Below are 60,987 nucleotides of genomic sequence, written 5' to 3'. Positions count from 1 at the left end.
GATAAATCACCATAAAATTCCCCAAACCTGCATGATCAAATGCACTTAGCAGAGTAACATGCACAAACAAGAGCTTGTTTGCATGTGCAGAAAGCAGCAACTGTGTAGCAATTACCATTTAATTCAAAGGCTGGAGGGGAAGAACTGTAAATTATCTGATGTTGCAGAATTAAGTCTTTACCAATATGGCCCAAGCCTATCTCTGCAATAACCACTCACCTGCATAACTTTCAGCAAAAAATGAATTATCATCCAGAGATTGAAAACTATACGGATGCCGTGGCCAAGGTAGCTTTTCCTTTCTATGTTCACAAAAAGAATGTGATTTTTATTCATGCACCCTGCCATCTAGAAATGTGAAGCCTTCCCTGCCCATCCACCCCCCCACCCCAACTAGCCAGGTTTGAAACTGCAGCTGCTGAAGTGGAGCAGGACTTTTGCATGACGCTAAAATATGGGAGATGGTGTTTTAGGAAGCTATCCTGTCCCAAGATGGGTGGAATTAATCTTTGTGCACACAGCAAGCAGGTTACTCGCACACAACTTTCACCTACTCACTTGTAAAACTAATTACAGATAGGTAGCCGTGTTGGTCTGCCATAGTCAAAATAAAAAGATTCCTTCCAGTAGCACCTTAAAGACCAACTAAGTTAGTTCTTGGTATGAGCTTTTGTGTGCATGCACACTTCTTCAGATACGTATCTGAAGAAGTGTGCATGCACATGAAAGCTCATACCAAGAACTAACTTAGTTGGTCTTTAAGGTGCTACTGGAAGGAATTTTTTTATTTTGTAAAACCAATTCATTCATACACTCTTAAGGTTTGGGTCCCAAAGCATATATATCTGCAACACGAACACTGTTGGGCAGCACCAAAAGACAGGGAAAAATAAGGATGGGAGCAACAACAGGAGCAAGGAAATGTTTTATTGAAATGTAGGGAGTCAATTCCACATATGAAAACCTTATTTTTTCCAATACCATATTTAGAAGACTCAATTGTCTCATAAATGAAATGTTCCATTTTAGCCATTTTATCACTTCGGAGATACTTGATGCATTGTAGCTCACTTTGACCAGTTTTGAGAATTCTTGTTAAAACCAACTCATGTACTGACCCGACAAGGGAAAGCACAATAATACTTAAGTCAGTAAAAAAAAAGCTCACATTTACCACCTTGTATTCCAAGGGGCTTCAGACTGTTAAGTTTACTACATCTCGTTACAGTAATCTTCCCATCAAGCAGTAACACATTGAATCAATAGAAAGTTTTTCTAAAGAAGGAACTGGGTGCATCCTTTCCTTTTCTGACTGTAGCAATGCAGATGAAAATGTCTACTAGGAAGCTGGAATTTAAGGGCAGTCCAGGTATCTCAAAAACTTTTCACTGCCCTGTGCACAGCTCGTTTTAAATTTAGTTGCTATTGTAAAGTTGGCATCTTGAAATTTAAACACTCTCATTTCAGCACTAGTGGGGTTTGTTTTTGTTTTTTTTACATGAATTTATTTGTTGCTTATTCTATCCTTACCAAGAAAATTCTGTGCATACTGGCAGGTAAATCCCTGACACCCTAGTATGCATTTTGGTCCTAATATGCTACAGTATTATTAAAAAAGAAAATAAAGTTGTTTTCTCAAATGATCATGTTGATTGAATATTATCAAGATTGAGACTGGAACAAGTTTTATTTCAAAAACTGCCATTTACCTACCAATCCTAAAAATAGGTGAAACCCAATTTCTATGGCTAATGGTTTTGCTGCATTTTATGGAATGCCATTTCTAAAATAGGACCAGTACAACTCCTGTAACACCAGTGCATTGGGGAACCTGCTTAGTAAAGACAGCTTATGATGAATAATCACCTGCAGAAGAGGAATACATAACAGCTTTATGATGGTGATTATCCCCATTTTAAAAAATATTTTATTACCTAAAAAATAATAATTTAGTTTTATCAGTTGCATTCATCCCATAAAACAATTATAATCATGTAAATAAAAGGACTGCAATGGTGCTGCCTCAGCACATCTCTGCCATATTCCACACTGGTGGGGTCTGAAGAGAGGTCAGTATGATTAAGAAGCATAAGAAAACAGGGTTCAAAATTATACCAGAAATCCACATGTATACAACAGGTTCCCCTCTTCAGACCTTTCCCTCTGCTGTGGCCTATGTCAAAGTTTCAATATGGTTCTACCTGCATGAGTGCAATCCAGCTCTCTTCTTCATACCATTATAATCATAATATTGGAAGAATAACCTTATATGGACAAAGACTGGCAAGGGATATGATTCAGCCATTGTGTGCAGCCCCTTTGTTGTGATTACAATTCAATGAATTAGAAAGCATAAAGCTACTGTATCAGTGGCTTGAATGGCCAAATTATATATTTATACACATGTGTATATACACATTGCTAGTATTTCCATGTGCGTGTAAAGGAGGGAACGATTCAAAATTGCTATTCACATATACAGACGTACCTTGGAAATCGAATGGAATCTGTTTCGGAAGTCTGTTCGACTTCCAAAACATTCAGGAACCAAGGCGCGGCTTCTGATTGGCCGCAAGAAGCTCCTGCAGCCAATCGCCGCGGAAGCCCCACTGGACGTTCAGCTTCCAAAAGAACGTTTGAACACCGGAACAATCATTTCTGGTTTTCAATCATCCGGGAGCCAAAACGCTCAGCAACAAAGCTGTTCGAATTCCAAAGTGTGACTGTACTGTGTAAAGGCCATATGTGAACTTAGGTATACACTTCTTCTGTAATGCAAGGCAAAAGAGCATCCAGAAATTTGCTCCACCTGCAGTTAAATCAGCAGCGAGAGACAGTGAGTTTAGCTCACTTTAGAAAAAAGTTATTTTCACAGCACTATTATACATACTGGGTTGTTTCTCATGAAGTCACTGCACAAAATCAACAATTGGTATGTTTTTAGGAACTAGCCCATATTGCATAGAATCATAGAGTTGGAAGGGACTCTGAGGGTCATCTAGTCCAACCCCCTGCAATGCAGGTACGGGGATCAAACCTGCAACCTTGGTGTTATCAGCACCATGCTCTAACTAGCTGAGCTATGCTGTTGTGTTGCACGCATCATGCCAGAGCAGTCTGTATTATGGCCCTAGGTAAAAACATGGCTTTGTATCCTCTCACACACTTCTGCCAAACTCATCTCAATCTGGAGTATACACCTTAGAAACCAAATTGCTTTGACTGGAGAAATGGCAACCAAGTCTGGACATTGACCTTCTAGAAACTGAGAAATGTAATATTGTTCATGATCCAGTTAGGTCAAACTTAAAAGCATGCTACTGGAGATTTGTATGGCCACCTGAAACAAAAGTTAGTTTATTCTAAGACACAAGCCAAGGAAAGTTGTGGGCAAAACAGTAGGGGTCATGCAAAATCTCATTGCAGTAATTCTGCTTGGTGAACGTTGTACCAGTGCTTTTATTGGAGAATGCTATTTTTCTGAAGATTCTTAAGCTTATCACTGTTTGGAAAACAAGGAACAATAATATAAAACTATTTTATTGATAAGTGTTCACCAGTATTTACAATAAAGTAAATAATATACAGCCTGCACCTTCCACTTACTAAAAAGTTTTTACCTGGTCCCTTAAGAACCAAGTAGCCACAAATACTAAAGACTTGAAAGGACTAAACTGGGGGAAAGATGCATGCACAACAGTCGTAGAGAACTACAAAAACACTTGTGAATTTGATCAATCTGCCATTAGGGTTCACTATTAACTATCAAGTTTTATAAAACACTTTGCCTAAAATGAAGAAAGCAGTACCAAATACTCTCCTGTAATAAAACAAAGCAAATAGCACAAACTCTTTTTTTTCTTTTTGTTTATGCAAAACACATTACTTCAAAAATAATCAAACTTGTCTCATTAAAACGTAGCTTTCAACATTTCTGGTAAGTTATAATCATACATATGTAAAAAAAGGGGGGAGGGGGATAACTCAAACAATTATTGCGCTTCATCCTCTGGGCATGAGTGCCAGGTTAGTCGTTCTTCATAAAAAGCAATTACAATCTGAGGGCATTTAACATTTGCTTCTTTGGCGAGCACCAGGTCTGCTTCATCAGAATCTTTCCTGTTTTAAGAAAAGAACATGCATTCAGGATTTCGTGAGCCTGCAGTCTGAAGTACCGCTACTCGACCTTTTCAGTAGTAGTTATGCACACAACCCAATCCTAGACACATTTATGCAAAAGTTTGTCTGATTTAATGCAGCAGACCTTTATTCCCAGGCAAGCATGTACATGATTATCATAGACCAGGGGTCTATGCGGCCCAATCGCCTTCTCCATCCGGCTTACGGATGACATGAGTAGAATGTGTCCTTTTAAGTGGTTTAAGTCCTTTTATTTAAAATGCATCTCTGGGTTATTTGTGGGGCATAGGCATTCATTCATCCCCCATATATATATATATATATTCATATTCCGGCCCACCACATGGTGTTAGGGACAGTGGACCGGCCCATGGCTGAAAAAGGCTGCTGACCCCTGTTATAGACTTATCATTAAAAGAGTCAAAGGAATTCAGAATTCCTGCTCTAATTATTCAAAGTTTGCTTAACTGAGAATCTTGGGCAGTGGCAGCTCTTCAAAGGGGGGGGGGGCATACTAGGTATCTCTTCCCATTTGTAACAAAACCTAAGTTGCTGTTCACTGGGTGTCTTATGCCATCAGTAAAGCAAAATAAAAAAATTCCTTCCAGTAGCACCTTAAAGACCAACTAAGTTAGTTCTTGGTATGAGCTTTCGTGTGCATGCACACTTCTTCAGATACACTGAAACAGAAGTTGCCAGATCCTTCTATATAGTGAGAAGGTGGGGAGGGGTATTACTCAGAAGGGTGGTGCTACTGGAAGGATTTTTTTTTATTTTGACTATGGCAGACCAACACGGCTACCTATCTGTAATCAGTAAAGCAGTCATTTGGAAATGAGAGGTAAAGTAGTCAATAGTAACTGTTGGGGGAGATTTCTGAATGTAGCTGCTAATGCTGCAGGAGTAAGTAGGCCTTTGTTTCAAGAAAACATGAATAAAACTGAGCTGCAAGTGTGTAGCTATGGTCTTTGGAGTAGGAATTCAGTCTTAAACTGTAACAATTTAAATAATCATACATAAAAGTACAGTAAGAACTAAATACCAGCAATAGTGGTTTAAGTTTGATAGAGGTGGTAACAAAATAGGCTAGGGCTCTCTTCAGTTTAAAGCCTAGTACTAGTTAGTTTGGTACTAAACAGCAACAAGAGTGCTTTTAAGTTTTCTAAACTCCTTAAGTAGTAAAGGACCAAAATTACCAATGCTCAGAGGGAGGACCAACCCAACTACCAACAGTCTTTACATCCTATCAGTCAGTTTATAACAGGAAAATTATATTCTTTATCAAGGTCAGTCCAAGACACACTTTGCACTGCTGCTGAAATTTCCATTCTACCACTTACCATTTCATAAGAAACATAAGTTCCCCACTACTGTCTGTGGCTCCAATTATTCGCTCAGGATCAAGACCTCTTGCAAATCCCCTGGGTTTATCAACCTGTTTGATTAAATATGGAGTAACATTTAAATACGTTCCAACTACTGTAGAAAAGCTGCCATAGAACACACAAATCCCCTCAAAGGTCTTCCAGAATTTCAGCAAAAAATAATAATAATAAATGACACCAAGCTTTCAGTTCTTTTACCCATCCATTGTTTCATTTCACTTTCCATGAACATACTGATAACTTCACAGTACTAAAATATTAACTTTCTGCAGATCAGAAGACATTTTTAGAAACTTTTCAGAATGAATGTTAAAGAGCATACCAAGATGTAACCTAGTACAAGCAGCTTGCAAAACTGGGCTATAACAGCTCTTAGGAGATATTTAAGTTTGTATTCATCACATGTTAAAAGCTGCATGGCTAACCACTATATTATGATTTTATACCAACCTTTGTTCAAGGAACCGAGGATACGTTACATCAGGAATAGGGAGCCTATAGCCTTCCAGATTTTGTCGGGCTAAAAACTCCTCAGTACTGCAATCATGACCATTGGACAAGATGATGGAAGTTGTATCCCATCCACCAGGTCACCACCATGCCTAGCACACCTGCTTCTCCCACACCTGCAGGGTATCTTCCCTTAAATGGCTGAACAGGCATTTGAACCTGGGTGTTACTGACCCTAGTCCAACACACTAACCACTACACCTCATCAATGTATTTTAGGAGAAATCCAAACACCAAACCAACTTACAGACTCTCTTTTTTTCTTTGATTTGCTGTCATCAGACTCACTATCGGAAAGAGATTTTCTTTTGGCGCCCTCTGTCTTTTCTTTACCAGCTTTCTGGGAACTCAGAAAAGCTTCTATTAACTCTGGACAATCCAAGTTTTCTTCTGGTTCCCATGTGTTATCGGCACTGAAACATAATTCATGAAAAAAAGAATGGAAGTAATTAGAAATCTGGATCAGATGGCCAAACTCTATTAAGTCGAACCACCCACCCTAACAAAATGCTAAATTGTGCTCAGTTATTAAAGACACTGAAGTCATATTTCTCTGCAATTTAATTTTATGTGGGCCAACTTGGGTCACAACAGATTCTGTAAAAATATTTCCAACCTACTTGTGTACAATCATTTAGACTTAAGATTATGGGGAAATGGTCATGGGTTACCCACGTGTTTTTGGATGTTTCTAGACTTAGGGCGAGTTTCTAGTCTTTCACAAGCGCCAGGAGAAATGAATCAATATTTTTCTGTTCCTGGTAAACTAGACTTTTGTTTTTAAAAACCTTGGAATGCTTACTTTGGTCAACGCTGCTATATTGCTATTTATAGTAGAGAAGTAGCATGTTTAGCTCAATAACAAAGCAAGATTCTAGAAAAACATATGCTTGTTAATTATGCATAACTGGGACAGACTATGTTACACTTTATAAAAGCTTGCAAACTAGATGGGGTGAGAGAAGAGGTCTTGCACTCAACAAGGACCAGTACACTAAGAAACATTTTCAGCAAGATGTATAGAATTGACTGAGAAGAAAAAAGCAGATTATTTTTGTAGTTAAGATTTGTAACCTTTTGACTAATGTGTGTTAACAAAGATGGCAGCATGGTTCTTGACCATATTAATTCAGTTTTAATTTCTAGTTCAATCAGCAGCTTTTGGATTACAGTGGTACCTCTAGTTAAGAACTTAATTCGTTCTGGAGGTTCACTCTTAACCTGAAAATGTTCTTAACCTGAGGTACCACTTTAACTAATAGGGCCTCCCACTGCTACCGTGCAATTTCTGTTCTTATCCTGAAGCAAAGTTCTTAACCCGAGGTACTATTTCTGGGTTAGTGGAGTCTGTAACCCGAGGTACCAATGTAGTTATAGTCGGGTGTCAAATGACACATACTGCCAATAGTGAAGGGAGGTATTGCCATCGGTAGCATGGGCTGAAGAGGCGTCCACACAGCCAGAGCTGTTTTTATTTTTTACTACAGCCCACCATACAGCTATTATTAATTTAAATCATTTCTAAACAGGCCAGTCAGAGTATTACAGGGAAAAGTGATTCTTTTTGCCTACGTGGTTCTTTCAAAATGTTTTCAGCTCTACACATGGAATTGTGGCCTACACCCCCAACCAACCAAGCACTGAAAATAGTAGTTCTGAATGAAGCTCCTTACTCAGTAAATCCTTTCCATTTCAAGAAGTACTCAACCTTGCCATTAACTACACGCCTGTCCAGGACTTTCTCCACAACGAATTCTTCAGGTTCTGTTTCTTCAACTTTTTTGCCTTTGCCATTCTGCTTTTTCCCCATTTTATGCTACAAAACAAAATCATTCGAAAAGATGTATTTTAACAGTTATACTGCTATTTGATTCTAGGTCTACAGGACTTAGATTCTCATGGAAAATTTCGTATTTTGCTCAGTGAGAGAACAAATTATTGTAAAAAGAACCCTTCTGGGTCAATGAAGTTAATTCCAAATCTCTTTTGCAATGAATTCTAAATCCTTTTGTTTGAAAAAAATGTTTGCTATTTTGTTCCATATAGCTTATTGCCATTCACTTTGTACAGATGGGTATTAAAAGATACTGTATAAAAAGTAAGCTTTAAAAATGAATTTTGGGAAGGCACATAGAAGATAGAAGGATGAGCTTCTTTAGTTTTTTAAATTACTTGCATACATCTTAGACCAATAGTCTTCAACTTTTTCAGACCTACCTTCAATTGAAACATGCATTTGGGAACCCATTTCTTAAATTTTACTACAAATAGCAAAATTTTCACTTTATATTGTGGTAGTGCTGCTGCTGCAAGCCACCTTTGATCAGTTAACAACCCAGTAGTGGGTCCTGAGCCATTAGTTGAAGACCAGTGAGTTATATATGCCTTGTTAATAGCAATTCAACAACAGTTAATAGCAGCTTGAGCATTTTTCAGATGCTAAATCTGAAACATTTATTTAACAATTACATCCATGCATGATTTTGACTTTCATTATGGACAGCAGAACATACATGTGCAAAAACATACTTGTGCAAAAGTTTCAGAGTTGTTCTTGATAAAGCTAGGTTGAAACTTTGTGTTTACTGTTCACTAATACAAATGCCTATTACATTGCTGGAACTTTATAAATCAAGCACAGCACACTTTAAATAAGACTGAAAATCACTTTAAGCTCCACTTAACAGCCAAACATTCAGATAACAAAGTACTACATCCACATCATCCTCAAAGCATTCCAACTTCAGTAATGCACAATTTAGTGTAACAGGATTATTATTTTTCCAAATTTTCCCTATGCATTGGCTTGAAACCAGTATATTAGTGTCATGCTAAAAGTGCTGCAGTTCAAGAGTCAAGTGCAGAATGGCAGACAAGAGTTTTGGAAGCACTCCGTAGGCAGTGTTCGAAACTCACCTTGTTCAGGCACATTTTGTGACAGGTAATTTCATTAGTGCAAGCAGTTTCTGAGCTCTGGGCACAATAATGCACCTAAGACTTCACATTAAAACTACAGAGTAGAAGGAAAGAAAGACCTTTTTCTGCCTTTCCACTTCCAATTACTCTCTGAAGATTGGAGAAGAGACCCTCTGAAGAATATTAGGTGGTGGGCAAGGGAAGGACTAGATCAGGGGTGTCCAACTGGTCGACCCCTGGATGATCGTTGTTGATCGATGGCGGGATCCCTATTGCTCGTGTTGTTTAGAATTATGATTCCGCCCCCTCCCCAATGGTCTTTCCCTGCATCGTGTTTAGTGTGTGTTCCTTTGTTGTCTGCTGTAGCTCTGCATTCGTCTCTTAGCAGCTGTTATTGGTGAGCAATTTATTTGAATTTTGCACATTTAGAAGTCTGACCTACTCCTCTAAAAAAAGCTCTCAACAACTTTGACCTGCCCCCCTAAAATGGGTAGATCACTGCTAGCCCCCCCCAAAGTAGATCACAGTCTCTTGGGAGTTGGACATCCCTGGTCTAGAACATGTGAAAAATGAACGCAATATTTTAGCTGCAGTTCATTCATTTTCAGCTTTGTATTCTTGTTATAAAACACGCACTGAAGGTGCCCTTTAGCTCCTAGTTCTCATATCTCAGTTTCTAACACCATCCTTAGGCATTCAAAATAGCAAACATGAGGAAATCATGTTGTATATTGATCACCAAACATTCCTTTGGAGAAAACTAGATTGAAGGAAGAAATGGCCATGATTCAGAAATCCCATGTTCTGTCAGCTCTATAATAATATACTTGCTTTTCTTGAGTGCCAGATGGCAAATGTCTTTTGATACTCAGTTAAGTGTCAAAAGCAGCTTGACAGAGGTATTATATAGGAAATCACCTATTCAAAATGGGTATGGCAGAAATGAAAAAAATACATGTGTACAAGAACACTGCACATAATATGCCCAAACAGGCAATGTTAATGTCTTTTGCCCTCCAAGTGCTACCAAGATTACAAAGGGAATGCGAATATGTGGAGACGTTTCCATCAGTTAAGACTGCCAGTGTGTGGAGGTTGTTTCCTCTCTAACTATGGGAATTTCAGAGATAATACAAAACTAGCAGTTATACTGTCATATCCCTGAAAACATTTCGAATAAAGCACAAAAGAAATCAAAAGTTTACGAATATATGCATGCCATATTACTAATTAAGTCTGCATTGACACTCTACATGACACGCCAGCACTGACATGCATTGATCATTCATGTCCGATCTTGCATGTGAGGAGGGGGCATACACCAGTCTGTCAAATAGACATATAGCATTTTAAGCTCTTGGCGGAGTGGAGGGATTTGCAATTCATGTTATCCCTTCCTTAGAAACTATGCACTGATACAATGAGTTCTCAATTTTCAAACTGCACCCTCAGTTAAAAGCTCAACTGTTGATCTAGATTTATTTTTAAAAAATATTCCCAGCATATTTTTAAGCAACTGATACATAATTAAAATTTATGCATACTAATAATGGCATACCATTGTACAATGTAATAATATATTACGTAAGACCTATACTGTAGATAGATATGTGAAAGCAAATGGAAAAAAGCTGAGAATTATTGAATGGGGACATTATCTCTCTCCTCCTCCTCCCCTCCCAAAGGAAAATTTTGGGGGAACACTGAAAAAACTCTATCATCTACTCTTTGCAATTAGTTAAATGCACCAATACTTTTAGAGATGCAACGCTATGTGTGAGCAGGAAGCACCATGATGAGCCAGAAAAAGCATACAAGACCCAGTGCTTACTGGGCAATAGTATGCATTGTTAGGAGTTAAGCACTCATTTAGGAGTTGTAAACACTTGCAAATTTCTAGGTTCCCCAAAAGCATTGTTCTGTGAAAATCCCATAATTTTCTTTCTGTATGGAATACTGCTATCGGGAATGATGAGAGTATCATGCAGAGACACAGAAAGAATTTTCTCTTAATTTACAACCTTCACAGCCTGTTTGAAACTGTTGGTTTTTTTTAAAGCTTAAGTTCACAATTCAATGTTTTTGGAGATCCACTTTTTTTACAGATCCTGAAGGAGTTTTAAACTCTGAAATGTGAAGAGCAAGAACAAAATAAATAGCGCCAGAACTTGTCTCTTCCATTTCCTGTCTCCTCACCTGGGAGTAAAACCAAATGGGTGTGTTTTCTGCGTAAACATCCCTTGGATTGATATGTAATTTAATAAATACAGTAAATAGGACAACTGCTAGATCAATGATGGATTTTATGATCTTAAAACAGTAAAATAAGCTTAGGTTTGACAGCAAAGCCAGTATTGCGTCCATATTTAACCCGTCCCCACTGAATTCCATTTTCCCAAACAAAAAATGAGTATTTTTCCTCCATAACTTCAAATTTCTAGAAACCCTACATCTCTAAATTTACTTACTGAATCTTACAGACACAACTAATTTTTACTATTGAATTCCCATTACCACCTGTCTTAAGAGATCACTTTCCTCTCTCAGGAACCGCTGCTCCAGAGAAGCGGACACGGAGCAATGGATCCAAACTACAAGAAAGAAGATTCCACCTAAACATTAGGAAGAACTTCCTGACAGTAAGAGCTGTTCGACAGTGGAATTTGCTGACAAGGAGTGTGGTGGAGTCTCCTACTTTGGAGGTCTTTAAGCAGAGGCTTGACAACCATATGTCAGGAGTGCTCTGATGGTGTTTCCTGCTTGGCAGGGGGTTGGACTCGATGGCCCTTGTGGTCTTTTCCAACTCTATGATTCTATGATCATACTCCTAGTTCAGCACCTTCTAAATTGCATGCCAAGGGCCAATACTGCTCCAGGAGAGGGGCTGAAGTGTACCTTGAAAAATGAAGCTACTATGTTGGCTGCATCCTTGTTCCATACTTGGTAGATTGAGGAGGGGCAAAGGCAGCACTGATTCTCTCCTCTCTTTAGTAATATATGTGCAGCAAAACATTATCCCAGGGAAAAAAGAATTTGACGCATCGGACTACATGATCACAAGTCCCTAAGTGTTGGCTGGCCTGGCCTCTGTTATCTAGCAGTGCCTCATCTAAATCCGTGGGACTTACCACAGAGTAGATTTGCACAGAACTGAGCTGTTGGTACCTCACCTTGCTCTGTATTTCTGCTTGAGGCCAGAAATTATCCCTAGTGCTGCTTCCCCAGCTCCAAAAAGCGATGGGGACAAGATACCCGAAAGTGCTTCAGACACACAGTGCTACTTGGGGACACTGACTTCCCTTCCCTTCTGGCTGCAAACGTGGAAGGGAGGAAAGTAAGAATTCATTTGGGTGCTAGGAAGCCAAGGAACTCAATGTACATTTGTTACCATGCAAATCATTCTAGCTTCTTTCTCCAGCTCCAGAGGTAAAAGGGACTGATTTGTGCAGTTGGTGACACATGCTACATCTTGTAGGACCATAGCCATTCTAACGATCATCTTCAACTAGGAGCTAGAGAAGCACATGGATCTTCCCTCAAGTTGTGTTAAGCTTGCAAGAGTGAGGAAGGATGTCCATTATGTCAGTGCTTCTCAAACTATCTGATGTGGTGGATGGGCAACATTTCCCAATTCCAACCTGGACTATGGTGGAGTTGCCTTGGACCAGCAGCTGATCAAGGACCACCACTTTGAATAGTACTGCATTATGCTACAAAGTTAACTAAAGCACGGGAATTCCCAAAAATATTCCTACTGCTTAGAAACGCAGCTTCATCCTTGACTGAGTGAACACAGGCAATAAGCGGGCAGGCCACCATCCTGTACAGTCGTACCTCTTGATATGTTTGCTTCATGATACGTTTTTTTCAAGTTGTGTCCTGCGGCGACCCAGAAAGGGTTACTTCTGGGTTTTGCCACTCACATGTGCGCAGACGCGCAAAATGACGTCATGCGCAGAAGCGGCGAATCATGACCTGTGCGTACACAGACGCAGGTTGCGAATGGAGCTCTGGAATGGATCCCGTTCGCAACCAGAGGTCCCGCTGTAGTTGCAAAAAACATGTGCCAAATTTTCAAGGTGCAGATCCAGGAAGCACGTATACATTTATCAGTTTAAGTGTAAGAATGAAGGGTGACAGTTAATTCAGAAGGAAAAATATAACTAAGCCATATTGATGCATTAAAACTCTGGAAATTAGGGGGCACCAGGGTCCTGCCTCTTCTGCCCTGTCCCCACTGCCCTCCACACATTGGAGGACAAAGGTCTGCAGTACTTGTGCTCCTCATGTGCAGGGTTCTAAATCACATTACACCTTACACAAGGTGTGGAGGCTGTGTACCAGTGCAGGTAGCAGGGCCAGCAAGTGTCTCACTCTCCCCTTTGCATGATTCCAACCATCAAAAGGCTTCCTGAACAGGTCTCTTGTGTCCCAGGCATCCAAGTGTTTAGAAAGTGTTTAGAAAACAACCTCAATTAAACCAAGACCTCCAACTCTGACCTTATGTCAAGTGTTTTAGTATGTGCTGGAATCATTATCAGTTATATTAAATGATCATATGCAAACAAACCATGGCTTACATACCTACCACCTGTGAAGACAAGGCAAGCCCAAGAGGCTCAGTGGTTTAGACTACAGCACCACCCACGTCCCTTAGGTATGTTGCTACCACAATATAATTGTTAATATAAACTGGAACTGGCACTTAAATAGATTGCAATCTACCACCCACACAATACCATTTCCTCAAGTGAAACGTACATCATTACCTCTATAAAACAGAGGTGAGGAATTGAATCATGTATCAGGCTTCAATAACAAAACACATCGCTATAAAAATTTACTTCAGAGTGGTTTCCAGCAACCTTACTTGTTGATATCCAATGCAGCCATACTCAGAAGATGCACTGAAATCAATGGATTTATGTTACTTGAGCCAAATGAGTCCAAGTCATTTGGATATCACCCACTTTCAGTGTCTGGTTTTTTTGGAAAATAATGCTGGGGAGGGGAGATGTGGATGTATCTTTTTACACAGAGATGCCAACTTAATAAATCTGAAGAAATCTGGTGGTAAAATCCTTACATATTTTAGGTGGTCATGAACTTACCAATGTAGATTTATTGGTGGCCATTTTTATTGCAGACTTGCTGAGCTTTTACTAGAAAAATGCATGACAAAAGGAATGTTGCATTACTCAGAGAAAGGCATCTCGGTACAAGTATGGTCCTTCTTCTATCCAGGTGATGGGGAAAAAACTATTTCAAGTACATTAATAGAGTATTAAATTAAACCTCCATTATGCTAGTTATTATTTGGGATAACAGTTACCTACAATACATTATATGCCTTTTCACTAGTCAAATCACACACATCCTGAGTTAGCACTAAAAAATAAAGTTTGAAGGAACTTGTTATTTTGAAAATCTCTAAGACAACAAGTTATAATGAAATAAAATCTTCAACTGTAAGGTATATTACGGAATCCTGAATCCATTTGTATGTACTTAGATCAGTGGTAGATGCAACCATTCAAGAAGATTCAGGATTAGTCTATTAATCAGCAGTACATCTACTATATAGGTGACCACTGCACCTTTTGACACATAACTTTACACATAAACTGTACAATAAAACATTTTGCCAATTCCAAAACATTAGATAAGTAAATACAAAATACTTTCTCAAATTCTGCAGTTCTGATTCATGGCGTTTCCTCTGCAGAGCTATAAAAGTAGCATCACAGCCATGAGATTCAGCAAAGCAAGGGAGAGACCAACCCCCTCCCTCCTTCCCCGCAGCTCTCTTGCACTCAGCAATCCTGAGCGCCTCCCACCACCACCACCTTGCAGGAGATAAGATATCATAGGACAATTTCAAGCCAGGCCAATCGTGCTTCCATTTAGGAGAAAGGAAAGAAAAGAAACCCGGAACGCGAGAGCAACAAAGGCCTGTTGCAAAGAAATGAAAGCTAAAATAGGTCTTAATAGCACGAGGTGAGCGCGCAAGGGGGAAGGAAAGCAGACCCAAACGGGCCTCTCCCATCACCAAGAACATGAGAAGGCAAAGATGCAGGATCGGCTGCGGTGGAAAGCGCCATATCACCGCGTCGTTCAAGACGACTTCCTGCCGCCGCCGTCGCCGCCCCCTCTCTTCGACGAGCTTGAAAAGACACCGCCACGCTTTGACCCCCCCATCTGCAACCCCAACGCCACCCCCATCCAAGGCACTGAACCTTCATCTATATCTATAGATCTATAGAAGTCCACGCTTCTGATCTCTGCTTTGTTCGCGGCCTGTGCCTCCTCCTCCTCCCATCACCATTTGCTGATTCTTTTTCTTTTTTTTGAGGGGAAAAAAGCGGGAGCGGAGTGAGAAACAGCCCCCGGCTACAATCCCCTTTAGGACACCAACTAGGGAGCAAGCGATTTTTAAACTTCAGAAGTGAAGGCCCGAGGCGGGGTGGGGATGCGTGGTCATCGTCCTCTTCCCCCACCCCCACCTCCAAACAAATAGCCCCCAAAGCGGGTTCGGGGATGGGAAAGGCCTAGCTGGTAGGAGCACTTGTGGGGGTTTTGGTTTTTTTTAAGGCCCCACAAGGCGCGGAAACGGCGGCGGCCCAAACCTGAGGCGGGAGGAGCGGGGTGGGGAAGGGAAAGCGGCCACGCCTGAGCCTCCCTCACAGAGTTACATAAAACATAATCCTAATAATGAGGGAAAGAAGAGAGGCGCCCTGGTTCCCCCCCCCACCCCTCGCCATCCTGTTATTCCGAACGGCCGTTAGAAGAGGGGGGGGAGGAAATAGGAAAGTGAGGCGGGGGGGGTGAAGAAAGCGAAAGATACGGACTTCCAATGGTGTGCACAGCGGCGCTCGGCTCCCGCGAAGTCTCCTGGCTCCCGGCGCGCACTGAGGCGGCGGCAACGGCAGCAGCTACATCTGAGGGGGCGGGGAGTGCGCGCGCGAAGCGGAAGGGCAGGGAGGGAAAGAGGAGGGGGGCGGGGAGGGAGCCGCAGCCAAGGGCGGGAGCGCGGAGGGGGGCTGGGCAGGTTTTTTTTCCCCCTCGGCGCCGCTGCGCAAGGAAGCAGAGGCTCCGCCCTCTTTCGTTCCCGCCCTTCGCTGCTGCGCCGCCGTCGACTTCGTCACCGCCGCCGCCGCCCGCGCAGTCGTTAGCCGCTTCACACACTTCCATTGCTGCTGCTGCCGCCGCCGCCGCCGTCACCGCGCCTGCTTGCCTGCCTGCTGAGGGGGGCTCGCCTCAGAAAAAAGACCGCAGCGATTTTTAATTTCTTTTAAAAGACCCTTTCGTCTCCTCCCTTGCTTTTCTTTGCATCCTCAACCGGCCGAAAATGCCTCGCGGAGACCGGGAGAGCGACTGGGTGAGTGAGGTAACGGACGGCGTGGCTCAGTAATGGCCGACCTTTTTACACTCATTGTGTCCTTATGGGGTTGGCGGGCGGGCGAGCCCCCTGGAAAGCCAAGGCGCTAGAGAGAGAGCGGGGGTGGGGTGTAAATGGCGGGTGCTGGGAAAAGGGGCTAGATCTGGTCCCGTGGGTTGTTTTTTGAAGGGGCTCAGGAGGCGCCTAATGGCGGGTGCCGTCAGCCGCTCGCTCACGGAAGATATTTTTGCCAGGACCTATATAATACAGCACTGAATTTGAATACCATTAATGACAGGGCTTTTATTTTCCCCAAGCGACAAAGGAAGCGCTTGAGGGGGCGGGAGGAGAAAGCGCACTCTTACATACCGTTTGCGCCGCTAGGTTAGTGCTAGTTAAGCTGATATAAAAAGTGGGGTGGATGGGGCCTTGGTTAATTATACTCCCCATTTTTTTGGCGCGATTATTAGTCTTCGTGCATCTTCGGCAATTTCCGGACTACAGCAATGGGTGGGCTTTTGTTGCTTTCGGCTCTTTACGGAAATTATCGAAGGTGCTTTTTCGAGGTTCGAGTACTCTTCGGCGCTCTTCGGCCAAAGCCGGACGTCGCCGGAAACGGTCGATGGCCTCACTGGAGATGACGATGCGCATTTTGGATGCCCCTTTCAAAAACATTTCTCGCCATGTTAAACGGCTTTGCGTTACCTCAGGTTAACGATGGGTTAAGCAAAAAGCAGTACACTGTGGAAGAGTGCTCGATTCGTTATTACTTTCTGCCCCGTTACGTCGCGCCAATTTTGTGGTTTCGCGTATTTAAAAAAAAAACCCTGGGGCGGCAAGGATGCTTGAATTTTTAACTACGTAAGAATGAGGTCCGCCATTACCAGAAAGACGGGATCGCATTCTCCAACCGCGTTACGCAAAGCACGTAGCTCCGTTACGTTAGCGGGTGAAACCTAAAGCTCGGGTGTTAGTCAGTTTGCGTGGAAGGGATTGCGGTGTAGTGGTGCTGACAAGCGCGTGGACTAACTGCGGCACAATACGCCAGTAGCGTAGATACTTGAGATGACGCAGAGTCCGTTAACTGGAAACACTTGGTGGCGCAGTTGGCGGCGCTTGTCGCCTGCTACTGAAGACGTTAGTGTGGAAGGTTCTGGAAGGGACGGCAGCCCTTGAGGAGGCGGGGGGAGGCTGTGGCGGCTAAGTAGTTTCGACAAGTTAGGGATCCCCCCACATAGGACTAGGGAGAATTATGGAGGTCAGTAGTTTTTTTCCATTTCCAGTCTACTGGAAAAGGACTGAGCCGTATGTATAGTACGGAAAGGAGGGAGCGAAAGCGTACGAAGTGAAAGGAGCGAGTAAAGACAAAAGGCGGGTTCCCTCGCCCTCCTCCCTAATCTGATGGGGAGGGGGGAGCGCGCGTGCGCAGCAGAGCGGAATGCTGTAGCCTTTCTTGGCCTTCTGGGAACGAGCCCCCTCCCGGTGGTGCTCGGCGCCATTTTCTCTCAGCCCGCTGTGCACCTCGGGTTCTCGGAGCCGTCACATGGCGGAGCCATCCTCGCTGGAGAGGCGGAGGAGCAGCCAACCCTATGGCATTCTTAAGTTCTTGAAGGGTGAGCAAGGCTTATAAACTCGCATCTGCCTTCCTCATCAGGTGTTTCAGATCGTTATGTTAAAGTCGATAAATCAAAAGAGTCTGCCTCAGCAGACACGTTGCCGCTTACTTCCTTGAACCTTTGGGGCTTGAAGGCTTAAACGCAGCGAAGCGCGGGGCCTTATCGCACTTAACGAATAGCGTTAGTTTGCTTCTATTACGTTGTAAAACCAAAGTGTGGTAAAGCTTTAAAAGTATGAAAAACACAGTTATCTTAAAAGTAATAAAAGTTTTCTTGCTTATGGGGTCTTTGAAACACACCGAGAACTGAAAATGGTCCACATTTTGTGAAAAAGATATGGGGCTGACTATAATGCTGTTTTTCTGCTCAGTTGGTTATTTGGCCTACAAATTTGTTGAAATTATCATCCCTTATTTTATGGCAACTTTTCCACTATAGTTATGATTTATTTTAGTATAAATTAAGCATGGTTGCTGTTTTAAAAAGGCTTATGCTCAACAGGGCTCTCAGGAAGAAACATACATATAAAATAGAACTGTTTTCCTCACAATCTGAAAATTTTCATTTCAAATTCTGTTTTCTGCTGAGGAATACTGTGTGGAGAATACAGTACTGTGCTCTGGAAAACTGATATACAGGCAATCTTCTGCTTGTATCCTAATTCTTGGCTATGGTGTTCTTATGCACATTTCTGTGCCCCAAATTTGGGTAGTGGTGGCAAAAAACAACAACAGTATATTTATCAAGCTGTGGACATGGATTATTGATGGGCCTCAGCCTCCTTTCAAGGAGCTGGTCAGTGCCTTCTCATACATCCACTTTTTCTCAACAGCAGGTCCCCATGTGCCACAGTGGCAGCAGGTAGAAGGGAGGAAAGAGTAAATAGATATCAATGTGGCTGGCCAAGTGTGAGGGGAGGAGAAAAATTGGAAGGCAGGAGGCAAAATGGGCAGTTGTATTGGGATTGAGAGAGGGGAAAAAAGCACCTCTGGGATGTTCCTGTGCATTCTTGGCTCCTCTAAGCATGCCCCCCCCCAGTTATGAGTTAGGAAGCCTCTCCAGAAGCTTTTGGTTAGAAGAACACTTCACTCTATCTCAGAATAACATACAGTGGTATGGAGCCCCGTTCGCATCCTGAATAGAAGGTAAGATGCACCAGGTGTGTTTCGCCGCATGCGCGTGACGTCATTTTGACAGTGTGCATGCGCGAGCGGCAAAACCCGGAAGGAACATGCTCTGTTACTTCCGGGTCGCTGCAGAACACAACCCGAAAATACTTAGCCTGAAGCATATTTATCCTGAGGTATGACTGTACTGGCTTTAGGAACTGGACAGCTGCCCTGTGTGCATGTATCCATGTAGGTGGAGGAAGTTTATTTTAAATTTGTATATGGCCCTTCATCTGACAATCATAGGCAGTTCACAGCATAACAATACAAAACCAGAGCACAATGTACATAATCAAACAAGAATAAAAACAAATAAATAACCTTCATACAAAACATTTAAAAGGCCATGGAATGTTCAATCAGCCAAATGCCTGGTTACATAGAATTGTTTTTGCCTGGTGCCTAAAGATATGTAATGAAGGCACCAGGCGAGCCTCATTGGGGAGAGAATACCACAAATGGGGAACCATGGTCTATTCTTGTGTTGCCACCCTTCAAAAGATGGGAGGTTTTCAAAGAATGGTTCGGTGGTCCTCTGTCAGAGATTGTTTAGCTGTAATTTCCTGCATTGCAGGAGATTGGACGAGATTACCCCTGGGATCCCTTCCAACTCTATAGTTGCATGATTCTATGACCTCATGGAGGAGGCACACAAAGAAGGGCCTGAGATGTTATTGTAGGGCTTAGGTTGGTTCTTAGGTAAGAGCCAGTCCTTGAGGCTGCGCCAGCAGCATATTGCTGGCAATGTACTACAAAGCTCTGGATGACCCCACTCAGCGGTTTCATGTGCTGTAGATGTTTATAAAACAATATAGGGGATAAAATTGAACCCCAAGGAACCCCACATTGAAGGCTCCATGGGGCTGAAGAGCTCTCCCCAAGCATAACCTTTTAGAAATTACCATCCAAGTACGACCAGAACCACTGCAAATCGGTGCGAGTTACCCCCATCCTGGACTTTCACTCAAGGATACCATGGTTGATGGTACTGAAAGCCACTTGAGAGGTGAAGGCGAATTAACAGGGATGCATATCTCCTATCCTAACAGAGATCATACAGGGCAAAAAAAGTAATTTCTTTGCTGAAAGTGGGCCTAAATGCTGATTGACATGAATCTGGAAAATCAATTTCCTCCAAGAGTGCCAGGATCTGGTCTGCAACCACTAACTCAAGAACCTTGCCCAAGAAGGGGATATTTGTAGCTGGCCAGTAATTACTTAGATTTTCTGAATCCAGGGAGGGCATATTAAGGAGCGGTCTTACCACTGCTTCCTTCAAGCAGGTAGGGACCACCCGCTTTCACAAGAAGGCATTAATCACCTCCCTGAATTGAGTAAAGATGGCCTGGAAATGAAAGAAGAGTGGGGTAATATTTATTTATTTGGGAATAGACAGCATGGTGATTAGAGAAGGAAGCTAGTGTTGGAGGAAGTAAAGGTTTACAGAGCAAGGAGTAGTAATGAAATAATACTATTCTCTACAAACTGATGGATAGATGAATACTTTGAGAGGCATCTTTTTTGGGGCCAGGAGATACAAACTAATGTGGCTCTGTTTTAGAGATTCTAGATTAGCAAATTCTGCCTAAAATGGGAATGCTAGGGCATGTCACCTCCAGAGCCAGTGTTTTTGACTTGAGGAAAGCTGAACTATGGAACTCAATGCCACAAGGAAATTACTGTGTCAAAAAGTATGGCAATTATCAAGAGGGATCATATGTAAGTAAATAGTGATGTCAGTAATTGCCAGTTGATTATGGCAACCTCTTAGAATCACTGAATTGTAGAGTTGGAAGGAACCACAAGGGTCATCTAGTCCAACCCCCTGCAACTAAATCATACAGGATAGATAGCAATCAACATCTGCTTAAAAACATCTAGGAAAGAAGAGTCCACCACCTCTTGTGTGAGTCGATTATCAACTACTCTTGCTCTCAGTTCTTCCTGATGTTTAGTCAGAATCTCCTTTTTTGTAACTTGAATCCATTTCTTTGGGTTCTGGTCCTAGCCTCCAGAGCTGGAAAAAACAAGCTTGGTCCACCTTGTGACTGCTTGTTCTTCACCATACAGTGGTGTCCTGCAAGACGAATGCCTCAGAAGACGAAAAACTTGCAAGAAGAAAGGGTTTTGCGGTTTTTGAGGTGCTTTGTAAGACGAATTTCCCTATGGGCTTGCTTTGCAAGACGAAACGTCTTGCGAGTTTGTTTCCTTTTGAAGCGGGAACTGGGCTGGCAGGGAGCGAGCAAGGGAGCGACCTACCTTTTCTAGAGGGATCCTCTTCTGGAGAGGGCACAGAGGAGGCAGGTGGGCTGGGATCCAGCGGATCTGGCTGGGTCTCTGCGCCGCCTCTGCCTCTCTCCCCCCCTCCCCACGTGGCTGCTCCATTTTGCCTTAACTGCGCGAAGGCAGGAGGAGGCGGGACAAAGGAGGAGGAGGCATCCACTGCGCTTGGGCCGCCGCAAAGGCGCCTTTGCGGGGGTGGGAAGAAGCCGGGAGCAGCTGCCGAGACTGTGGGGAGCCCGGCAGCGTGGCGCAAGGTAACGGGGGGAGCAAGGGAGAGTCCGCGCTGGGCGCTTTGTGCGTCCACCCTCGGTTCCTGGGCTCGAACTTCCTTTGGCACCTCGTGGAGAGAGAGGGAGAGGAGCGGGCTGGGGCTTTGATGTGGGACGCGGTTTGGCGGAGCGAAGACGCGGCAAAGCTTGGCGACAGAGGAAGGGGGGCTGTTTTCGTGGGGAGGTGGGAGGGGGTGTCTTTGCCTCTTCCCGGCAACAGATCCTCCAGGCTGGAGAAACTCCTCCTGCTGGGGAGCGACCCGCTTTGTGCTTTGCCCGCTATCCCATTATAATACAGTACCAGGGTGCATCCGTGCTTCGCAAGACTAAAAAATTTGCAAGACGAAGAAACTCGCAGAACAGATTAATTTCGTCTTGCGAGGCACCACTGTATTGCCCTCTCAAGTGGGCCATAGGGATAGAAAGAGCCCCTGAACTAACAGGTTGTCGTATACTAAATATCCATATAATTATTGTTGGACTAGCATACACAGAAACACTACCATTTGTAGAAGTTTGTAATGTGCAACTATGTTGCAGACTTTGAAAAAGAGTAGAGAAACTGGCAGTGTTTCTTGCTGCAGTTTGGAGAAACCAGGAGCATGTTTGGCTTAGGAAAAAAGTTCGCAAACCGGAACTTACTTCCCAGTTTGCAGTGTTTCGGTTGTTTGAGTACCAAGGCATTTGAGAAGCAAGGTACCACTGTACATTGTTAGAGTTCACCTGGTTGGTTTTGAGGAGGTTTTTATTTGCCACAAATGACATAGAGTGTGTTCCAGAGTAGAATTTCTGAGTCTTAGAGTACATACTGATCAGTGCTTGAAGCCATATTATCAGGATGTTAAATTGTGAGGTCTATAGGTTCACATATCTGGAAAATCTTGCACGATTCTCAGCTCAACCTCCTCCCCCTGCTGTAAAGAATCAAAAAGATTAGCTACGACTATTTTCCAGTTTGTATTAAATCCTGTGTTTCTTTGGTAGGCATCAAGTTCAAAAAGGCTTTTCTCAGTTTCCTGGCAAACATAAAACCTAGATTATGTATTTTTTATATTTTTCTAATTGAAGTGCTTGACCCAAATAGAAAAGATAGTGTCTCAGTTATTGTTGGATATATAAAATCTAGTATGTGTTTAGGAAGAAATTGTATGCTATATTACTATTTTTCTCTCCTTTGAATTAGAGGGAAAAAGAGCAGTTCCGCAAACTATTCATTGGTGGCTTAAGCTTCGAAACCACAGAAGAAAGTTTGAGAAACTACTATGAGCAATGGGGAAAGTTAACGGATTGTGTGGTAAGTTGTGTGCATTAAATCTTTTTGATTTTAGATAGCTTTGGGTATGGGGGGAAATTAATCTGGAAAAAATAGGCAATAATTTCTGGTTGCTAGTCTGGTCCTCTTTGAACCCAGATGCACTGGAAGACAGGATGCAGGATGAAACCATGTTTGGTTCATTAGCAGCCATAACTGCCTTCAGATTTGTCTAGAAGAGCAGACTTCTGTTTCCTTTGTGCTGAAATGTGAGATACACTCTTCAATGGTTAATAGACATCGATCACCCATGAGAACAATTGCATCTTTTCTGAGATTAAGAAGTTTAGTTCTTCCTTGCAGCTAATGGTGCTTGTATACTATTTTTAGCTTTCAGTCTAGAATCTCTCTTAATAACACAAATAGAAAATGGTGTTTTCGGGTAGTGACAGGTTAATGTCAGTAAGCTTTCCTGATTTAGCCATTGATTAACATAGATTGTGATTTTTAAAATCAGAAAATTGAAACATTCAATCATCACTTTTTATGAAGCCTATAATTCCTTTTTCATGAAATATATTGTGTATAACTTAGAATATATGTTGGTCAAGGGATGAGGAACCTGTGGCCTTCCAGGTATTGTTAAACTACAATTTGCATTATCCCTGACCATTGACCATGCTAGCTGGAGTTGAAGAGAGTTTAAGTCCAGTAACATGGAGAGCTACAGATTAGCAATCCCTGTTAGCAGCAGTACTATTCGCTGACAGCCTTTGATAGTTTCCAAATTCTTTTCCTCTGTTATTTGTTCAGACTTCAATTCTTAAACTACATTCTTTAGGGTACAGTTGTATTTCTTCTTAGCAACTGCTTAGAAAAGTAATTGCTAAACAGAATTATTGCTGATAGCAAAATGCGTGTGGCAATAATTGTAATTTAAAACTTAATAGTTGAAATGCACAACCTTCATCTTGTAGGTTATGAGAGACCCTGCAAGCAAACGCTCACGAGGATTTGGTTTTGTAACATTCTCTTCCATGGCTGAAGTTGATGCAGCAATGGCTGCCAGACCTCATTCCATTGATGGAAGAGTAGTTGAGCCGAAAAGAGCTGTAGCCAGGGAGGTAAGTTTTGTTCTGTTTTAAATTTGAGACATTTTTATCTCTTATCTGTGTCTCTTAAAGCAGACAAGTTTATATTGTTCAGAAAATGTTTTTGCTGCTGCATGTAAAATACTGCAACTTGGAGGACGTACATGCTCAGTGGGCTAGACCCATTTAGCAATACTTCCTTAACCTGTGCTGAGGTATGGATTTCATGCAGTGACTTTTCTGTGGCAGGTCTCAAGCAGTTCATTGAACGTTGGCAGCATGCAGCTGAGGAAAAAACTCAGTTGGTTACAGCATAGTGTTCATAATGCCAAGGTTTGCATGTTTGATCTCTGGATGGGGCAGCTGCATATTCCTGCACTGCAGTGACCTGGACTAGATTATCCTCAGAGTTCCTTTCAATTCTGTGATCGTACTACAAAAGCCAGGGATCTAAAGTTAATATATTTTATGGTAGAAACTGAGTGTTGGCATGGCATATTGCCTCAAACTGTTATAAATGGGGAAACTCCTAGTTTAAGTCTTGCCTCTGCTGTGAACTCAAGCCACTCAAACCCCAATATATGGGGATAATAAACAATTTTACAGGATTGTTCTCAGCATTGCAACATGCTAACGTACGTGAAGTGATCTGAGCATTCTTAATAGTGTTTATGAATGTTACACTTTGCCAAAATTATAGGTCATAGCGATAACAGAAAAAGACAACTGCTGAAACGTTCCCGAAATAAAGCAATAAAAATAACCCAACTCATACTGCCTAAGGTGTCGGTTTCCTACACTATTATTAAAATTTTCTGATGTTTATTTAATGCAGCAGAAATGGAAATCGACAATTTTCACATTTTTAGTTATTCATTAACACCAGCAACTAGAAATTCAGGGTTTTGTTTTGTTTTCTGTTTGACCAACAATTAACTAGGCAGTTTTGCTAAACTTATTTTTCAAGGAATCTGGAAAACCTGGAGCTCATGTAACTGTGAAAAAATTGTTTGTTGGTGGAATTAAAGAAGATACTGAGGAACATCACCTTAGAGACTACTTCTCGGAATATGGAAAAATCGACACAATTGAAATAATTACAGACAGACAATCTGGTAAAAAGAGGGGCTTTGGATTTGTAACTTTTGATGACCATGATCCAGTGGATAAAATTGTATGTAAGTAATACTATTAACAATCATTGTCACTGTTACATATTTTATGTACCCATGTTTGGGCCTGGTTCTATATCATTGTATCAGCAAGCAAGTCATTTCAGGATGTAGTGTAACCACTGCAGGCTGCCATTTCTTCTTACATGCATATACGTAAATTGCATACCAAGTTTATACTGTGCAAGAAAATGGTTGCCACTGTTTTAAGCTGGCCTTGGTAGCCAAGTAATCAGTGTTGCTTGCCAGATTGTGATATGGCAGAGGTATTTGGATCTCTTCTGCTGAGCAGTGGCAAGAACATCTTCCACTTTCCTGCAGGAAGGTGTCATGGGGACCATGCACACCTTTCTTGTTGAAGGTATTCACTGCGTGCTGAACAACAAACTAGAACTGGGCTCTCCTGCCTCTAGCAGGAAAAGGATGCATGTTGAGCAAGTAATCTCATCATTTCCCTTTTATTCTGGGCCAAACAACCCCTAACTTTACTTTGAAGCCCTGAGATTGGGGGTGGCAAGGATCTCCACACAACTGCTAGGATGATTACTGTCTACATCTGCAGCTGCAACTTCTCCAGAAGGCAGTGGCTATTTCAACCTTGGGAAGCACACTGAACAAAAATGTAGAAGCCTGGCTGCAATCTTTTTTTTCTGGGAGTAAGCATCAGTGAAGAGTGGGATTTCTGAGTAGACATACATAGAATTATTTCTGGAGCAGGTTTACATTTTGTACTAGTGTAGAAAGTGTATAAAATTGAATTTCACCAGTGTTGCAGTCTTCATTAATGTTTTCTCTAATTTTGAATGAAACTGCTGTGAGGGATTAGATTGAAGGTTGTATCATTTGTTTATTTTCCCCCACCATCTTTTGTGAACACAGTGCAGAAATACCACACTATCAATGGTCATAATGCAGAAGTAAGAAAAGCTTTATCTAGACAAGAAATGCAAGAGGTTCAGAGCTCAAGGAGTGGACGAGGAGGTATGTTTGCAAATTGCATCGTATTTACATTAGATATTTTGGAAATAGTACTGTAGTTAACTTAAGCTGATGAACACTTTTAGGTAACTTTGGCTTCGGAGACTCGCGTGGAGGTGGTGGAAACTTTGGACCTGGACCTGGAAGTAACTTCAGAGGTGGATCTGGTAAGTCAGTTCATCAGTGATCTTTGCAAAGCACTAAATAAACCCATGTAGACTAATCTGTTAAAGTTTTTATGTCCCGGAGTTCCATAAAAATAAGAACACTGTTACGGTAGTCTTCCTTTTCCTTATGTGAATATGATATGTCCAGCAACCATTAATGTTTTCATTTTTTGCACTAGGTAAACTAATAGGAAAAACTTTATTTTTAACAGATGGCTATGGAGGCGGTCGTGGATTTGGTGATGGATATAATGGATATGGCGGGGGACCAGGAGGTTAGTCTCTTTAATTTGCTTAGGAAGACATGTCTGTGTGCTCTAGTGGAAATGGTATAAGCAATTAAATTTTCTTTATGGTCCAGTCGGGTCTAAAAATACTTAAAATCAATGTAATTGCTATCATATGCCTGTAATCCATTGTCAAACCATATAAATATGCTGTAATAGTTTTCTTTTGGAACCAAATCATTCCTCCAAATCTGTGATGGAGGACCTCTGGCCTCCAGACCTAATGGCTTCCACATACATGTGTGTATTGCACCTTGGCAAGCATTGTTGATTATCAGCACTTGCAAAGCCATGTGCCTTTGTAAGCACCAGATGTGGCTTTATGGTTTGATTTCAAGACATGCGCATAATTATTACAAAGTGCAATTACATGAGTATAATTGTATCAAGTGGCTTGCAGGATAGCAGCATATATTGATGTTTCTATTGATTAGGTTTTTGTCAAGTAGCAGCCCCCACACTACGTGACACATTGCTTTATAGAGGAAAATCGTGTGGTATAAAAGTGTGTTTCCAAGAAAAGTTCAAAGTCTGCTACATGCATATTATTTCTTTAAAAGGATATGGTTGTGGTCATAATGCTCTATATGAAATATAAGTTCAACTCTGATATAAGCTGCATGTTTTTCTGTATGTTTACTGAGACTTGTTTTACAATAGGTGGCAATTTTGGAGGCAGTCCTGGTTATGGCGGAGGAAGAGGAGGATATGGTGGTGGAGGACCTGGATATGGCAACCAGGGTGGGGGCTATGGAGGTGGCTATGACAACTACGGAGGAGGTAATGTTGGAAGGAATTAGAACACTGGGCCTTAGCTTTAGTCCTCTCTTGTGGTGGGAATTCAAAAGTATTTGTGGTGGCAGAGTATGTCTTTATTAAAACATTTCGGGTGCTGTGGGGGATAATAATTGCCTGAAAGGCAAGATAAAAATACATTGCTCTTGAAACTGGAACACAAAAGGGTGTTCTGAGGTGTTTGATAACTACAAGGTCTAAAAATGTGTTTATCACGGCTGATCTAAAGGCTGATAGTAGAGTATTTAAAAAAAATGCAGTCCATGTGATGGCCAATAGTGTTATATATAAGTCGAAGGCATGTTTTTTGTGACATTCTATATTCAAAGCTAGCATTTTGATTATTCAGCATAAACTTTTTATTGATTCAGGCAATTATGGAGGAGGAAATTACAATGATTTTGGAAACTACAACCAACAGCCCTCAAACTATGGTCCAATGAAGAGTGGAAATTTTGGTGGAAGCAGGAACATGGGAGGACCATATGGTGGAGGTAATACGAAAAGTGAAATAGAAAAGTATCTACCCCCCCTTCCCACAAATCCTGGATTTGCCTTTAGGAGAGGAAGAGGGTCATTGCTATCTTTTCCTAATAGCACACCGGTGAGTGATGGCTGGGCTTACATAATGTTGAGATGGTGGGAGGGTTTGCACCCTGCAACCCACTCTTATTATAGTGCTTTATTTTTCCCAGTAGGCGTGAAAGCTGTTCATACATAGTAGAAAGTCAAGAGGTAACTTGCAATTGAAGTGGACTGCCCCTGGTGACCCAGCAATTAAGAATCAAACCTATTTCTACCTGCTGCACAACCCTTTCTGGAGGCCTAGTTGTGGTCATTCCAAATTGTAGCAGAATTCTGAGGAATCTCTTTTGCCATTTGCCAACTACCAACTTCCCCCATCTTTAAACTACAACTTCCCCCATCCCCTATAATTAGCCATACTGGCCTGGGCTACTGGGACTTGTATTCCAAAACAAGTGGGAGTGGATCAGGTTGTGAAAGCCTGGCATACATGTTGTACAGATTGATCTGTGTCTCCTTTTAAAAAGGGCAGCTACCACTTCCCCCTGTTGACACAGTTCTAAGACAGGAATGTACTTTAAAAGTTGCATTTGTTAGATTTAATTAGATCTGGTGATCTACTTTGATGTCAGTTTTGATTGCAAGATGCTGAGAGCACTAATCGACTGTTGTAGAATTGAGTATTTTGGGTGATTACAGTTTAAAAGTAAGATTTTGATGAAGCTTGAGAATGGCTGTTCAATTGTGTTAATTTTATGCTTTCCATTTTAACAATACAGGAAACTATGGTCCTGGAGGAAGTGGAGGAAGTGGGGGATATGGAGGGCGGAGCCGTTACTGATCTTCTGTAAGCTTTTCATGGGTGAGTGTACATTTTTAAAATGCTAAAATTGCAGTGTTTCTTGACTTTAGCTGCAGGGGTAAAAGCTTTTTAGGATATTATCTTTCCTTTAAAAAAGAAATTGGGTAGATGGATAACTTCATAACCTATTTTTTTACTCTTTACTTCTGTTGAAACAGGCTTCACTGTATAAATAGGAGAGGATGAGCCCAGAGGTAAAAGAACAGCTTCAGGTTTTCGAATAACATTGTTAAGGAAACTTATCTCAGTCATGCATAAATATGCAGTGATATGGCAGAAGACACCAGAGCAGATGCAGAGAGCCATTTTGTGAATGGATTGGATTATTTAATAACATACCTTACTGTGGAGGAAGGATTGTAAAAATGCCTTTGAGACAGTTTCTTAGCTTTTTAATTGTTGTTTCTTTCTAGTGGTCTTTGTAAGAGTGTAGAAGCATTCCTTTGATAATGTTAAATTTGTAAGTTTCAGGTGACATGTGAAACCTTTTTTAAAGAATTTTCTCAAAGTTTTGAAAAGCTATTAGCCAGGATCATGGTGTAATAAGACATAACGTTTTCCTTTTAAAAATTTAAGTGCGTGTGTAGAGTTAAGAAGCTGTTGTACATTTATGATTTAATAAAATAATTCTAAAGGAAATGTTGTGTAATCTTAGATTTATTTAAAATACGTTGTAAATTAAGGCAAGGAGTGGGTAGTAGAAGGTCCCACAAATACTACAAAGTCATTGTTGTACATGTAAATGTGGTCAGATAATGTTTTCTGTAAATCACCAGGTTTAAAATACCTAGATAACTTAAGGGATATCTCTGCAAGGAGAAACACCTTTTTAGATCTTTTAGATGCTGCTTCTTCAATGGCAAGGAAAGGAAATATCCCCAGCGAGGTACTCTTCCAGGGACACAGGTCTAGTGCAAGAGAACTCTTGAGAACGGCACTAAGTTCAGCCAGTCTTAAAAAGCTGTGCTGTACTTCTGCAGAGCTTTAACTACAGTAGTTTTATAAGGATGTCAACGAGAGCTGAGGGTGTAGAGCAAAATAGTTCTAAGCTTCAGTTAAACTTCTTTAGGTAAGATCTTATTTACTTTTCCTTTCTTAATATTCCAAAAACAAGAAACTAATACTATATGACAGTGTACTGTTTCAGTATAGTGGTATATTATCTAGTTTAACATAGCAATGAACCAAGTTAACAATTGTGGTTGAAAAATTTAAGATTACTGTTTTTGTTTGTTTCTTGGGATGTGGGTTTTTGTTTTTGCTATTATATTTTCATTTATTTTAACTTCAGCTGCTTAACCTATCTTTCCCCCTGCTGGAATCTAGCTTTATGCACCATGGACAAGCAATAGACCTGCTGAGCAAATGAACCAGCCAAGTGTCCATTAAAACTTTGCAAGGGTCCCATCCCTGCTATGGTTAGTTAAAATGGTATGTTGCAGCTCACTTACATGGTACAATTTCATGTTTTTATCCTTCATTTTTTAAAAAAATAAACACTCTAAAGGAAAATGGTGAACTCTTAGGTATTCAGGGCAGCTGAAATCTTATCGTTATGAAAATTGTCTACTGTGTTGTCTGAAGATACTTATTGTAGAACTTAAAATGTAGGAATAATTTTACTCATTGGTTTAGAGCACCCATTCTCGCATGATAGTTGTATACAAGAAAATAATACACCAGGTGGAATTTTTATGACTTGCTAAATGAATTGGCTAGGATGCTAATTTGTTTTTGTTGCATATTTGTTGAAGATGTGTTAAATGTCAGGTTCCTTTGCCATTGTTTGCTATGTATTGTTGCTGCAATTTAAAGAGTAGCATATTGTTTAATTCTGCTGTTGTAGTCATAGGCATACCAGCCACAGCTTTTTCAGTGCAAATATTTGTCTTTTAAAGTTTGTCTCTGGTACAATATGTACACTAAAAGGTCTTGACTTGCCTCATCTGGATTATAGCCATTTGCTGAAGTTTTCCTGTAGGTGATACAAAGAAGCATACATGATAAACTTCTTCAGATACTTTCTTTTTCTTTGGCAGGAAGGTGCCAGCTGCAGGTAACTAATGAAGAAGTGGTCAACCACAGAAACTTCAAGAAATAAGATTTTTCTATGCTCATCACAAAATAGATGGTTTTGCTGGTTTTATAAAACCTTTTCAGGTTAAATTAATATTAGTGCAGCCTGTTGTAATGCTTTTTAAAATATATAAAACTATAGTAGCACCTGTTCTTAGAATTCAGCCTGAATAGGAAATCAAAATTAATGTTTTAAGACAGCAAATACTGTGTCATATTTTTTATAAGTGATAATAAACTTTTATACAAAAATATTTCTAGTCTGATAACATTTTAACATTTCATACAGTTAAAATATAAACCCTACTACTGCATGACACTTCAATCTAGAAGATAGGAACTCTTTGAGGGAACACACAGCATATTTTATGGTATCTCGTTGGCTAGATCCAATTTGGGTGACCAAGTAAGAGGGAGGTATCAATATGCTGTGGGTACAATATCAATATCTGCAGAAGTATTTGGTTAAGCGGGTCAACCCCTTTTCTGCACCCCATTCCCCAGTGTGACCTAAACATGCTCATGGATCTACTGAACCTTGCACAGAAACACATTCAAACAACTAGAACGTCATTTGAATGTCGTTTTAGATAGTTCTTAAGCACTGACACAATGTTGGGAAAAATCATTAAAAAGACATTGCCTCTGTGAATCTTGTTTTTAACACTATATCTTGCAGTAAAGCCCGTGGTTTTCTTTAAAGCTACATATGATCTCTCTCTGAATATCCCTGCATATCTGAGCTAGGATTTATTCAAAAGGGCATGTCTTATTTTTGTGGTTAAGGGCAATACTCTGGCCCCCTTCAAAAACAAAATCAAAGTGTACTTAAGGTGTGTTAAATTTAAGAAACTTTGCATGAGCATGGTGTTGGAAGAGTTAACCTACTCTACTATTTGTTACACTCATTATTTTGAAGCATACGTGCTTGTTGATTGTAAATAGGGAGCTGAATTTAACGCAGCACTTGTAGAGTGAAAAGTTTCTATTCCAGGACTCTGCTACCAGGTGTATTGTGTAATGCATGGCTGGTTATATTGCAGAAGCTCATTGGCATGTTCCTCCAAAATAAAGTAATTGTAACAGTATCTGAAATCATTAATAATGACAACAATAAGCAAACGGAAACACTTTATACTACTGTACAAAGGTAAAAATATAAAATATTGATTTAAATAAGTTATAAATTTAAAGTTTATAATTTAGACCATTCAAATGCTAACAGGGTCCATTCAAAATTCTATAAAGTGAAAGCTCTACTTGTATTTCAATGCGTTCAATTAAGTGGTCATTTTACATTTCATGTGGCAATTAATTTGCTGTTTTGCTTGTAAAATTGCAGGAAAGCAAATCCTATTGATTGCTTTCCATTTCTATGCATTGATAGGGCTGCATTTGATTTCCAGAACACTGCAAGTATAATATTTGGTACTAGACACAAATCAAGACAGCAACCCCAAATATACTTTCCTGAGCATAAACCCTTTTCAACACAGATTTCTGAGTAAAATTAATAGGATGGTGCAGGCAGTAACACAAGAACCTAAATAAATGGTTAAGACTTTATGCAAAGATAGGCTTGGACTGACAAGACACCATCATGATGCATACATTCAAATAACTACCTTATCAAACCAGATTAGCAGGTTAGTACAGAGTTTCAAAAACCTGTTTGACAAGGTGTCAACGGGGGGGGGGGGGTGTGTGTTATTCACAGGACTTAACCATGATTTAGTATTTGCACGTAGCGGGTAGAAGGATTGTATACAAGTGTGGTCCATAACCCCCCTGTCATGGTCAGATTACTTTCTGGTGAAGTTTGGGCTTTTGGCAGCAACCTCAACATTGCAAATGTGGGGAAGCCATTTGGATGGTGCATCTGTGGAGACTAAGGGAACAAAATGGGTTCCTGACTGCTCTGGGGATTTTCCAGTGGATCGAGCCAGTGATCCTCTTGAGACCCTGGTCTCATTGTGTAATGGGGGTATTCATTCCCAGGGTCTGCACTGCTCCTCGGTTCGCTGAGGAGCTGCAGGCAATGAAAGGCTGGGACACAACTGGAGCACAGATGATGGAAAACACTTCAAAGCTGATCAAACACTTGTAAGGTCACAAAGTTTTGTCTACCAAGTGGCAGTGAAGACTGCAAAGAACTACTTCACAGCCAACATTGTGTCCTTGAGTTGTTACTGCAGGTGATCTAGAGACTAGCTACCAGAAGTGGTGGGTGGTTCTCTGAACACTAAGCAGTTTGTCCAGCACTTCAAAGGTAACATCACTGCTCCGTAGTGCCAAAGGTGTAGAAGTTTGTGTGTCCAATGCAGCACCTTCACATAATTTTATGGGACTGATTTACATTTACGTGCCTTGATGTGGGCAGCAATGGTTGTGGAACTGAATCGGCCTTGATCGCCCTGAGGGAAGATCTGTATCAAAAGTAGGTTTGTGGGAATGGATAGCTCTGCTCCATCTCTGTCTGTCAGCAGCTATTGATACCAGTGGCCACTGAAATTGCTGCCAATGTTTCCAGGCCAAGCTCACAGCTCTGACAATTTACAAGGCCCTTAACAACATAGTTGTAGGATCTCTTAAACACTATCGGATCCATTATAACCCAGCCCAATCACTGAGTTCTTGGGGAGAGTCTTTGCTGGTGGTTTGGATGCATGGCTTGTAACTACTGGAAGTTGTATTTTGTGAAGTGGGCACAAGCATGCGGAAATCGCAACAGATTAGGCTGGCATCTTCCTTGAGAAACGTCAGGCACGTTCTTCAGACCTTGTTCTAACGCATTTTTAGTAAGTGTTTTGGTCTTATGGTAATTTTATTGCTTGTGGATTTTTTTATGTACACCACTTCGGATTGTGAGTAATCAAGCGGTAGATAAGTTTAGGAATAAAAATAAATAAAAGATAACAATTCCCTTTTCAGCATTTAAACTTGCCTGGTTCTGGCTATGAAAGAATGAAGTTTTAAGTTGCAAGAACTCTGCCTCCCCCCCATGATTAGCAAAGCTGAATAAATTATGCAATATGGTTTAACTAATAATTTATTCAGATGAAGAGAAATCTTCAGTTAAGAACTGATTCTATTAGGCCTGTGTTTACAGACCTAGAGCTTGGACATTTCGTTTATAGTACACAATTTTATTTATTTGGTTTTTTTGTATAGAAGTCTTAAAAATATTTTGATAATGTGGATAATCAAAGTAGATCCTTACCAAACTTTATTTTTCCCTGTGTAAACTAACTGTGAATGTCACAGTATTTAAGAATAATTAAGAAACATCCCTTTCCATTTCAGTAGCTAAAGAGAAATATTTTCTATCTAGCCATTTTTTTGGTTGGATTATTTTTTCCCCAGTTCCAGTTTGATGGCTTTTCCAGGTACAACCAAAACACTGCCGTTTTTACAACACTGTAGAGAGTATTGGCTTGGGTTAACAGGTCTTCCTTGGTCATCTCTTAATCTACTCAAAATGTCCCAATAAAGATCATTTAGTTTTTGTTTTATATTGCTAATTGATCTATTGCACTGGGCTTTTTCCTTCTTGAGCTTTTCCTTTTGTGCTTGAAGGTGACACACCTGATCTTCCAGGTTCATAATTGCATCTAGTTTACGCTTGCGGCAGTTTTGAGCAGCGACTTTGTTTTTCCCTCTCCGCCTTATGTCACGTATGAGTGATAGCTGGTTATCTGTCAAGTAGTATTTTGATAACATGCTATTGAAGGAATCGACAGGCAGAGTCACAATATCATTTACAGAGAATGGAATTCTCAGGGCTTCTGCACGGTATTCATCACGGCTTTGGTTTTTCCCTGTGTTATCTCCATTTCTACTTCTGGCTTTATTGGATTTCTCTGGCCACATGAAGTAATAGTCTTCTGGCGCACAGGGTGCCAGCTGTTGTGGGATTTGGCTGTACGTGTGATCGTGCAACACATCTACAAACAATTCTGCACTGAGATCATAATTGCTTTGATAATCTGTGTGGTAACATTTGCTGTATTCTACGCAGCAGCCTTCTACAGCTAAATCATCATAGGTGGCAGATTCAGCGTCACTGTCACAGGTAAAAGCAAGGGATGAATTGCTATGATTTAAGTCCAAAGACAGTCCAGAATCAGAATCCCGTTCTTCAAAGAAACAGGAAGCTTCAAATCCATGTCCATCCAGGCTCAAGAACAAATCCTGGTTTGTTAGATTCGTACAATTATCAGATGCAAAAACCCCAAGCATGTTGACACCATTCATTAGCGATGTGTGAGAATCGGTTAATGACAGAGTCTCCAATATCTCCAAATTCCTTTTCTCTGCATTTACTATAGTATTGTGGTCTGATTTCATCATTGTAGCATCATGAAGACTAACATCACGGCTAATAGCCTGAGTCAGATTATCTGTATTGTGGAAGTTTGGCAGGTTCATACCTCTGCTGTTGATAATGGGCATAGTATTTCCCAACCAGTGTTCCTAAAAGAGGGAGCAAAATGAAAATGTTTTCTATGTTATGTTGAAACCTTGCAACTCTCCCTATGGTTAAATAGTTTCTAGCCAGTTCAACAGCAGCCCTTTGTATAATTTAAAATGTGTTATTTCCCCCTCCCCCACAATACTTTAAACACAGAGAATGCTTTCTGCAAATACCAGCTGTTACAGAAAGAGTGTGATCACTAAAAATGGCAGCCTGAAAGAGTATTGAGGAAAACATCAAAAAGAACCCAGTAAGATGCAGTAGCTTGTCTGCTATCTACTGCAATACAAACTGGAAAACCACCACTACCCACCTCTGCTGAAACAGGAGCAGCTTGAATTGTTTCCCTAAAAATTGCAACATAGAGGCACGAGTTTCACAGCCCACACCTTGTCTTCTCCATTTTTAAAGGCAGAATTCTTATGAGCTTATCCAACAGACATTGGGGTGGAGGTTATGTAGGGAAAGATATACTGAGGCATGCAAGAAGAGCTTGAAAAGGTTTAAAACTAACATCTTGAACATTGGGCCCATCATCCTGGCTAGACTGTGGTGCTGAGTGCGAAGGTTGCAGGTTCAATCCTCATAGGGATAGCTGCATATTCCTTCAATGCAGGGGGTTAGGCTAGATGATCCCTCAGGATCCCTTCCACCTCTATGATTACCGGTATATTAAATGAAAGCATCTTCAGCTGTTTGCCCTAGCTAGGTAGTTCCTCACATACTTGCATCTATTTAGAAATGTCTACACACCTTCCCCTACTATCCAAACTTTGGTTTAGAATAGATACAGTTTCTGCTGGGTGCTTACGTTAATAAAATACAGACTTGGAGGGCAGCATGTTGTTGAATGTGCTGTCCAAGGGCGGGAGAGTTATCATTTTAACAATTCCACGCATAAGATTAACAGCACAGGTGATTATGATGAGCCTTATAGGACACCACAGGTATTTTCTAAATCAGGGCTGAGGAACCTCAGGGCCTGGGGCAAATTGAGGCCCTCCAGGGCTTTTCCATTTGACCCTCATGACTCTCACCAGGTCACACACCCTGTCTTACCCTGCTCTTGAGTGATGTTGCCTTACTGAAATGTAGTCAACAGCTGGAAGCAAAGTGTCACATTTGTTCCACCTACCACTGGCATGCACCCTTGGAAAGGTGTGCCACGTGGAACCCTTTAGTCAAATTGAGGAAAAATGAATGCACCCCTAAGTCACTTGCTACACTTCATTCACTACAGGTTCAGCTTACTACTTTAGCTTCCATGGTGTAATCAGAGTCTTCTGTCATAACACCTAGAATGGAGCTGTAGAAATCGGGGAAATGGTTTTAAAACAATTCTTCAGATTCTACTTTGGCAAATCACACTTTTTGGAAGTAAATAGCAAAGGGAAAAATGTTGCAGTTGAGTTGCAGCATTTCTGACAAGATCAGGATCTGAAAGAGTTGCTTTAACTGGGTTATTGTAGAAGCATGCTTCCAACTTTGAGATAGTTTACAAGCTTATGGGCAAATTGCAACACTTACTTCCAATGTCTTTTCAGTCAGTGATGCTGGCAGTGGAAAATAACCTTCCAGTGGGAAAGCAGAACCAGTAGTGCTTCTGTAAGCCTGTTGTAAACCCCACACACCCCAAAAAACTCACAATTAATAGACATTTATCCATTGTTAATGGAAAGTTGTAATTAGGATTGTAAGAGGGATCAGGAAAAAGACACCACTCCAAGCCACAGGAGATGTATACAGCTGCAAAACTCAAAATTCTAATTGTGCCCAGGGGCCTCAAAGAGGCTGGCAACCCCTTTATCCTGTTCTCAACTGCCCTAGGAACCAGCTGGCTGACAGGTGGTATATAAAATGTATTAAGTAAATATGCATGTCGATGAGTGACAGTAACATTTGTAAACAACAAAGCATGCTATCTTCATACCAAGTTAACTGGCCAGCAGTACATCTGTGAAGAAGCACTATAGGATAGCACATTCTGAGATGTTGTTCGCTGCATACAGAGAGTGGATTCAGACAACCAGGAGTTCACGTGACAGCCAATTAAAAGCTTACAACAGGACCCCAGAACTGGGCTGCTGTCTTCCATCTAGCACAGGGTTCGGCAACCTAAGACTCATGGGCCACATGCTGCCCACGGGGGTCATTTAACCGGCCCATGAGCCGCCCGCTTGGTGAGCCCCCGCGCAATGTGCTAAACCAGCGTGGCGTGGGGACTCACTTCTGCGGCGCCAGAAATCCGCATCTGTGCAGACGCTGGAAATCGCGGGTATCTACAATCCAGTCCACAGAGGGATCTCCGCTGGAGTGAATCAGCCCAGGCGAGGTAAACCTTGCTGACCCCTGACTAGCAGTTAAGGCTCACCATTCCATTAGATTTTCATGCAGCTACAGAGGAAGTGGTAATACTTACCCGAATAGTTTGATAATTACAAGCTGCCAACCACTTCCATGGTTTTTTGTTTTTTAAAAAAATGCCACATTGTAAAACTTTTTAGTAAACAGCAGTTATCTGAACATGCTTTCATAAATTCATTGTTTATAATGGTCAGAACTGGAGTCTTTTGATACTAGAGCTGTTTTATGATTTAAAGCAAAACCACATCAACTTAAAAAAAAATAATTCAGAGATGTTAAAGAGAAAAGAGCGGACCACAACTTTGGGGTTGGGGAAAATAATAACCATGTAACTGGTGCAGCAAGAAGTTAACGATATCTTTTAAGACATGACAGGTTATTCCCACAATGATATTTGCGAATATATACATTTCAAAAATGTTCATAAAGACTTGCCATGAAAAAAATCAATATTTGAATCAGTTTCCAAAAACACTAATATTGATGGCTGGGGTTCTAATTTTCCTTCTGTGAATGGAACAGAAGTCTTGTTTATGGAAAGAGACTTTCCTTCCTCCCCCTTCTTTCTACAGCCCCCTGAAAATCTACCCCAGGGAGCTTGAGGACCCTTGGGATATGGTGTGGGATATGAGGCAGGGGCCTTGGTGAGAATCTCCGCCATCATACATGAATGGATGAGCAACTTAGGATCCCGGGCAATGGACTGAATTCAATGTGAGTCATACTCAGTATAAAAGCATTGACCTTAATGGGCAAGACTACCAAAAGACTCTTGATTTCAATGGGTCTATTCTGAGTAGAACTTAACTGTATATGGCCCAATACAACTTTTATGAGACTCACCGAAGAGCTGGAAACTGGACTCAGCTTCTCTTTCCAATCCACTTGGTCGCTTTTACCCTCTTCCTCCTCTTGAGATTCTGAGTCTTCATCTTCTATAACGTAACAGTGTTCCAAACATTCCTGACTCACTTTTAAGTCTACATTCTGTAAATATCGGGAGAAACAGGAAACTATAATAATTTTCAGCACTGTAATGTGTCAGCAACCAGCATACTAGGAAATGACACACGTCAGAATAGTACAGTGGTGCCCCGCAAGACGAATGCCTCGCAAGACGGAAAACCCGCTAGACGAAAGGGTTTTCTGTTTTTGAGCTGCTTCGCAAGACGATTTTCCCTATGGGCTTGCTTTGCAAGACGAAAACGTCTTGCAAGTGTTCCGATTTTTTTTCGCTCCTCCCCTTTTTCTAAACCGCTAAGCCGCTAATAGCCTTTTAGCCGCTAATCCGCTAAGCCTTTAATAGCCGCTAAACCGCTAATAGCGTTAATCCGCTAAGCCGCTAATACGGTTGCTTCGCAAGACGAAAAAACCGCTAGACGAAGAGGCTCGCGGAACGGATTAATTTCGTCTTGCGAGGCACCACTGTATTTTGTTTCTCTAGTAGTATAGTTGCAGCCCATCAACCTAACCTTTTTCCTGGTAAGTCAATGACACACACACTGTCCAATAAGCTCTTTTGCATGTGGCCACCAAACCTCAAATGTACATTTTTTCAGGCAATGTTGTAACACCAGACCGTAACAAAAGATTGGGGGGGGGGAATATATTCACTTAGTCTTATACATAAAGTATTTAAACTTGAAAGATCTGGTTCCATCTGTGTTCCATTATATTAGGCATATGTTTGTATTATGGGGGGGGGGGATAGTAAATGAAATCCCATTTCACTGTTCTTTATGCACCTGTTTCCATGGTTAGACCACAAGGGTGTATGTCAGCTGCAGTATAAGAACATGTATTTGAAACCATGGTTTATCGTACAAACCACACTTAAGCCAATGAACATTCTGCATATGGTCACAGTAACTATGGTATGTTTGGTCATAGTCTGCTTTCCTCCATCCTGTCTGTCTCTCCTGCTTGACATCCCTTAAGACAGAGGTCGGCAAGGTTTACCTCGCCTGGGCTTGTTCACGCCAGCGGAGATCCCTCTGTGGACTGGATCATGCACCCACCCGCGATTTCTGGCATCTGTGCAGACACGATTTCTGGCGCCGTGGAAGGGAGTCCCTGCACGGCACTGGTTTAGCACAGCACGTGGGGATTCACCGAGCGTGCAGCTTGGTTCGGGGGCGGCTCGTGGGTCAGTTAAACGACCCCCATGGGCCGCTTGTGGCCCATGGGCCTTAGGTTGTCAACCCCTGCCTTAAGACTTTGTAGCAGCCAAATGCTGGCATTGCCTCATTGTGCCAACTTTTCCCTTTCCAATGACTGACAGCAAGAGCAAGGGTATGGAAATCTTGGCATTCTTCAGCAGTTGTTGTCAAACCCATTCCCATGCCGCTAAAGAAAAATCCACTCCCTTTTGCAGCTTGTAGGAGGTCTTCCACTCCGCTCTGCAATCAGTGTTTTTTTTTTTAAAAAAAATCCTTCTCTCCAGCATGTGAATTTATGCTTTGAGTTCAGTAGGCATGCCTCCTCCCTCTCCCCAAGCCCTCTGCTGTTAGCAGGGATTTGAAAGGACTGCTTTTAGAAGTGCACACTTAAGTAGCTTCATCAATTAATTGCAATGACTGTAAGGAACAGAACCGCATTTTGAACCGCCTCCTGCCCTACCTCGACACCCACTCTCCTCTTCCTGTCTTTTATTCATGTGCTTCATTGTTTAAGTGCAAAGTTGCTGCTGTGAGTCCTACCTAATTGGAGAAAGTATGTTTGCTTCAAAACAACACTTCACCACCCACATCTCCTCCTCCCCTATATACTCCACAACCCTTAATGTTTCTATTTATGTTAAAACACAAAACCTCTTGCAGCGGTGCAAGTTGGTCTGGTACATCCCCAAGCCCTTCACAGCTGCTCAAGCCTACAGCATTGTGAACACACTCAAAACATGTTTTTGCAAGAACTGCACATGAACATCACATAAGAGAGATGTTGCTTAAAAGAAATCAATCAGGAATGGATATTGCATCAAATATGAGCAGAGGAGAAAATGTATGTGTGTCTGGTTTGCATGCCTGACTAAGGCAAACCTTGGTCTCCCATTCTTGGTTACAGCTTGTGATTAGCAGTGAGTCCCAGTTCAAATGGCACCCGAAGCCAAGCCATGGCTAAGCTTCACAAGGTGCAGCAGCAAAGTAGCAGCAAAGAGCAAAGTAGATGCAAGTTCCTCTCTGGAAGCCCACACATTCAAGCTGTTTTGCAAAGCAATGGCTTGGCTTAGTGTGCTGGGTGAACCAACACCTCTCAAGCAAGTGTGCTTCTGGGTGAGCAGTGCTGTCTGCTTCAGGAACACACACCAGTGAGAGACCTCACTTTCCACCAGTTCTCACTTTGCATGACTTTCAGCATTTTGGCACTGCGCACCTCAACAAAACACCAATATCAGAATCACTGGCAGCATGCCTTGAACCATGTGGTTCTTCTGGCCTAAATTGCACTGGTGGCCAGCAAACTTAGTTTTGTGTGAAACAGGATGGGCAAATCTACAATCACAGAGTCCAGATGAGAATGCAAACAGCTTTTAAATAGGCCTCTTGTTTTCTCCAAATGTAAACTAGGGTCAAGCAAAAGCACATGTCACAGGTGAGGAGGAGTCATAAGGGTTGTGGCGAAGGAATTCTGCCCATACTTAGGTTAAAAAAATGCCCTGCTCATCCATCCTACCACTGTGTCTAGCACTGGTCCAGGGCCTGCACAGCCTCTCCTGATTCAGATGTGATGGAGAAACAGAGCTGAAAGTCATCAACACATTGAGGGTGCCTTGCCCCCAAATGCCCAACCACCACTCCCAGGGACTTCATATGGATAACTTCCAGGGAGCCGAACAGCACTTTCCCAATGCTGTTTTCTGAACCTGGTCCTGTAGGTAGTGCTGAAATCAATGTACCACAGTGACCCCAATTCCCATTCCCTGGAGCCGGTTGAGGACAATGCAGTAGCAAATGGTACAGAAAGTTGCAGTGAGGTCAAAAAGCAAGAGCAAACTCACACATACCCTGTCCCTCTATCTGTAATGTCATTCATCAGGGTAGCCAAGGCAGAGTTAGTCCCATGGCCATGCCTGAACCCAGGGAATCAATCAAAATAATCTGTGTTAACCACAAATGCTTGCAGGTTCCCCACCACAATTCTCTGCACCCACTTCCCCAGCAAGCGGGTTTTTGCAACTGGTTGATAGTTATTGCTAATGCAATGAAGCATTGACCATGCTCTAGACCAGGGGTCTGCAACCCGCGGCTCCGGAGCCGCATGTGGCTCTTTTACACCTTTGCCGCGGCTCAGGGGCGGATACTAGCGAGGGGAGGAGGCGCATTGTGCGCCCCGACACTCCCCACTGTGGCGGGCACTGTACTGGCTGTGACGTCGCATGGGGGCGGTGCGTGCGTTAGTCACGCACCGTCCCGATGTCACCTTTCCGCCTGCCCGCCTGCTACATTGTAAGGGGCATGTACGCTGGTCACTTCATTGAAGGGGAGTGAAGAACACACACACACAAAAAGGTAACTTGTTAATTTAACGTTTATTTCTATGAGGAGGAGTAATTCTGAGGGGTCAAACAAAGAAATAATAAAAAAGTGACAAAAGTGTTATTTTTATAATGACGAGTTTTGCGGCTCCCAGTTTTTTTTCTTCGGAAACGGGTCCAAGTGGCTCTTTTTGTCTTAAAGATTGCAGACCCCTGCTCTAGACCCAGATAATTAAACTCCCTCTGCTAGATTTAAGAAGCCCAGAAGGGTTAGGGGTCAAGAGAATGCATGGTCAGCATACAGTCTTGCCCATGTTAGCTTCCTGCATAAGCTGAAACCAATTTCACCAATTCTGGCACTGGGTACTTCATCTGGAACTGCAACGACCACTGAATCAAGGCCACTCTGAAGTCAAGCAACTTTATCCACAAAATGTGTAGCCAGCTGGTCACAGCAGGCCCTTGAATTTTCCAGAGGCTCCTCCTCGTTGCAGGGGACAGCAACCTCTCCAGCCAGCTACTAGACTAGAGGATACGATGAAAGCTGCAAAATGAGCCTTCTTCGCAGCTCACACTGCCACATGGTAGACACTGGCTAGTGCTTGGTCGGTTTCAGAATGAAATAAGGAGAGCACTACTTATGCTCTAGTCAGAGTCTAGCTTATATAGCCTGAAGCTCCCCAGATTACCAAGCAGGCAAGCAGGCTCCGCAATGCTGGAGAAGCCATTCTGGAACTGCACATCCAATCTCACCATTCCACAGTGAGAGCTTCAACAGGATCATCAGCTTTTTCCACTGGAAAATTCCTGCATTCAGGAAGACACCGGGATCCATTAGACTCTGATGGCAGGCCATTTAAACAGGCCCACTTTCTCCCTTACACCCTGTGTATCTTTTAGACACTCCAGCTGAAGTTCTCAAAAGAAGTTCGGTGTTAACTAGAATTGAAAATTGGTCATCTCTTGCTCCAGTGCTCAGATCCCTCTAGGTTAGGGTGGAGAAACTAGTTTTACAACTACCTACGGAAGTAACAGATCTCGAATCATAGCCAAGTAAAAACAAAATTCCATTACAAGTGGGGGAACGTATATCAAAACAGAAACAATAGGCATTTTAAGTCGTGTGGCAATGAACTGAAAGTCAGGATTAGAATTTTTATTGTATCTCAAAACCTACTTTTTGCAAAGGCATTGGTATTTGCACACACTTCTCTTAAGAGTTCCTAAACCGAAAAGCTAAGACAATTATTATGCTCCCAAGAGTCTTACCCAACCAAATATTTGTCAAGGGCAAGCTGGATAAAATGGTCTAATATACTTATCTCATGGTCAATTCTGCACAAGCTGCTTTTAATGAAAGAATCCCCACCTCTTTTCCTATGGCTACAATTGTATGCTCTTCTACCTGTCAGTAAGTGTCACTGTGAACAAGCAAGCACATGTTTGAAACCTAAGTCTAAGGCTGAATAATTAAACCTGTTTGCAAATGTCTCGCTGAAGTCTATTGGATCTTGAAGCATGCAAGCACATGGCATGGGATTGCAGCTTATATTGCAGTGCTGTTGAAACCCTTAGCAACTATAGGCTGCATTCAGCCTGAGTAAAAACAAAGCTTTGCTGATCAAGTATGCCTTCTTGCAAGCTTCAGCCAGGCATTTGAAGTACTATCTGCAGCATGTTGGGGACCCTCTAGTCTAGACCATCATTAAACCTCTTTGATCAATGCCTATTCATGTATGTAACCTCCAAGTTCAGAGGGGCAGGAGGCCACTAAATCCCACTTGCTGAGGAGAAGACAGCTGTAGCCTTCAAGCTCTCCTTTTGTGTTTTGTGGAAGCACCTCTGCTGCTGGCTATTGCCACAAGCAAGGATGCTCATCTGTGGTCTAGCAGAGCTCTCCTTACACACCTCGTGTGTACTAGTTGTGCTCCAAGGATTATTCAGGACAGAACGTGGAAGAGAAATCAAGTGTGTATTCTTGTTGACAGAAGTTTTTACATTTGCAGTACAGGCTAATATAACAAAATTCAAAGGAGTTGCAGCATGCACATTTAGGTTATGTGTCCTGGACAGTAGTGTCAATTTTACTTCCCACTAGACATAACATAAATTTGCATTACTAAAAGGTGGATAACACAACGCAACACAACACAACGCAACACAACACAACACAACGAAAAGTCTTAAGCACCAGAGAATTATCCATAAACCATATACTGGAACCACAATGTCAAGGAACTTGGACTACAAGCCTATACCTTCTTACCTGGGAGGAAATCTTGTTGAACTCAATGGGACTTACTTCTGAGGAGACTAGCATAAGAATGCATTGTTAGAATCTACCACACTCTAAGTCTGAATACTTCAACAATAATTTTTGGTGGAAAGTATAAGAAGGGATATTACATACATATCATGACCTCCATCAATTATATAGTAAAGCAAGCTTAATTCCACTGATTTAAATGAACTAAAATGTGCCTCTTTCTGCAAGGGGGAAAGCTATCTTTATCTTCACACTTATTTTAGCACTGTTTGCTCTTCTATTTTTCTTAGTTTTAAATGGCCTCTAAACTTTGTCTTGTGAATTACAGCCAAGAGACTAGTTGGATAAACTAAAAGATACTGTGCTTTTGCATCAACTTTAAATATACTTTGTTCTTAGCAGGATTAGGACGAATGTGTAAACCTGACACTGTTTTCCAGTAGCTACATTTAATTACACAGCAGCAGAGCTGATCTGCAAGCTCTTAAGGTATTACATTCTCTTTAATCAAGCCATTATTAAAAAGCAAAAACCAGTACTCATTAGTGTTAATGGGGAAACTCCCCTTTCAGTGAGAGTTGGAACAATGACTAAAGGTATATTGCCTGTCAGAAAGCAACATGCAACTTTCAGGGGGGAAAAAAGAAACTCCTGTTGATGTTTGAATAACCAAATAAAGATGGAACTGAATGTGCAAGCAGGTAAGCTGAAAAACACTTTTGGAAGAAAAATATGTGCAGAAACAACTGTCTCCTCACCCTACAAACTGTTCTGTTAAAGAAAGGCCGCTTGCGTGAGTGTGAACCAGCAATCTGAAAAGGTAACCATTTTTATTTCCTAGGAGTGTGTACTGCTAGAAGCCCCAACTTTTTTTTATTATGGTAGTGAGATGCCCTCACATTTAAAAGTTGATGTATATTCTACAGCATCATAGCTTTGTAGAAAGACCTCTCTTATTTCTGAATTTCAGCTCCCATCAAATTCCCAAACCCACAGTGCAGTGCACACTTTTATTTTGGACATTAGACTAAGACTGTTTTGGACATCATCACGAAGTCATCACTGGGAGCAAGAACCACTGAGAGCTTGAAGAGTTTGTAAGAGAGAAGAAGAGTTTGGATTTGATATCCCGCTTTATCACTACCCGAAGGAGTCTCAAAGCGGCCAACATTCTCCTTTCCCTTCCTCCCCCCTCAACAAACACTCTGTGAGGTGAGTGGGGCTGAGAGACTTCAAAGAAGCGTGACTAGCCCAAGGTCACCCAGCTGCATGTGGAGGAGTGGAGACGCGAACCCGGTTCCCCAGATTACAAGACTACCGCTCTTAACCACTACACCACGCTGGCTCTCTGACAGCTTTGGATCCACATTTTCCCCAAAGTAACAGTAGTATGGGGGATGGAAGAGGTAATACAAGGTGTAAAGAAAACCCTACAACTTTCAGCACAGAGACAATTCTGTTCAATGCCCAGGACGTCTCCAGCAGTTTTGGCAACACCCTGATATATTTCATAGCAACTGGAAAAGCAGCTGGGAGTTGCCTCACCACAGGCACTGCTGTTATCATAAACAGAATCTGAGCTTACGCCTTGGGATCTGTCTACACTGCCAGGCTGCAGCCCCAAATCCTGTGAAGCAAGAGAAAAAGAGAGCATCGCTGAACATGTGCAGGCTAACTAAACGGTCTCACCCGTCTCCACACATGCAGGAATAGGAATAAGTTGTGACACAGAGGATAAAGCAATCCATGGCTTCTTGTTGCAATGGCTATAGCTCAGAAGACGTCATGTGACAAAGGTCTTTGAGAGCAGAAGCAGTACAGTAAAGTGCAGAAAGTGTTGGAAAATGCTGAAAAGTGCAGACTAATTCAGCTAGATGACTCATTCCTTGTACAAATATTGTATCAATTGTAGGAAGACACACGGAGTGCTCTCTAGCCTAGTCTAATCTTCTTCTGTTTTTACCAGGCACCCCCAAGCTCGGCCCTCCAGATGTTTTGGGACTACAATTCCCATCATCCCTGACCACTGGTCCTGTTAGCTTGGAATGATGGGAGTTGTAGTCCCAAAAAACATCTGGAGGGCCGAGTTTGGAGGTGCCTGATTTTTACTTTGCTCTCCTCCATTATAAGAAATATGTTTAACTCAGTAAAGCTTTATTCATTTACTGTGAAGTTTTGACTTCGCTGTGCGAGAGAAGATGCAGCTTCCAGGCAGGCTGGTACTTTACATGAAATAAAGCAAGGCATGGCACAGCAGAATGTCTCTCTGCCAGGTTTTGTACAAGGCTACGAGGTGCACTTGGTCCACCAAGTACAGTGCAATCCCCCCTGCCAGGCCACTATGCTCTAGGGCGCTGGGCATTTCCTAGTTAGCCTTTCTCACCAGCCAGAGGAACAAGGGCAGGTGGGTTAGTTGTAGCACTTCCATCCCTTGCAAGACTACCCAGCCCAATGGACCATAAATGCACCACTTTATTCTGGCAATGTCAAACTGATCTCCCACATTTACCAAACTAAGAGAAAAGTCTTGTGCTTTTCTCTTACTTTGTAAGCCCACACGCAATATACATTTCTCTCTCTCTTCAACTGATGAGCGATAACACATGAAAACTGGAATAATTTTTTATTTTTTTAAAATGATCCTCAAGATCCTTTTGCTCATGTCGAACCTGCATTTAAAGCCAGGTCCTTCATTATTGGCCAGCAAGGGGTAATGATTAGGATGTCAAACTAGGACTGGAGGAAGACACCAGGGTTCAAGAAACTTACTGGGTGACTTTGGGCTAGTCACTGCCTCTCTGCCTAGCCCACCTCACAGGGAGGGAGAAAAAAGAGCTTCGTTAACTACGAATTCGCAGCAAAACTTTGGCATGGGTTTGGAGGGGATTTTGGACGTTCATCTTAAAAAAAAACCAAAAAAACTGGGAAAAGTAAATGTAACTAGTAAGTAAATAAATGCAAACATGCAAAGGAGGAGGAGCTCTGCAATGACCCTCCGAAGTGGTGCAGATACTTCCTTTCTCAGGATGGTAAAAAGGAAAGGAAACTGAAAGCCTACTGGCTCTTTGGGCTGCTTTACACGGGTGCCAACTTGAATAAAATATTGGTTTATCGATCACCAGCCGCGGGGCACGCACACTATTTGAATGGCAATGCCCATCAACTGGGGTGGGGGGCTTTCGCCCCCTAGGCGTTGGCATATTTGGATATGTGAAGAGGAGAGGGGTTTTCCCGTCGGCTCCTAGCCCTTACCTCTTCTCGACTGGGGCGCTTGTTTCGGAGTCCTCCAGAGGAGGCGGCAGCAGCAGCAGCAGCAGCCACCGCTTCGCGTCCCTCGCCGTCGCCTCGCCGCGGCAGCCATGGCGGCCGGCCGGGGCAGGGGGAGCCGCCGCCGAGCGCTGCCTCCTGGCGGCTGCGCTTCCCGCCTCCTGCGAGGTCTGCGCGGGGCGGCGGCGGCGGCGCCACTTGCTGCCGAGGCGCCTGGCGCTCGCCCTCCCGCGCTACCCAAGCGGCCACCCTGGTGGCGGGAAAGCGACGCGGCGGCGTCCCCAGCGCTCGGCCAGGAGTTGCTCGGGGGGGGGGGGCGGCCTCCTCCTCGCTTCTTGTTCTGCAGCCCGGGCCTCGCCGGGCAACGCCTCCCCGGCGCTTTCAGGCCGCCTCTTCCTCCAGCGCTGCGCGAGGGACCCGGACTCCGTCGCCTCAGCCTCGGCTCCTCGCGGCAAGCGCACCCGGGAACCGCCGCGCCGGGTCTCGGGCGGAGGAGCAGCAACCAACCGCCCGCCGCCTGAGCCAGCCCCGCTTGGAGGCCGCCAATGAAGGCTGAGGCGGGGCGGGAGAAGAGGAGGAGCTGAGCACGTGGGTTTAGGCCTGGGTGTGAATTGTCGGCGAGGCGGGTGGCGGAGGAGGAATCGCCGAAGGGACCCCCCCCCCAGGGTCATCTAGTTTGAAAATACAGCTTAGTTGCTGCTGCAGCACCTGAGGAAGAGAGTGTCATGAAGCAGGTGGAGGCTGCAGCAGGGCTCAGTGGCTAGCGTGGGGGGTGCAGGGGGGGCCGGCCGCACCGGGCGCAACATCTGGGGGTTAGGGGGCGCAAATCCACGGGTTAGGGGGCGCAAATTACTTGCCTTGCCCCGGGTGCTGACAACCCACGCTACGCCACTGGCAGGGCTCATCTCTAGGCTCCGGTAGGATTTGGGGAACAGCCCCTGTAAAAAAAGCATTGTTCAGAATAGTGGTTTGCAGGACCCACGAAGGAAGTTAAGAACACAAGGCAATCCAAAACAGTAACAGTTAATTGCACGTTTGTTTCAAGTCCAATTAAAAACTTTTAGTATAATTAAAAATAATAATAATAATTTATTACTTATACCCCACCCATCTGGCTGGGCTTCCCCAGCCACTCTGGGCTGCTTCCAAAAGAATATTAAAATACTGTGATACATCAAACATTAAAAGCTTCCCTAAACAGGGCTGCCTTCAGATGTCTTCTAAAAGTCTGGTAGTTGTTGTTCTCTTTGACATCTGGTGGGAGGGCGTTCCACAGGGCGGGGGCCACTACCAATAAGGCCCTCTGCCTGGTTCCCTGTAACTTGGCTTCTTGCAGTGAGGGAACCTCCAGAAGGCCCTCGGTGCTGGACCTCAGTGTCCGGGTAGAACGATGGGGGTGGAGACGCTCCTTCAGGTATACTGGACCGAGGCCGTTTAGGGCTTTAAAGGTCAGCACCAACACTTTGGTTTTTTAAAAAAATAATATTTATTGAGTTTCCAAAAATTTAAATTTAAACACTACAAACCAAAAACCAAAAAAGGAAGAAACAAACAAATGAAAAGCAACACAATATCATACAAAAACACTACAAAACTAACACATAAGACAAACAAAACAAAACAAAAACCATTTAAAACATATGAAACAATTTCAATGTCATATCTTTCATTCGCTTATTTTCACGGCTTCCTCACAGCTCCCTTTTTGTATTCCACATCAATTAATTATTTCAGCAATTCCTTTCTATCTTCCCGTTTTCTATCCTATAATTATCTTAACACATTCTAACCTTATTTTGTTCCCTTTAATACTCTATTGATCTATTTATACTTAATTCCTTATAACATTTCTGCTAAAGCCATATAACTTCATTCCAACTGTGTTCTAACATTCATTAATTTTGCAATATTTCTATAAATAGTCTTTAAACTTCCAGTCTTCTTCCACCAGCTCTTCTCCCTGGTCTCGGATTCTGCCGATTCTCTCAGCCAGCAAAAAGCAGATGATTCACAACAAAACTTAGGGGTCTGGCAGGGCAAGTCCACCTCCTTCTTTAGCATCCGTTAATATCTTAAGTTTTACTCGGGGCTTCCTGCCCTGCCAAACAAATCTAGAGACGTCCCTCTGCCACCTCCTGAAACAATCCCTCTCATCCAAAGCTTGCAATGTTTGAAACAAAAGCAACATCCCCAACATCACAGCAACCCTCATCCCCACCACAACAAGTTGTGCCAGTTTCAAGAACTTCCACTAGAGGGAAACAGTTTCTATTTGCATTGATACATAATATCCTCTTATAGGCACAGTTGAAACGACCCAAAACTAATTTCAAAGTTACTTTCACTGCTGGAGACAGTAGAAACAATGTATTTTCTCTTATGCTAGCTGTCAATGAACGATCCAAACGCTGTCAATAAACATCCCACCAAACGTCGGACCTACAAGCAGCCCATTCCCAGGGTCCGAGCGGCGGTATTTTGCCTCTCTCGGTCTCTTCCACAGGCAAACTCAGTCCACAACTCCCCCCCTTCTCCTGCCTCCGGGGGGGGGGGGGATTATATTCTTTACTTATGGAAATTTAGTCTTTACAAAAGGCTTTCTAAGACTTCAGCTTGCAGCCTCAATTGCTTCAGTCTATTTACAAAAGGGGAAGGCGGACTTCCTGTATTGAACCTTCCCCGTTTCGATGCCAAATTAGATGTTTTTTAAAAATCCAATTTTCCCGATTAAGCTCTACTCACGGGTAGTTACTTTAGAGTCAAATTGTCCACAGGAAAAAGTCAGCGCTCTCCGACAACAGCTATGCAGCTTTGCTCCGTGGAAGAAGCAGATGATTCAAAGCACTGCGCCACTCACCCCACGTTGCTCCGGATCCCCGAAATCGGGTTTCCCCGCGAGTGGGGGAGGCGCAAAAAGTGCCCGCCGAATCCCACGCTCACAGGCTACTCCCTCCTGTGATTTTTAACGGGTCTCCGCCTTCGCCGTGGTGGCCAGACCCAGATTTCCACGGGGCTGATTCCTCCCGTGATTCCTGACCTACATTGGCTCCCAGTACGTTTCCGAGCACCAACACTTTGAATTGTGCTCGGAAACGTACTGGGAGCCAATGTAGGTCTTTCAAGACCGGTGCTATATGGTCTCGGCGGCCGCTCCCAGTCACCAGTCTGGCTGCTGCATTCTGGATTAGTTGTAGTTGGCTGCTGCATTCTGGATTAGTTGTAGTTGTAGTTTCCGGGTCACCTTCAAAGGTAGCCCCACGTAGAGCGCATTGCAGTAGTCCAAGCGGGAGATAACCAGAGCATGCACTACTCTGGCGAGGCAGTCCGCAGGCAGATAGGGTCTCAGCCTGCATACCAGATGGAGCTGGTACACAGCTGCCCTGGACACGGATTTAACCTGTGCCTCCATGGACAGCTGTGAGTCCAAAATGACTCCCAGGCTGCGCACCTGGTCCTTCAGGGGCACAGTAACCCCATTCAGGACCAGGGAATCCTCCACACCTGCCCGCCTCCTGTCCCCCAGAAACAGTACTTCTGTCTTGTCAGGATTCAATCTCAATCTGTTAGCCGCCATCCATCCTCCAACCGCCTCCAGACACTCACACAGGACCGTCACCGCCTTCACTGGTTCTGATTTGAAAGAGAGGTAAAGCTGGGTATCATCCGCATACTGATGAACACCCAGCCCAAACCCCCTGATGATCTCTCCCAGCGGCTGCATGTAGATGTTGAAAAGCATGGGGGAGAGGACAGAACCCTGAGGCACCCCACAAGTGAGAGCCCAGGGGTCTGAACACTCATCCCCCCCACCACTTTCTGAACACAGCCCAGGAGGAAGGAGCGGAACCACTGTATGACAGTGCCCCCAGCTCCCAGCCCCTCAAGACAGTCCAGAAGGATGTTATGGTTGATGGTATCAAACGCCGCTGAGAGATCCAGCAGAACTAGGAAACAGCTCTCACCTTTGTCCCTAGCTCGCCGGAGATCATCAACCAGTGCGACCAAGGCAGTTTCAGTCCCGTGATGAGGCCTGAATCCCGACTGGAAGGGATCCAAATGGTCCGCTTCTTCCAGGCGTGCCTGGAGTTGTTCAGCAACCACTTGCTCAATCACCTTGCCCAAGAATGGAAGATTTGAGACTGGGCGATAGTTGGCCATTGTGGCCGCATCTAAAGATGTTTTTTTAAGAAGCGGTTTAATAACCCCCTCTTTCAGCGGGTCTGGGAAGGCTCCCTCACGGAGGGAAGCATTAACCACCCCACGAAGCCCATCGCCCAGCCCTTCCCGGCTAGCTTTTATAAGCCAGGATGGGCAAGGATCAAGGAGACAGGTGGTTGGTTTCATTTGTCCAAGCAGCCTGGCCACATCCTCGGAGGTAACAGATTGGAATTGATCCCACGCAATTTGACTAGACAGGACTCTAGCACTCTCCCGCCCCGGCCCTGCTCCCACGGTGGCGTCTACCTCTTTCCAAATCTGAGTGACTTTATCTGCAAAAAACTTTGCAAAATCATTGCAGGAGATCATGTGGCCCGTACTGGGCCCCGATGTAGCATGTGGTTCCGCTAAATTGTGAACCACCTGAAAAAGTCTCCTGCTGCTGTTTTCTGCAGATGCAATAGAGGCGGTGAAGAAAGTCTTCTTCGCCGTCGCTACCGCCACTTGGTAGGCTTGACATTGAGCTCTAACCTGTGTCTGGTCAGCTTCAGAATGGGTCATCCGCCACCAGCACTCTAGCTGTCTCAACAATTGTTTCATTGCCCTCAGATCCGTGGAAAACCACAGGGCTGTCCGGGCTCCCTGCAATCGGAGAGGGCGCTTCAGGGCCAAACAGTCAATAGCCCTGGTTAACTCCACATTCCAGCGGGCCACCAGGGAATCAGCTGAAAGGCCATCAACATGGGATAAAGCATCCCCTACCACTCTCTGGAAACCATTTGAATCCATTAAGTGGCGGGGGCAGACCATCCGAATCGGTCCCACCTCCCTGCAGAGGGGAAGGGTCACGGAGAAGTCAAGTTGCACCAGGAAGTGGTCTGACCATGGCACTTCTTTCGTTTCGCTTTTACTTAGTGTCAGATCACCAACATCCATAGAGGTAAACACCAGGTCCAAGGCATGTCCACGGCTATGGGTTGGGCCAAACTTATTCAGGGACAGCCCCATGGAGGCCATGCTTTCCACAAAGTCCCAAGCGGCCCCTTGTAAGGTTGTGTCGGCATGAATATTAAAATCCCCTAGGACAACCAAATTAGGTGTCTCCAGGAGAACATCTGCCACGACCTGAAGCAGCTCTGGCAGGGAATCCTTGGTGCAGCAGGGAGGCCGGTACACCAAAATGAATCTTGTACTGCCCCTATTGCCCAACTTCCAGAACATGCACTCAGAGAACTGGGTCTTCCCAATAGGACGCCTGGTGCAAACTAATGACTTTCTAAAAATCACTGCAACCCCCCCCTCCCCACCCACAAGGCCTGGGTTGCTGTGCTTAAGAGAAACCTGGTGGACAAGCAGCGGCAAGAACAGGCCCATCTGCTTCATCCAACCAAGTCTCTGTTACACATGCCAGGTGAAATCCTCCATCCATGATCAAGTCATGGATGGCAGTGGTCTTATGAATCATTGACCTGGCATTGCACAGCAGCACCTTCAGGTCATGTGGGTATCCCTTGCTGATTCTAGTATCCGTCCGGTCAGGACCAGACCCGGAGGCAGGGATAGTCCTCAGACAACAACTAAACCTGCCTCCTCTGTAATGACATGGTCTGGTCTTAGCGTAACTCCTCCTCCTACCCGTGATCACTGAGATCGGTTGTCCCAGTGCATCCCCCTCTGTGGAACATGCCCCAGCCATTTTGTTGGCTGGGACCCACTCCCCGGCAGCCCTGACCCCTCCCCTTAAGAACAAAATAAGACCTTAAAACAAAAAAAAAGAAAAACAAAAAAAGAAAACCCGAAAACAAAAAACAATACAAATAAAAAACTGTGAAAATTACAAATCCATCAAAATCAAACAAATTCCCAACTTAAACATCCAACAACATTAATCCAACAACATTGATGAACTTTATCCAGTGAGACCAGCTTGTCAAAGTTTGATAGTTATTTGCACCTCCAGAAGTCGTCTAATAATAATAATAATAATAATAATAATAATAATAATAATAATAATAATTTATTATTTATACCCGGCCCTTCTGTCTGGGTTTCCCCAGCCACTCTGGGCAGCTCCCAACAGAATATTAAAAACACGACAGAACATCAAACATTAAAAACTTCCCTAAACAGAGTTGCCTTCAGATGTCTTCTAAAAGTCAGATAGTTGTTTATTCCCTAGGTTAGCCCACTGCCCCACCCTCTTTGGGTGGCACCAAAGATCCTGGGGTGAAACTAGGCTTTATTTCACCCGAGTGAAAGATCTAGTTTGGCCTCTGGAGGCCTCACACCCAGCTAGCTACCCCATAGCTTCAGGATTGCCTTCACTTCCTCCTTTTAGAGTCCTCCAGCTGAATTCATGGGACCTAAAGGTTTTCTTTACTTTCCAAACACCCTTCATGAAACTGGTATCCTCCAAATATTTTGGGCACTGGCAGCCATCAGCACAGCCTTCTTTTCAGCACCACAACTCCCAGGCTTCACCCACCAGATGTTTGGGCTGGTATGGGCTAAGGACAGTTCTTATCCAAAACTCCTGGAGGGCACCAGGTTGCAGAAGGCAGCCTAAATGTAGCCTTCTCGGTAGTTGTCCGTGGTTCTACCTGTGACTACTCGCCTCCACAGGAAGAAAGGCCTAATGTTACAAATGGTAACTCTATTGTTTGGGTAGAGCTTCTCAAACTTTCATAGGCTCCCAGTTTTTAAATTATTATTATTATTTATTATTATTATTAAACTTGCTTTTGTGTTACTAAAGAAACATAATGGCAGACAAATCACCTGCTAGTGGTGTCTCTGCATGGGGCAAAGCCAGTCAGATGAGGCTTGGGGAAATTGCTCAACCGATGGCAGCCTGGGAGTTCCTTACCTGGAAACGGTCCAAGGTGCTTTTGGGTGTGTGGCTCTGACCTCTTTTGTCAAGATCCTCCTTTTCTGTGCTTGTCATTGGCATACAGAACACGGTGACATTTGTTTCGAGAAGAGATTGGTACTTGCAGGAAGGGGGGGACGGGACCATAATCGTTTTGATGTAGCTATTCCTACTCTTGCCTGTAAGCCTGACTCATCATGTCATTGTGTGAAACAGGTGGAGCCGAACAAAAGAGAGCTGGGCTGCCGCTAGCATTTACCTTCTCAGGTTAAAGTCTCATGGGAAAGAGGCTTAGCTCAGTGGCAGAGAATCTCTTTCACGTGCAGAATGTTCCAGGTTCAATCCCTGGCATCTCCAGGTAGGGCCGAGAGAGATCCTAGTCTGACATCCTGTAGAGCTGCGGCCAGTCAGTGTAGACATTATTGAACAAGATCAGGAGTCAGTAAACTTTTTCAGCAGGGGGCCGGTCCACTGTCCCTCAGACCTTGTGGGGGGGGGCGGACTATACTTTTTTAAAAAAATGAATGAATTCCTATGCCCCACAAACAACCTAGAGATGCATTCTAAATAAAAGCACACATTCTACTCATATATATTCTAAATAAAAGCACACATTCTACTCATATAAAAACACCAGGCAGGCCCCACAAATAACCCAGAGATGGATTTTAAATAAAAGGACACATTCTACTCATTTAAAAACACGCTGATTCCCGGACCATCCGGGGGCTGGATTTAGAAGGCGATTGGGCCGGATCCGGCCCCTGGGCCTTACTTTGTCTACCCGTGAACTAGATGGACTCAGAAAATGAGGGTTGCCAAGTGTCCTCTTTTCCAGGGGTAAAATTTGAGACAAATTGCATTTATTTGCTTGAATGGCCATCTTTTTCTGCTCTTCAAAATATGGCAACCCAGCCTCCTGTGTTGCTGTGGATTCCCCCTCATTGTGAGAGGCCTAATTGTGATAGCATTTGTGAGAGACCTAATTGTGAGAGCACTGTGTGGATGCGTGAAGGAAAAAGAGATTGCATGTCATAACTGTATCGCTGAAGACAGGTGAATGGAACTTGGGGTGGGAGAATTATTGCATTCCACAAACCACAACAACTGCTCATATTTGTTGAGTCCTAGATCCTAGATCAAGGATGCCTAACCTGTGGCCTTGCAGGGGTTGCCCGACTACAGCTGCCTTCACCTGGGACTATTGACCATGTTGGCTGGGCCAATGAACATTGAAGTCCAACATCTGCAGCACCACATGCTAGCCACCCTTGTCCTAAACAGCTGTAGTTTCAGACCACAGGATTGAAGTATAGCTACAGTCAGCCAGCTGTCCCTCTGTGGTACCCTATAAATACATTGTGTGTCAGGAATAGGGACAACGTAGGAGTTTTCCATCTTTCAGCGTTTCAGTATGGCTTGATGGCTGGAATGGGGAGGTCCAGGTTCAAATCCCCACCTGTCCTTGAAGGTCACTTGGCAACACCACTGTGCCAATGTAACTATTAATCCAACCATTGTATAGAAGAACAATGGGCACTGTGGTCCCACTGTGCTCAATGCAGCTTGTTTCTGAATAGGACTGCAGCCTTAAAGGAATTTACTTCTTGGTGCTGCCACCCCCCAAATAAATTGAATATTGGGACAAATTCAACTTATACTTCTTAGAGAAAGGAACAATGCTGAGGGCTAGCTCCCCCCCGACTAATCTCAGCAAACTAGGCAAAGCTCATGCTGATTTAGTAATTTGTGCTATCGTATAGAGGTGATTAGATGCAGTCTGATGGCAACTCAATGCACGTTCTGGGGATTGCGCTAGCATGCTGGAAAACTGCATGCTGAAGACTGCATGTGCTGCTGGTGTTCATTCACGCACACCTCTGAGGCTGCCAGAAAACTAGAAGTGAACGTGTTAAGATCTGCCCTATTTCTGGCTGAAATACTGTTTTCCTGCTTAATACTTAAATTGCAACTTAAGGATTTTCTCAAATCTCTTTTTAGACTGAGAGAGAGAGACAGATAGATGGTGGTGGGGGGGGGGGAATCACACGAATTCACCATGCTACCTTAACTCATAGTAAAGGTAAAGGGACCCCTGACAGTTAAGTCTAGTTGCGAACGACTCTGGGTTTGCAGCGCTCATCTCGCTTTACTGGCCGAGGGAGCTGATGTTTGTCCACAGACAGCTTCCGGGTCATGTGGCCAGCATGGCTAAACCGCTTCTAGCGAAACCAGAGCAGCGCACAGAAACACCGTTTACCTTCCCGCTGGAGTATTACCTATTTATCTACTTGCATTGGCAAGCTTTTGAACTGCTAGGTTGGCAGGAGCTGGGACCGAGCAATGGGAGCTCACCCCGTCATAGGGATTCAAAAGCCGACCTTCCAATCAGCAAGCCCAAGAGGCTTGGTGGTTCAAACCACAGATTCAAAGTCATCACCCATATTGTGCTTCAATCAGTACATTTTAAAATCCTTCCTGTTCTGCAGAGCTTCCTGAGAAGCATCCACAAGAATACGATTATCTGTACCATTTTGTATCTCAGCTTTGGACATAGATTGTGTCAGCACAATATAATTTTTCATGTAAATCGTTAACAACAACAGCAACAAAAAAGCTGAATTATAGTCAGCATAAAAGATTCAGGGAGACCTCTACTGGCTGACATTGTTCATCACTGATATACCATATTTTAGGCTGCAATTGTAGGCACACAGATCTTGAACTTAGTCCCACTGAACACAGTGGAACTGGAATCATGCAAAGGATTTTGCTGTTTGAACACATGTTTAATGGTACAGGGCTGCCTTTCTAGGCATCTTGGAAGAAAGCAGGAAGCAGCTGTTAATTTATACTTCACTTTTCATCAGACATAGGAAGCTGCCTTACGCAGAGTCAGACCATTGGTCTATCTAGCTCAGTATTGTCAGCACTGACTGGCAGAAGCTTTCCAGGATGTCAGGCAGGGGTCTCTTCCAGCCCTGCTTGGAGATGCTGGGGACTGAATCTGGGATGTTCTGCACGCTCAACTAAAGTCCAGTATTGGTAACACAAGAAGTCCCAACAGTGGAGGAATGGTAGATGAAGCTGATGGACTGTTCAGAGCTGGCCGACCTGACTGGAAGAGTCCGCGACCAGAAGGAGGAGCAGTACCAGAAGGAATGGATGAAATTTAAAGACTATTTAGTTAAATATGTTAAGATAACTTAATTGGAAAAAAATTGCAAATATCAGATAGGCTTAGGATTTAAATATGTGATGTTAGAAAATAAGTGTTTAAAGTTAAAATGAAAAGAAAGAACGATGTTAAGTGATGTAAGTTAATTTTATGAGAAATTAGGTTTTGGAAAAAAACCTTTACAAAGATATACCGTATACTGAAACTCAGCCAGAGGGATTAGAGGAGGTCATCTAACAATGTTATGAAGATTGAATTAAGTACAGTTAAGATTTTTGTTTGTTTGTTTGTTTAAATTTTTTGGAAAATCAATTATTATTATTTTTGGAAAAAAATAAAATAAAGTCCAGTATTGGCTCCTAAGGCAGCTTGCTATTGAAATCCATCATACAACATGATCCAATATAAATACACATGTGCATGTCAGAGGAAGAGGGGAATTTATCATCTCACTGTTGTAGCTTCATAGTCTGTCCACACACACACACCCTGCTTACGTGAGCCTTGAGTTGTTCTTGCCAGTGCTTATTATATTCCTTCTGTGCGTTTTTAATTGAAGCCCATTGCTAAACCCTTATTGGTTTGAAGAAGAGGAGGAGGAGTTTGGATTTGATATCCCGCCTTTCACTCCCCTTAAGGAGTCTCAAAGCAGCTAACACTCTCCTTTCCCTTCCTCCCCCACAACAAACACTCTGTGAGGTGAGTGAGGCTGAGAGACTTCAGAGAAGTGTGACTAGCCCAAGGTCACCCAGCAGCTGCATGTGGAGGAGCGGGGAAGCAAACCCGGTTCACCAGATTACGAGTCCACTGCTCTTAACCACTACACCACGCTGGCAATAAGCAGAAGCATAGTAGAAAACAAAACATTGTCTCACCCACTTCCCCAAGTAGTGAGTAGGGACAATGATACAGGATTTACGTAGTTTTTCATTAGATTCCAGATCATTTGACTTGACCAGAAACCATGAATCTTCTGCCCTTACCCCCAATGGCTGGGTTTATGAGCCAGTAAGATGGCAATCAAGCCCTTTGGTTGTATATAACCCAGTGCAATGCATATATTCTGAGAATTAAACTCCATGAATTCGGTGGGATTTTATTCCCAATTAAGCATTATTGGATTGTAGCTTAAAAGCCTTACAAAGCATTTGTTGAGAAGGGATGAACTGTGAGGAGTAGATTCCACCCAAGGGAATGATAACAAATATATTGATTGGATTAGCAGGGTAGGATTTCTCTTGAGGGGCATTTGCATTATTACAAATTATTCTCAATTGCCTATGTATGTTGACAAAGTGTGTAGTTCTCGTGGCAACATATCACCCATATTTCCCTGGCAAAAGGGATGTGCCTGACCAGACATGTCCAACCCCACCCCAGCTTACAGTAGTATCAAGAACTCCTACATTTAAGAAAAATAGCATGTTATTTGTAGATAGCTGCTTTCTTGAAAGAAAATACTGTTGTGAAAGTTTCTAGAAGGCTTTTTTGTTTTGTTCCTTCCTGTCAGAGCTGCTCCCAGATCCTAGCTCCCAGAGGATCACGCTAGCCAGCGTTCACTTTATAAAAGTCTTTATTGAGTTACAGTTTCCATTTTCAAGCTGCCGCGTGCAGCTCTACATCTTATAAGCTAGACCGGCGAAGCTCCGTCTGAGTCTCCGCCCCCTGTACACCAACTTAATACCCTAGCCTTACTCCACCTTTTCCGCCTGACCGTTCTTCTCTGGGTCCCTCTGCCCCCCGTGGTCTCTTCCTTCCTGGACTCTTCTGACGCTGACCTCCCGGACCCTTCTGTCTCCTTGCGTCGGGCTTTAGGACCTGGCTCCCTTTCCAGGCTGCTTACTGCGCCACCTTCCTGTGCATTTGAACTTGGCGCGCGCGCCCAACCTTCCACTTTCCGCTTGACCGTTTCTTCGCTCCCCGATGGAGGTGTGGCCACTCCTGACTCATGCCCTCCCCCCTGCTGCGAGCTGCCAGAGCTCGATACCTGGCGCCCTTCCTCTCCACTGCGCTCTGTTGGTGACGCTGGCCCCGATTTCCAGCTGCTGCTCTCTGAACCCCCTCTGGACGCTTCTTCCTGGGGTGTCCCCCTAGGCTCCCCCCTTGCTCTGGCCACTGGCGCTCCTTTCTGTGAATCTTCTGATTCACTGGAAAGACTCGGAGATCTCGGGTCGTCGTCATCACTCATCTTTTCTTCGGACTCCTCCCCCTCGCTCTCTGTTTCCTCCCTTGCCCTCGCCTCTGCTCCTGAACCCCTGACACTTCCCTATAATGACATTAGTCTAGCGTGTGGCTGGTAGGAAGATCTTAGGATTCTTCCAAATAACTAAAATAAAAAAATTCCTTCCAGTAGCACCTTAAAGACCAACTAAGTTAGTTCTTGGTATGAGCTTTCGTGTGCATGCACACTTCCAAATAACTGTTTATGGAGCATTTAACCACAAAACTGACACCAAGGTCAGGCTACGTCCAGGGTTAGTGCATTTGTTCATGGGGAAAGTTGTACGGCAACGAGTATTCATCCTGATTTGCTTCCACAGTGTTTACATCTCTTCCTGCTAATCATTTCTTCATACTTTCCCCAGTCACTTTCCTTTCTGCAAAAGGCAGTTTTCTTAAACAGTGGATTTGCTGTAGCAGGGTGACAGAGTGCTTTAATCCACCTTAATGGCCTAAACCTAAATTTCTAGTATTCCCTTGAAACCTTCCTACAAAATACTGATAGTCTGGAGGTGACCTCATCTTAAGCCCACCAAAAGAGAGCTTATATGGAAGCGGGAAGTTGATAATATTCTCCAGATCGCACTAAACACCAGTCAAAATGAACATCAAAGCACTTATGGAGATACAAAATGAGTGGGCATTTAGTCAAACTGCCCTGCATAAATGATGTATTCCATCTTGTGTATTGATTTTCCCTGCTATTGGAGCCACCTGTCAGATGTTGTTTCCCCCCTTCCTGCTATATAACAGAAGACAACTAACGTAACAGATGCAGTGGTATGAAATGACAGAAGTAAAGGGAAGCAAGATTCCTCACCAATCTACAAAATAAGGAGAATATAT

The 60,987-nt window shown here is 43.2% G+C and overlaps 3 protein-coding genes across 23 annotated transcripts; 1 reads left to right on the top strand and 2 right to left on the bottom strand.

The window, feature by feature from the left end:
• Positions 1-913: 913 nt before the first annotated feature.
• On the bottom strand, positions 914-15,940 carry CBX3 (chromobox 3). Of its 4 annotated transcripts, XM_083468623.1 has the most exons (7): positions 15,800-15,940; positions 14,063-14,113; positions 13,796-13,858; positions 7,709-7,851; positions 6,283-6,448; positions 5,481-5,575; positions 914-4,119 (listed from the first exon to the last, which is right to left on the bottom strand). In XM_083468623.1, exons 4-7 carry the CDS (start codon positions 7,843-7,845, stop codon positions 3,993-3,995), a joined length of 525 nt encoding a protein of 174 aa, XP_083324749.1. In that variant the 5' UTR covers positions 7,846-7,851; positions 13,796-13,858; positions 14,063-14,113; positions 15,800-15,940; the 3' UTR covers positions 914-3,992. The 4 variants fall into 4 exon arrangements, with proteins under 4 accessions (XP_083324749.1, XP_083324747.1, XP_083324748.1 ...); XM_083468621.1 differs by lacking the exon at positions 13,796-13,858; XM_083468622.1 differs by lacking the exons at positions 13,796-13,858; positions 15,800-15,940 and adding an exon at positions 15,578-15,729.
• A 249-nt stretch (positions 15,941-16,189) lies between these two features.
• Positions 16,190-31,125, top strand: HNRNPA2B1 (heterogeneous nuclear ribonucleoprotein A2/B1). 12 transcript variants are annotated; one of them, XR_014517713.1, is made up of 13 exons: positions 16,190-16,329; positions 22,850-22,960; positions 23,896-24,042; positions 24,977-25,187; positions 26,061-26,162; positions 26,246-26,326; positions 26,539-26,601; positions 27,274-27,393; positions 27,780-27,902; positions 28,713-28,795; positions 28,954-29,864; positions 30,122-30,226; positions 30,835-31,125. XR_014517713.1 is itself a non-coding variant. In XM_083468485.1 (11 exons), exons 1-10 carry the CDS (start codon positions 16,300-16,302, stop codon positions 28,772-28,774), a joined length of 1,050 nt encoding a protein of 349 aa, XP_083324611.1. In that variant the 5' UTR covers positions 16,190-16,299; the 3' UTR covers positions 28,775-28,795; positions 30,122-31,125. The 12 variants fall into 12 exon arrangements, 4 of the variants coding, with proteins under 4 accessions (XP_083324611.1, XP_083324614.1, XP_083324613.1 ...); XR_014517716.1 differs by having other exon boundaries at positions 16,199-16,338; XR_014517712.1 differs by lacking the exon at positions 28,954-29,864.
• Positions 31,077-48,262, bottom strand: NFE2L3 (NFE2 like bZIP transcription factor 3). 7 transcript variants are annotated; one of them, XR_014517708.1, is made up of 5 exons: positions 47,702-48,262; positions 38,553-38,696; positions 36,873-36,956; positions 33,630-35,344; positions 31,077-33,548 (listed from the first exon to the last, which is right to left on the bottom strand). XR_014517708.1 is itself a non-coding variant. In XM_083468412.1 (5 exons), the coding sequence occupies exon 5, from the start codon at positions 35,321-35,323 to the stop codon at positions 34,220-34,222; it is 1,104 nt and encodes a 367-aa protein (XP_083324538.1). In that variant the 5' UTR covers positions 35,324-35,344; positions 36,873-36,956; positions 38,553-38,696; positions 47,702-48,018; positions 48,127-48,215; the 3' UTR covers positions 31,077-34,219. The 7 variants fall into 7 exon arrangements, 5 of the variants coding, with proteins under 5 accessions (XP_083324538.1, XP_083324536.1, XP_083324535.1 ...); XM_083468412.1 differs by having other exon boundaries at positions 31,077-35,344; positions 47,702-48,018; positions 48,127-48,215; XR_014517709.1 differs by lacking the exon at positions 36,873-36,956.
• Between the last annotated feature and the right edge of the window lie 12,725 nt (positions 48,263-60,987).

Source organism: Podarcis liolepis (assembly GCF_965112155.1).
Source record: "Podarcis liolepis genome assembly, chromosome: 12".
NCBI classification, from domain to species: Eukaryota; Metazoa; Chordata; class Lepidosauria; order Squamata; family Lacertidae; genus Podarcis; species Podarcis liolepis.
Note: the sequence above shows the minus strand (reverse complement) of the source record. Positions and strands in the feature narration are given on the sequence as shown.

What these genes read in the sequence shown, in the direction of transcription:
- CBX3 (XM_083468621.1), bottom strand. Translation starts at nt 14,086, where the DNA reads ATGGCCACCAATAAATCTACATTG. An exon ending in CCACCAATAAATCTACATTG is followed by an intron (nt 7,852 to 14,062) that starts GTAAGTTCATGA and finishes TTTGTTTTGTAG; the next exon opens with CATAAAATGGGGAAAAAGCA. An exon ending in CTTATGTTTCTTATGAAATG is followed by an intron (nt 4,120 to 5,480) that starts GTAAGTGGTAGA and finishes TTCTTAAAACAG; the next exon opens with GAAAGATTCTGATGAAGCAG.
- HNRNPA2B1 (XM_083468487.1), top strand. Translation starts at nt 16,300, where the DNA reads ATGCCTCGCGGAGACCGGGAGAGCGACTGGGTGAGTGAG. An exon ending in TCCAGTGGATAAAATTGTAT is followed by an intron (nt 25,188 to 26,060) that starts GTAAGTAATACT and finishes TTGTGAACACAG; the next exon opens with TGCAGAAATACCACACTATC. An exon ending in CTCAAGGAGTGGACGAGGAG is followed by an intron (nt 26,163 to 26,245) that starts GTATGTTTGCAA and finishes GAACACTTTTAG; the next exon opens with GTAACTTTGGCTTCGGAGAC.
- NFE2L3 (XM_083468409.1), bottom strand. Translation starts at nt 42,555, where the DNA reads ATGAAGTACCCAGTGCCAGAATTG. An exon ending in GTCCAGTTTCCAGCTCTTCG is followed by an intron (nt 36,957 to 38,552) that starts GTGAGTCTCATA and finishes GGTTTACAACAG; the next exon opens with GCTTACAGAAGCACTACTGG. An exon ending in TGACTGAAAAGACATTGGAA is followed by an intron (nt 35,345 to 36,872) that starts GTAAGTGTTGCA and finishes TCCCTCTTTTAG; the next exon opens with GAACACTGGTTGGGAAATAC.